The sequence below is a fragment of the Bubalus kerabau genome, chromosome 11 (assembly GCF_029407905.1).
Source record: "Bubalus kerabau isolate K-KA32 ecotype Philippines breed swamp buffalo chromosome 11, PCC_UOA_SB_1v2, whole genome shotgun sequence".
NCBI lineage: Eukaryota > Metazoa > Chordata > Mammalia > Artiodactyla > Bovidae > Bubalus > Bubalus kerabau.
In genome coordinates, this window is record NC_073634.1 from 34,372,622 (window position 1) to 34,444,710 (window position 72,089).

The 72,089-nt window shown below is 39.2% G+C and overlaps 1 long non-coding RNA gene across 1 annotated transcript; it reads right to left on the minus strand.

The window, feature by feature from the left end:
• Window positions 1–894: 894 nt before the first annotated feature.
• On the minus strand, window positions 895–56,451 carry LOC129623054 (uncharacterized). The gene is made up of 3 exons (XR_008700318.1): window positions 56,333–56,451; window positions 19,290–19,455; window positions 895–1,198 (listed from the first exon to the last, which is right to left on the minus strand). It is a non-coding gene; the product is annotated as an uncharacterized LOC129623054 (long non-coding RNA).
• Between the last annotated feature and the right edge of the window lie 15,638 nt (window positions 56,452–72,089).

The window sequence follows — 72,089 nt, forward strand, 5'->3', positions numbered from 1 at the left end:
GAATTTGTGGGACAGTAAGGTATTACTCTAACTGGTAGAGGATTTGAATAGATAAATGTTTTCATGAATGGCTTGGGAAAGCTATTTGGGGCAACAGACATTGCTTTGATCCCAACCTTGCAATTTACTCACTATGTAAACTTGGTGAATTATTTAATCCCTCTGTAAGTTTGGTAAATACAGTGTCAATGTATAGAGATTTATTGCATTTCTCCCTATACAAATAAACATCTCAAGTATTAAATTTAATAAAAATATAATTTATAATAGCATTCAAAAAATACATATAATCAAATCTAGAGAAGTATTTTAAGATTTTTTATCTAGAAAGTTAAAAATTACTGAGAGGAAATCTTAAAAACCTACATAGTAGAAGAATATACTAGTTTCATGTTATACTTTTCCCTCTTAGGTCTATAATTTTCTTTTTAGGTCTATAGTTTTAATTCTTGATTTATTCTGGGATTGGTCATCTGAAAGTAGGAATAACAATATCTATTAATATCTCGTAGTGATATTAAGTTTAAATGAGATAATCATATAAATAGATCACCATAACATTAATATTCAACACATGCTAGACATTATCATTACTAGCTCCATGAGACACTGGTGCTTACAATGATTCCTGAAGACGAGAAATTTTCCAAGAATAAAATGCAGAGTTAGGCAGCATAAAAACATTCCAGATCATAGGCAATCCTGAGCAAAATCTTGAGCCATGAAGCAATATTCATTAAGGGAATTTTGTTGGGTTGGGGCCAAGGTTACACACAGGGTAAAAGTGTCAAAAGGGACTCAGGGGGTTATTAGAGGCCAGATTAGCTGTTTTCTCATATTCTTAGCATAACTTTGTATTTTCTTTATTCTAGTTGTAAATCAAATGGCCTTCTCTTCTTTTCAAAATGTAATTCTAAGTCATCACCAGTATCACTGAATTTTGAGGACTGACAGAAGATACATTTAGTTTAATTTGAGGCTGACATGATGGTTGTAAGGAAAACCACAGATTTCTTTAAAAACATTATGCCTCATCCTTCACAACCAGTGATGGAAGATGTTCCTTGTTGTATCAGAAGTCCTTTTCAAGAGATCCCATAGGGAAGTCAAATCTTGGGATGATTCATGGCTTCCAAGCCTGTTGCCTCCTTCCCACACAGAGATTCTCCAAGGCGTACAGAGGTGGTGTCTGGTACAGCTGGAAAGAAGGATGAGAAATATTCCTATGACACTGAATTCAGCTCAGTGACCTGTTTAGCTTGAAAAGGCCTGAGAAGGATGCAGATTTTTGAAAGAAATACAAGGTCACTTATACTAATATGCCTTTTAAAGGATTTAAACAGGGGAGAAATAAATTGCTAGATAAAGATTAATGCGTTTCATTTTTCTTCAAAATTCTACCTTGCAAGGATAAACAAAATGAGGAAAAAGGCAGCAGAATGGGCATTAGCCTGTATTTTCTTCTCAGATAGTAGAGAATACAAATTTCAGAGCTGAAGGCAAAGACATTTATCCTGTCAGCTCTGTGGGGGAGGACAGAAAAAAAAAGCAATATGCTCTATACTTCATTTCTATTCTAACCATCAAATCTCCCATGGTTTCCCCTTAAAATATAAAAATGAAAACAAATTGCCTTCAAATGCTCAAGGAAAGATAAGAAAGATGTGGTTTGTTTTGTTGTTATTTCTTTATAGTTCAAATATGTCTGTGCCCACCTCCCCCCCCGCCCCGCCTTTTTTTTAAAGAATGACACGTACTCCCACTGGAGATGCAGTAAGTCTGTGTTCCCGGGGGGAGTCAGCAATCAGCAAGATTCTGTGCTGTATTTGGAGGCTGTGATGAGGTCAGACAGGGCCAGGGGCCTGTCAGTGTTCTTGCACAGACAATGGAGGGGATGAAACACACAGCTGATTGGCAGTGGGCTCCACAACGCCACTCACCAGCATGATGACATGGCAGACCTCCTCTGGGGCTCTCCTTGAAGCTGCCCCCGCCCAGGATTAGCACAGTTCTGCTCTACTGTCATCGTTTTCTAAACACATCCATTGCCACCTGACAGAAGAGACTGTCAGGAGTTGAAAATTTTGTCTCCTTTTAATAATTGATTCTCTTTCCCTGTAACCTTCCCAGTACCTGACTGGCACTCAGGGGCTATCCCAGAGGATCTATTTGGAGGAAGTTCACACAGTGTGTGTGTTCAACCGGGATCCTGCTAGCAGAGATTAGTATCCAGAGTACATACCTACCATATTCTCCCAGGGATAGAATGTGCATATTCACAAGGAAATGGGCTTCCAAAGTACTAATAATTGCTATACCATCTTTATCTTTAAGCTGTTTCTGTTCATCCATCAATCAGTCAATCAATCAACCGTTGTTTCTCTTTCCTTCTCTTTCCTTCATTCTCCCTTCCTCCCTGTCTTTCCCTCCTTCCTTCTTTTTCCATTCCTTCCTCCACCTTTTTCTTTCTTTTTTTCTTCCCTTCTTTTCACAAATGGAAATTTTAAAAGAGAAATTTTATCATTGGATTACCTGGCAATAAAAATTAAAAAGCAATGAAAACAATTTAAATTGCAATTAAAACCATTTTAATTGCAGATCTAAGCCTGAGGCTTGACAAGAGTCTTATTCTTGATGTAATCAGAAGAAATGGAAAGAGAGTAGATTTTTTTTCCCCCAGTATCATTTAATATTGGTCAATGCCTTGTGCATTTGACACTTAAAAGCTCACATCTGTTAGCACCAGAAGAGATAAAACACTAAATTAAGTTCCATTGTTGTTGTTTTAAACATAATTATGGTTGCAGGGTCACTCATAACATATTTATTTGTTTATTCAAAAAATTCTTATTGAGCATGTGATCTGTGCTCAGCACTGTTCAAGTTGTTGGTAAGAAAAAGCAATAAAGCAAACAGGCAAAACCCCTCCCAACATTCTCCAAGTTGAGATTGAAAATACACAAATAAGCTAGAAGTAAAATACACAGTGAGTGTGCAAGAGACATGGGTTTGATCCCCGAGTCAGGAAGATCCGTTGCAATAGGAAATGGCAACCTGCTCCAGTATTCTTGCCTGGGAAATTCCACGGGCAGAAGAACCTGGCAGGCTACAGTCCATGGGGTTGCAAAGAGCCAGACACAACAGAGTCTAAATACACACACACACAAACACAGTGAGTTCGAGGGAAACCCTATAATAGAAAATACTAAAGCAAGAATGGAGGATAGAGAGCACTGGGGTGAGATCTGGGTACAGTGGGTAAAGAAAGCCTCAGGCAGCAGGAACAGCACATGTAGAGGACATGTCCTCTCCACTGGAGGACTGGGGAGTGAACCCTGGCAGGAGCAGAGTGGGCGAGAAGAAGCATGAGACAGAAGGGGACACATAGGTAACCAGAGGGATGGGTGGCTCCTTTTTGGCCTTGCAGACCACTTTGGCTTTTACTCTGCAGAGAATAATAACAGGCACACAAAATTTGCCTTGATTGCATCCTATCTTCTTGTAGCAATCTTCTCTCCCCATTGGTGGCTTTCCTACTCCTGTTGCCTCTCAGATGGCCTGAAGCATTTACTCTTGATTTTCTGTGGGGTCCTATTCTTAGGAATCAATCTAGAAAACATACTCAGAGTTAGGGAGCTGCTATCTCTGGAAAGTTGAAGGGGGGTGCATTCCTTTAAAAACGTCCTCTCCTAAGTGGGTTCATGTCAGTGTCCTGATTTTATATCCTATTGCAGAGTCAGGAAGAACCAAACCCTTTACAATTTCTAATTTTCCACACTTGGGTGTGTGGATTAGTTATTTAACCAAAAGGACAAGGGAAAAACTGTAAGGAAAAACTGTAGAAAGAGCACATTAAAACAGCTTCAAATTTATGCAGAAATATAAATGAGGTGAAACTATATATGATGACTCAGAATACAGCCATCAACTTTGTGATTTATGGGTTGGAAGGAATAAGATTCTTGCAGATACTAATTTTCCATGGATTTAGGGAATGAGGAGCTGGCTGCATATTGTGGTGGTTTGAGAAGAGTTGAAAGTCTCCCTGGGTGCCAAATGCTTCCCATATTTGATCATGGTGCAGGAAATTCGGATACAAGAAATTGATTATTAAATGTAGGTTATCTGGGAGTAGTGACTTAGTACTTCATAACCAGTAATTGATGCCATAACTGAGATTAATCCATTTGGTTGACTTATTTTCCAGTGAGAGATAAGTTCCATCATTTACTAGTTCAGATATAGAAGAAAGGGGAGAATTCTGGGACGGTATAGAAAATGGAACTCTATCTATGTGGGACTTGTTACTGAGAAGCCATGGCTAAAGCTTGTGTGTGTGTGTGTGTGTGAGCACACGCACCATAACATTGTAGGGTTAGGGATATCTCCCCAACTCCTAAAATAGCACCTGGAACATAATAGTACTCAAAATACATTTTTGATTTACTCAATAAATGGATCATAAAAAGATGAGAGTAAGTGAAAGTTAGGTTATAAATACCTCTCAGATAGAGGGTATTTTTGACTAAGGAGAAAAAAAAAAATGACTGCTTGAAGTGACTTTCCTGAGGACAGGGCTGATATATAGCCATACGTGTGCTGGTTGTTAGGGGAGTGGCAGTGCATGGAGCAGGGTAAAGAGATCACCAAGCAAGCCTTGTAACCTTTATAATCTATCTCAGATTAAAAAAAAATTATCTGTAAGCAGTCTATAGACATGGTGGCACTGATTCAAGGGCCTGAGGGCCAGGCCCTCCTCTGCATCTCCATTGCTCAGAGTAAATAAGGGACTCAGATCTCGTTTGAAGAGAGAATGTTTTGTCACCCAAGGTACAGATGAGTTTTGGAAGTCCATGTTTGCAGAGACAGAGAGAAAGAGAAGTGGGAGGGGGGAGAGAGAGATACTTCCAGTATTTTATTTCTTTTTACTTATCTATAGTTTTTGGAAGTACCACACTGCTTGTAGGATCTTAGTTCCCAGACCCAGGGATCAAAACTGGGCCTCGACGGTGAAAGCACCAAGTCCTAGCCACTGGACTATCATGGAATTCCCTCCAGTACTTTAAAATAGGCTACTCAGTTGAGGAAACAACACTGGCCTAGAATTGTACTAGCGTAAATGAGGCCGACCTCATTATCAGGAAAATCTGAATTTGTCTGATACTTATATACTTGGAAATATATCACCTGGGGAACCTTTTAAAAACTTAGGTCTCTAGGCCCACAGTGATTCAGCTGTAGAGAATTCCAACTCGTTTTTTTGTTTGTTTGTTTCAAATAAATTTTTCCAACTTGGGAATAAGATGTTACCTGGGTAGGGATCAGGGCCACATTTGACAAGCCTCTTAGGCTTATCAATTTCATCTTCCTCCTTTGAAAGATAGAATACTGATAGTAACTTCCCTTAAGGTATATAACATTAGAGGATCCAGTACTCCCTGTACAGTTAATGTACAGTTTTGCTTTACCATTCACCAGCTCTGTAACTTTGGTTCCATGCTGTTCTTAGTTCACACTTTTTATGTAAATCATCCCCTATCTCACTGGACAAACGCTGGGATTTTAGTCAGGTATTCAGAATTCTGCACTGCTACCCACTTGCTGGGCAATTTGCAAAAGGTCTCTGAAGCTGGTTGGCACATGGGTTATGTGTGTTTGTAGTTTCTTTTCATCTGAACAAGGAAGACAATATCTAGAATATATCACAGGGTTGGTAGGAGGACTAGGATAGTGTGATGCCTTTAAAGCATGCAGCATCATGCCCGGCAGAGTGAGAGCACAAACGTTGCTTTTGGGTTAGTTGCATTCCAACTGGCATTCACTGTGTAAAATGAAATTCTATTTTAATTATGAGAGGAACATGCAACAAGAGGCATCAGTAGCAAAGGTATGATTGAGACTGTTTTAAGGGTAGGACAGCAAACTGTTTCTGCAAATAATTTAGGGGCAGGAGCAGGAAAGAGGGACTTTGACTATGAATTTGAAAATAAGTAACATATAGTCAAGTCCACCTTGAGAAGACATTCTCAACACCTGCTCAGAACACTGGAATTTTAAACCCTAAGTGAACCCCCAAACCAAGGTTGGGCATAATTAAATAACTTGCCTGAGATCATAGAATGGCAGACCTAAGATGAGCTGAATTCTATTATGTTGTACAGATGTTTAATATAGTCCAAATGAGTGAAAAGTAACTACAATAGCAAATATAGTTACTTAAAATATCCACATCACATTTATGCTCTATATCCCCAATTTTTAGGCCTGCTGAACTTCACCACCACATAGAAATCTAGCCTCTGATTACTAGAGGCTAGTAATCAGCCTCTAGCCTGGTGGTTTGTAGTATTAGTGCAGGGACTGAAACATAGATGAGTTTCTTCATTTTTGAATGAGAGTTAAAAATGGCATCTTTCAAGGAAGATCGCAGACTTAAGTTCAAAGGACTCAGCACAATTCCTAAAGCACAACAATTGTTAAAATTTTGGTAGCTGTTAATATTATTGCTCTTCGTTGTTTCCTTAGAAAATGGATCAGTGTTTTCCTCTTCCAAACATGCATTTAAGCTGAAATCCTCACTATAAATACAATACTCAGATCCTCTAGAAGGAATTTCAGGGATCAGCTGGACAAGGAAGTGATTTTCATGATGAGGTACTTCTTGGAACCCCTGATGTGGACTTTGATGATTCTAGAAATCTCCAAGAATGGAAAGGAACTAATGTTGAGGACATAATTACTACTCAGAATTCGTGTTCTTCCAGACTACTTATGTACATTTTCTCATATTTCCTTAAAACACTTCTTTTAGGTTATCAATAATCCTATGATACAGATGAAGGAACTGAGTTTCTGAGACATTAAATAACTTAGCACAAATCATAATTAGTGGTAGAGCATGAATTCAAACTCTACTTTGTCTTCTTCTCCTTCTCCCTCTCTTCCTCCTTTATCTTTTTCTTTGTCTCCTCTCTTAAGCAGCTGAAAGTTTTCTAATTAAATTATTTTATTCGTGCAACCAGACAGCAACTGCCTGTTAGTCACTTACTCTACAGTAGGAATGGTGTTAATATACAATAAGAATGATGATAAAAAGTCTGATAATTCTATCTAGGTATAGTGTATGACCAACCTAGATAGCATATTGAAAAGCAGAGACATTACTTTGCCAACAAAAGTCCGTCTAGTCAAGGTATGGCTTTTCCAGTGGTCACGTATGGATGTGAGAGTTGGTCTGTGAAGAAAGCTGAGCACCGAAGAATTGATGCTTTTGAACTGTGGTGTTGGAGATGACTCTTGAGAGTCCCTTGGACTGCAAGGAGATCCAACCAGTCCATTCTGAAGGAGATCAGCCCTGGGATTTCTTTGGAAGGAATGATGCTAAAGCTGAAACTCCAGTACTGTGCCCACCTCATGCGAAGAGTTGACTCATTGGAAAAGACTCTGATGCTGGGAGGGATTGGGGGCAGGAGGAGAAGGGGATGACAGAGGGTGAGATGGCTGGATGGCATCACTGACTTGATGGACGTGAGTCTGAGTGAACTCTGGGAGTTGGTGATGGAGAGGGAGTCCTGGAGTGCTGCGATTCATGGGATTGCAAAGAGTCGGACACAACTGAGCGACTGAACTGAACTGAACTGGAATTGAACAAAGTGAAAGTGAAAGAAAGTGAAGTCACTAAGTTGTGTCCGACTCTTTGCGACCCCATGGACTGTAACCAGGTTCCTCCGTCCATGGGATTTTCCAGGCAAGAATACTGGAGTGGGTTGCCATTTCCTTCTCCAGAAGATCTTCCTGATGCAGGGATTGAACCCGGGTCTCCCTCATTGAGTACTAAATGGATGATAGCTAGTGGCAGTCAGGGTTTTCACTGTTGCAGTGGGAGTGGATTACAGATAAGCATGAGGGAAATACCATAATGATCCCTGTGGTCATGGATGATAATTGGAGACATGAGTATGAACTCATGTTTAGCCTACTATCGATATAGATGGTTAGATATAAAAATGTTTGTATATATGTATATAAGCACTAGTTAGGATACATACATATATTCCCTTACTCTGTCAGAGGAAAAAGCCTGGAAGTAAGGACATTTCAGTCACCATGAGCACATCAGACTCTTAGATCTTTGTTTATAATACCATTCTGTGATACAAGAAATCAGGGCTTCTTGGAGAAATATCTGATTCTAGGACTGCAGCAGAAATATACAGAATAAGTTACATCTTAGAGTGTCAGAAAGTACAAAAGTATCAAAGAGAAAAGAAACAAAATACAGTGATGGGAATATATCTCAGGGGCACTGAAGTCAATCTGAAACAGTTCCCAATGGCCAAAGATGGAAACATTGGACAACAATAAAGTAGTATTGGATTATAACCTAAAGTATAAAGTAAATGTCTGTGAGTTTGTACTAATATGATGAAAGAAAGGGAGAGAGAAAAAAAGAAAGAAAGAAAGTTACATCTCCTGAACTGAAGAATTCCAAGTAGTTTAGGTAGCTACCCCACCCTCAGAGATGGAGCATAACTTTGTACTCGTTAATTGTGGACTATACATTGTGACTTCTTTCCAAAGAATACAGCATGGAAAAGGAAAACAAGAATCACTTTACAGTTCAGAAATTTGATACAAATACCTCAGTCAGGATAATCAAGGTCAACATATGTAAGTCTCATGGGTAGTATGTACTCTTGATTTGATGGGATGCAAATTACTCTGCTGCTGCTGCTCCTGCTAAGTCACTTCAGTCATGTCTGACTCTGTGCAACCCCATAGACAGCAGCCCACCAGGCTTCCCCTTCCCTAGGATTCTCCAGGCAAGAACTCTGGAGTGGGTTGCCATTTCCTTCTCCAATGCATGAAAGTAAAAACTGAAAGTGAATCACTCAGTTGTGTCCGACTCTTTGTGACCCCATGGACTGCAGCCTACCAGCCTCCTCCGTCCATGGATTTTCCAGGCAAGAGTACTGGAGTGGGGTTCCATTGCCTTCTCTGGCAAATGACTCTACCTTTGTGATTCCCCACCCCCTGCCCCCACCATCCAAAATATCTGGTAACCCAGTGTAATCATATTAGGACATCAAATAAATCCAAATAGAAGAATATTTTACAAACTACCTGACAACCCTCAAAACTTTTCAAGATCACTAAAGTAAGGAAAGTCTGAAAAATTGTCACAGACAAAAAAAAAAAGTTGTCACAGTCTAAGGGGACATGAAGACTAAATGTAATGTGATATCCAGGAAGGCATACTGGAATGGAAAACAATGTTAGTAAAAACAAGGAAATATGAACAAACTAACAGTTAGAACTGGACATGGAACAACAGACTTGTTCCAAATAGGAAAAAGAGTATGTCAAGGCTGTATATTGTCACCCTGCTTATTTAACTTATATGCAGAGTACATCATGAGAAACACTGAACTGGAAGAAACACAAGCTGGAATCAAGATTGCTGGGAGAAATATCAATAACCTCAGATATGCAGATGACACCACCCTTATGGCAGAAAGTGAAGAGGAACTCAAAAGCCTCTTGATTAAAGTGAAAGTGGAGAGTGAAGAAGTTGGCTTAAAGCTCAACATTCAAAAAACGAAGATCATGGCATCTGGTCCCATCACTTCATGGCAAATAGATGGGGAAACAGTGGAAACAGTGTCAGACTTGATTTTTCTGGGCTCCAAAATCACTGCAGATTGTGACTGCAGCCATGAAATTAAAAGATGCTTACTCCTTGGAAGGAAAGTTATGACCAACCTAGATAGCATATTCAAAAGCAGAGACATTACTTTGCCAACAAAGGTCCATCTAATCAAGGCTATAGTGTATGACCAACCTAGATAGCATATTGAAAAGCAGAGACATTACTTTGCCAACAAAAGTCCGTCTAGTCAAGGTATGGCTTTTCCAGTGGTCACGTATGGATGTGAGAGTTGGACTGTGAAGAAGGCTGAGTGCCGAAGAATTGATGCTTTTGAACTGTGGTGTTGGAGAAGACTCTTGAGAGTCCCTTGGACCCCAAGGAGATCCAACCAGTCCATTCTGAAGGAGATCAGCCCTGGGATTTCTTTGGAAGGAATGATGGTAAAGCTGAAACTTCAGTACTTTGGCCACCTCATGCGAAGAGTTGACTCATTGGAAAAGACTCTGATGCTGGGAGGGATTGGGGGAAGGAGGAGAAGAGGACGACAGAGGATGAGATGGCTGGATGGCATCACCGACTTGATGGACATGAGTCTGGGTGAACTCCGGGAGTTGGTGATGGACAGGGAGGCCTGGCATGCTGCGATTCATGGGGTCGCAAAGAGTCAGACACGACTGAGTGATCTGATCTGATCTGATCTGATGGGCTTTAGTTACTAATAATATATCAATATTGGCTCATTAATTCTAACAAATGTGTCATTCTAAAGTAAGTTGTTAATAATGGAAACTGAGTGCATAATTTATGGGAACTCTGTCTTTATCTTTGCAACTTTTATATTAATTTCAACTGTTTTAAAGTATAAAATTTGTCTAATGAAACAATGTAAGCATGGTGCCTGGCCTCACAGTGATTGCAGTCTACTGGGGAAGGTATACTAGATTGGTTAGAGAGAGCAGAATGGTTGAACCAGTTCATAGGCTATTAAATAATATAGCAAGAGATTATGAAAGTTTGGACTATAGTGGAAGTTATGATAGATGTTGAAGAGGACAGATTTCAGATTTATTTAGGCGATAAGTCTTGAGAGTCCCTTGGACTGCAAGGAGATCCAACCAGTCCAATTCTAAAGGAGATCAGTCCTAGGTGTTCACTGGAAAGACTGATGCTGAGACTGAAACTCCAATACTTTGGCCACCTCATGCGATGAGTTGACTCATTGGAAAAGACTCTGATGCTGGGAGGGATTGGGGGCAGGAGGAGAAGGGGATGACAGGGGGTGAGATGGCTGGATGGCATCACCAACTCGATGGACATGAGTTTGGGTAAACTCCGGGAGTTGGTGATGGACAGGGAGGCCTGGCATGCTGCGATTCATGGGGTCGCAAAGAGTCAGACACGACTGAGTGACTGAACTGAACTGAACTGAAGTGGGAAAAATAGGAGAATGTTTAGAAATAGCATTGGTTCAGACTTGCATAGACTGATGAACAGTGGTGATGCTACAAAGATAGGAAAGATGTGTGATTCTTAGGGCTGACCATGATTTGGGAGTATATTTGGTTTGTGGCATTAGAATAAAAGAAGACCATTTTATTCATTGCATATCTTAAAATCAGGGTAAAGATCTGATTTGGTGATATCAGGGCTTCCCTGGTGGCTCAGATGGTAAAGAATCTGCTTGCAATGCAGGAGACCTGGGTTCGATCACTGGGTTGGGAAGATCCCCTGGAGAAAGGAATGGCTACCCACTCCAGTATTCCTGTCTGGAGAATCCCCATGGACAGAAGAGCATGGTGGGCTACAGTCCATGGGGTCAAGAGTCGGACACGACTGAGCGACTTGCACTTCACTTCACTTGGGTGATATCAACATTTAAAACATCTGCCTATGAGAGAGAATTAAATCCATGGGATGAGACCAAAGAGAGAACAAGTATGGAGAAGGAAACGAGCCTAGAACAACCTTGAGGAACTCTAAGATAGATTGTCAGAGCAGAGTTAGGTGAGCTTGCAAAATGAACTGGACAAGAGCAGTGAAAAGATCAAGAGACAACAATGTCACAGAAATCAAAGGAAAAGACTGTTTCAAGAAAGGAGTGGTCTACCACATCTCTCTGTTTGACCCCTCAAATTTTATGTAATTATTTTATATTGTTAGGTTAATCATGTTCCCATTATGGCTTGCAATTGTAATCTCTTTTTTTGTCTGGCTATTGATTGTGAAAAGTTGATAAGTATCTTTTACTATTGTGATCATGTAAAAACCCAGGTCTCCCGCACATCTCCCACACTGCATGCAGATTCTTTACCAGCTGAGCCACCAGGGAAGCCCAAGAATACTGTAGTGGGTAGCCTATCCTTTCTGCAGTGGATCTTCCTGACCCAGGAATCCAACCAGGGTCTCTTGTGTTGCAGGCAGGTTCTTTACCAACTGAGCTATCATGGAAGCACAACTGTTACTCACATAATACCATTGCATCATGATTAGTCAACAGAAAAATAACAGAATTCTGTATCAGCACAACTACCATTTAATAGAAAAACGTGTAATCACTTTTTAAAATCCAGCGGCATATCAGAATTATCTTGGAATTTTTTTAAAAATACAAATGCCTAAGTATTGTAGGCTCCAGATACATTTCTATGAGCAGCCATGTTTAAAAACAACTGAACTATATGATGACCCTTTACTTTTATCTAGTTTATTTTACTTTTTCTATTTCATATTCAGTGCTTCCATTGCATTTATGTTTTCTGATTTCTCCATCTCTTTTTTTTTATGTTCTTTTTCAATCCTTTATCAAGGGTAGAAGAAAAGCAATTGTATACATATATAGGAATATAATTATTGTATACATATATAGTAATATAATTATATATATATCAGATCAGATCAGTCGCTCAGTCATGTCCGACTCTGCAACCCCAGAATCTCAGCACACCAGGCCTCTCTGTCCATCACTAACTCCTGGAGTTCACTGAGACTCATGTCCATCAAGTCAGTGATGCCATCCAGCCATCTCATCCTCTGTCGTCCCCTTCTCCTCCTTCCCCCAATCCCTCCCAGCATCAGAGTCTTTTCCAATGAGTCAACTCTTCGCATGAAGTGGCCAAAGTACTGGAGTTTCAACTTTAGCATCATTTCTTCCAAAGAAATCCCAGGGCTGATCTCCTTCAGAATGGACTGGTTGGATCTCCTTGGGGTCCAAGGGACTCTCAAGAGTCTTCTCCAACACCACAGTTCAAAAGCATCAATTCTTTGGCGCTCAGCCTTCTTCACAGTCCAACTCTCACATCCGTACATGACCACAGGAAAAACCATAGCCTTGACAAGACGAACTTTTGTTGGCAAAGTAATGTCTCTGCTTTTGAATATGCTATCTAGGTTGGTCATAACTTTCCTTCCAAGGAATAAGCATCTTTTAATTTCATGGCTGCAGTCACAATCTGCAGTGATTTTGGAGCCCAGAAAAATCAAGTCTGACACTGTTTCCACTGTTTCCCCATCTATTTCCCACGAAGTGATGGGACCAGCTGCCATAATCTTCGTTTTCTGAATGTTGAGCTTTAAGCCAACTTTTTCACTCTCCACTTTCACCTTCATCAAGAGGCTTTTGAGTTCCTCTTCACTTTCTGCCATAAGGGTGGTGTCATCTGCATATCTGAGGTTATTGATATTTCTCCCAGCAATCTTGATTCCAGTTTGTGCTTCAACCAGCAAAGCATTTCTCATGATGTACTCTGCATATAAGTTAAATAAACAGGATGACAATATACAGCTTTGACGTATTCCCTTTCCTATTTGGAACCAGTCTGTTGTTCCATGGCCAGTTCTAACTGTTGCTTCCTGACCTGAATACAAATTTCTCAAGAGGCAGATCAGGTGGTCTGGTATTCCCATCTCTTTCAGAATTTTCCACAGTTTATTGTGATCCACACAGTCAAAGGCTTTGGCATAGTCAATAAAGCAGAAATCGATGTTTTTCTGGAATTCTCTTGCTTTTTCCATGATCCAGCGGATGTTGGCAATTTGATCTCTGGTTCCTCTGCCTTTTCTAAAACCAGCTTGAACATCAGGAAGTTCACAGTTCACATATTGCTAAAGCCTGGCTTGGAGAATTTTAAGCATTACCTTACTAGCGTGTGAGATGAGTGCAATTGTGCGGTAGTTTGCGCATTCTTTGGCATTGCCTTTCTTTGGGATTGGAATGAAAACTGACCTTTTCCAGTCCTGTGGCCACTGCTGAGTTTTCCAAATCTGCTGGCATATTGAGTGCAGCACTTTCACAGCATCATCTTTCAGGACTTGGAACAGCTCAACTGGAATTCCATCACCTCCACTAGCTTTGTTGGTAGTGATGCTTTCTAAGGCCCACTTGACTTCACATTCCAGGATGTGTGGCTCTAGGTAAGTGATCACACCATCCTGATTATCTGGGTCGTGAAGATCTTTTTTGTACAGTTCTTCTGTGTATTCTTGCCATCTCTTCTTAATATCTTCTGCTTCTGTTAGGTCCATACTGTTTCTGTCCAATTATATATATATTTTTAGAAAGCTTATGAATTTTTGACTAAAAATTTATATTTTTATTCTTCTTGTTTGACTCAGTATGAATAGAATGCCAGATTTGTAATTTAAAAAATAGATATTCAACAAGCAACAAAGGTCTACTGCATAGCACAGGGAACTATAGTCAATATCTTAAAACAACGTATAATGGAAAATAATCTGAAAAATAACAGATGAGTATGTGTATAACTAAATCACCTTGCTGTATACCTGAAACATTGTAAGTCCACTATACTTCAATTATATATATACATATAAAGAAAAAAAAGGAAAGAGAAGGTTAACAAAAAGAGAAGGGAGTGTTATTGGGAACATTTCTGAGAAAAAAAGTGTATGAAGACTAGACACGTCTGGGGATTTAGCAAGAGGAAGGCTGTAATGGATCCATTGCTGCTGTGCCCAGACCCTTTGGGTTCCTTTTTACATCCATGCACTCTTCCTTGCTTTGTTGCTGTTAAGTCATTAAGTCCTGTCTGACTCTCTGCGACCCCAGGACTGCAGCTTGCCAGGTTTCCCTGTCTTTCACTATCTCTTTGACTCATGTCCATTGAGTCAGTGATGCCATCCAACCATCTCATCCTCTGTTGCCTGCTTCTCCTCTTGCCCTCAGTCTTTCCCAGCATCAAGGTCTTTTCCAATGAGTTGGCTCTTTGCATCACGTGGCCAAAGTATTGGAGCTTCATTTTCAGCATCAGATCTTCCTTGCTAGAGGGCTCCTATTCTCTTAATAACAACTCATACCTATGGCTGTCTTTGAAGGACTTGTATCAAGCTGGAGCCATTTTGCCTGCAATTGCAGACCACTTTTTAAAAAAGAAATTATTGCAGTATAATTGATTTACAATGTTTTGTTAGTTTCAGGTATATAGCAAAGTGAATCATATATATGTGTGTGTGTGTGTGTGTGTGTAAATATATTCTTTTCAGATTCTTTTCCCATATAGGTTATTACAGAGCATTGAGTTCCCTGTGCTATATAGTAGGTCCTTGTTAGTTATCTACTTTATATATAGTAGTGTGTATATATTATATCCCAAACTTCTGAATTTACCACTTCCCTGAAAGTTTCCACTTTGATAACCATAAGAGAGATCTGTGAGTCTCTTCCTGTTTTATAAATAAGTTCACTTGTATCATTTTCATTCCACATATATGTGATATCGTATATTTATCTTTGTCTTACTTCACTTAGTATGATAATCTCTAGGTCCATCCATGTTTCTGCAAATGGCATTATTTCATTCTTTTTTATGGCTGAGCTATATTCCATTGTATACATATACCACATCTTTATCCATTCCTCTGCTGATGGACATTTAGGCTGCCACTTTCTTACTTTGTATGAAATTGCCATTTTTGCATCTGATTCTGGGAAAACATCTTAAAATAAATTCCTGTTTTTAAAAGGTTTTTTTTTTTTTTTTAAGAAAATTCATTTGAAATGGGGATAATTGAGAAAGTGCATCCTTTTTGCTTGAGATTCTCCCCTTTAAAGGATAGTGCTATAGAACTAAAAGTCTAAGATCACAATTTGTGGACCAATACACCACAATAGGCCACTTTTCCAGGAGGCCACAGAGACCCCCTGAGCCCTCATTATTAAGGACAGCCATGGTATTCAGTGTCTTCTCTTTATGGGAGGGGTGTGTGTATGTGTGTGTTTGTAGGTGAGTGTGGCATAGAGAATATGTTTGTGTGTCTATGAGGGGCCAAAATATGGAGGGAATCATGGCAGATACCAAATTCTAGGGCCAACAAAGAAATGAAGAAGAAAAGGAGAATCAAGGTGAAATGTGTAGAAGCAAATGCAAGTCTAACTACTTCCGGTACGTGGTAGGGAGAAAGCTGTGGAGGCTTACAGGGGCTATATGGCACTTACATAAGCACACCTACGTCCACACACTGTGTGAGATGTTTGAATGCCTGACACGTGTGACATGTTGGAATGCCACTTTTAAAGGGGGAGCCTTTAGAGAATCAGAATAATATCATTTCAGAGAGAAATGCGTCATCGGTGAGCATTTGAGAAGATAAACTGTCCGTTTATCAATCTAGCAGAATCAGATATTTTGATCTAATTTCTCAAAATATATCATTCATCAAGATAAAGATTCAATCTTTAACATTTTAGATTTGTGGTATTCATTAGATTATGAGAGGGTTTACTTCTCACAGCCAAACAAATCAAAGACAGCTTTCAGGCAAAGACTATACAAGCATATTAGTTTAAGCAATGACACCCTATGGCAACAGAGAAATCAATCAAAAAAAATTTTTGGATTAATTCTTATATATTATGCTTAATTAGCTCAAACAGAAGAAATATGCCTTTATGTTATGGGTAGGGCAAATGTGTTTTAAGTGCATAGATGATTTAAAGGGATCTGGAATGAGGAAAAAGCAGAATACAGCAAAGGCAAAAACGTGTGAGGTCATCCGTTAACCTACTTACATAACCAGGCTGTCTGGAAGCACTCGTGGAGATGGCTAGCTGTGCACATGAGTGATTTCAGGGGAAACAGGGGCATCAGATGCCCTGTCTTTCTCTAGCTCATTTCTCACATCTCTAACAAAGTTTTAGGGTACACTGGCATGGCAGTCATTGCTCTCTGTATCCAGTATGTGTTTTTGCCTGAGGCAGTTCCACACATATCCCATCCTCAAGGAAAGAAATTTTGCCTAGAAGCTCTCACTGATTGGACTTGGACCAAGAGTGGATACTTTCTCAAGGGCAGGCCAACCAAAGGCTAATCAGTAAGTCAATATGTGCAAAAGCCATTGTAAGAATCAGAGTTTGGGTTATTAGCCAGTTAATTTGGTCATTTGTCTATAAAATTCTGATGGGAACATTTTAGAGGATTTTCTAGATAGGAGACACATGGATAGGAAGAAAAGCAATGAAGGAGATCATGGGTTCTATGAGAGATGCAGAGACTAAGTTCCCAAACTATTTTGGATCCTAACTTCTAATTCCTTAATTAGAATCTCATCTTTTAAAGATTATTCTTGAGTCTCTACTCTTTGCAAATGAAAGCCCCAACAGTATAGGGAGACATTTGGATCCAGAAGGAAATATGGACTTGCAGTTAGAATACATGGGTTTGCACCTTAGTTCTTTTATTTAATAAGAGAATTTGGACCAGTAATTTAGTCTCACTTGGATTTAGTTTCCTATGATATTACTTTTTAGAGGTGCTGTGAAGATTAAGTGAGCTAATGTGTGTGGTAGATGAATGGTAACATATTTTACCCATTTTCTGGTTTAAGACTGTATCTATGTAAGTGTACCCTTGGAGAGGATAACACTGAATGTTTAGTAAGAAAATGAAGAAGGGCCTGTCCCAGTTACCATGTCCCAGAGGGGCTGGGCAAGGTTAAAGATGAGGATGGATTATGAGTCTTGATATCTGGTAGACAAAGTTAATTGATATACTTATTTTCCATGGACTTGAGACATGTTTATTTTAGATTTTCTGAAATACTGACTTAACTAAAGTTCCTAGGCTAATATATGAGGGAAGAGAGGGTCTGAGTTTCTCAGAAGACAAAGTAACATCAATTGAAGTCAAAGTTATTGTTTACAGCAGTGTGATAAACAAACCCAAGCTATACAAACCCAAGCTGGATAGAATTTTGAGTCAGTCATTTAAGTACATTCTTCTTTTTAACCTTTGGAGAAGCCAAGAGATGTGAATAAGTTTGCCTGATTCTTTACACAGTTATGGAAAAGTTCAGAACTTTTTTTTTTTTTTTTTGCTCTGCTAGAGGAACTGTTACAAAGTTTTTTTTTCTGATTGGCTGGTACCTACCTACCATTTTTCCTTTCATTACACCTCTGAAGCATAGAACATTTGATTTGGAGGTTGAGGCTTAAGCTGAAAACTAGAAGATAGAGAAGCAGATCTAGTTCTAAATCTGAAAATTCAAATCAAAGAGCCAAGTGAGAAAAGCACAAATTAGTGGTCATCCTTCTGTACTCTGCGCTTCAACCAAACTGCTTTGGCTCATCTAGGCTATGGATTTAATACAGGATTCTTAAATTGAGAGGTTTCTATTGATTTTTTCCTTTTTGGGCTCACCATAGGCAGTTTGAATTCTAGATGTATACTGTATAAGGTTACTACTGTTTGTTTTTTCCAAAATTGAGATTATAATCATTACTGAAGAGGTAGAAGTGATGTTCTTCTAGGGGGAAAAAGAGGGAAAAAAGACTCATTATAACTCAGTAACACAGTGATGTTGAATATGAAATTTAGCCCTTAGGCAAGCTTTTGCAAAGGTTCAGATCTTTTTGGCATAAATTTTTTCTCTATTCTGTGAGTCTTTTCTGTACTCTTTACATATCTCGTACTTCTAAATAATAGAATTTTAGAGTTAAAAGAATTTTTAAATTCTTGGATAATTTCTATCTTCATTGAGGTGAGACAACTAATGCACAAAGAAAATACTGTGACATCACACAGATATTCGGAGTCATAGGCAGAATTACATTCCAGAGTTCTTAACTCTCTCCCAGGGGGACAGCAGTCTTTCATTCACCACACCATCTCTTATGCTGGCTCTGTCAGTTCTACAAAACACCATGCTTCTCCATTCCACCCATCTTTTTGTGCCCACAGAAATTACTCCTGCTTTAGCTCAAACTCCTCACTCAAATAAGGCACATTGATGTAGAAATCATCCCAGGCTTTCCCAACTCAGCCAAATATGACATTCTTAATCCGGGTCACTTGTTTAGCCTCAGGGGTTATGAACTTTCTTAAATTTAATGCAAAAGTTTGGGCCCAAATGCTTCCTGTTAAACGGTCCATGGATTTCATCAGAGAGATTAAGAACCATGGCTTTAAAACGTAAATTGTAAGCCAAATACTTGGCCTTCTTGAATTTGATGAATGACATTCCTCCTACTACATTCTATTAAGATTCTGTGCATCAGTTAGATACGATACAAGCTTAACAGGGAAATATAGATATTATGACATGGTTCATCAGTTGCCATTGAAATGTCTAGCCCTAAATATCTTTTTTGCAAATATGTCCCACCTCTTGAATCTTAAAGTAATTGCACCTTGTTTCTTGATGATGAGGACAGATGGCAGACATAGCAGGTAACACAGAAAGCAGCTCCAGATGCTTTGGCCCCCACAAACTTTGAGTCAGACTTGTCAAATGAGCCCTGCTTCCACAGTCTTTCCTGATGATACTTAGAAACCAGCAAATCCAGTCCACTTCCTCTAAAAAAAAAAAAAGAAAAACTCTGATGTTATTTACTTTTTTGTGGCACAGAGCACAGCTAAGTTTTATTCTTGAGCAAGAATTTTTCTGCACAATCAATTGGTTAACTATGTAAAATCGTAGAATTTAAGAAATGCAAAGAAAATCTCCAGTTTTCTCATTTGGCAGATGAGATAACTGGGGTACAAGTCACTTTCCACTCTTACCTGCATACCTCATCCTACTTTGGAAAAATCAGAGGGCCAAATAAGACTACTTATCAGTTCAGATTTGAGTTCAGTACAAATCCTCATATTGTTCACTTTTGCTAAATCATAAGGCATAGGCAGTAAAATGGGCAGCTTGCTTGGATGAGAGGGAATGCTCAGAATGAATTTGTGCAGGTTGAGGTCGGTCTGCAAAATTCTATGTTTTGACACCCCTTGTATCTTTGTTTTCAATGTAGACACAGTGTCTATATCAAGTTTAAGAGGACATGTGTTACAATCATTTATTTGTTCATTAACTTATTCAGTGAATATCACATTGGACAGGCCAAGCATTCTGCAAGGTGTTAAGAAGCATACATATAAAATGAAACCAAAATTAAAAAAAAAAAATGAAGTCCCTGAATTAAGTAACTCATAATCTATCAATGGTATTTACTCCTGATATATTTATCGAGCATTTCCTATGTGCTGGAAACTTCCCTAAGCATTTCAGTTTTTCATTTCATTTAATTGTCTTAACTTTATGAAATATTTTTAAAGTGAAACTTGTTAGGCAAATTGACCTCAGGAACATGTTAAAGTTTTATTAAGTGTGATTACATGGAAACTACGAAGAAGCATATTAAGATATCTGAAATTGAGTTAAGGGTGATGGATGGTGGGGAGAACTTTCATACTCTACAGAAATGATGTTCAGTGTGTTCTAGAAATTAAGGTCAGTCTGAAAACCGTTTGTTACCTGTCTGAGACCAGGTATACTCAAAAATTGAGAGAAAGCATTTAGACACTTCTATAGGAATTTGCTCTTGCTGCAACATTCAATGATTCATTGGTCCTCTCATCCCACTGAACAGGATATAGATCATTTTATGGGTTTTTAGACTTATATGGTGAATTATTTGTAGTGGTGTAAGGTAAACGGGTTCTCTAGAAAAAAACAAGCTAACAACAACAACAAACCTCACTTTGATTTGTAGTGTTTTCTCATTTCTGATATAAATACTCCTGTCATGGCTGATTTCAAGCCACCAATGTAATGTCAAGTACTGAAACTTTATCAATTGGCTCTTCCAAGTTAACACTAGCCAGCTCCAGTACGTCAGCATGTCAGTATGATCTGCATACTAGTCGTGTAAGATAGGACCACATGTTCACCCATGATAGATTAGGCGATGAAAACTAGTTCTGAAGTTACAAGGCCCAGATTACTGACTAGTTGCACATTATTGTAAATCTTTTCTGTTTTTAATAAGTTGATCTAGCTTAACCCTAGGACATAGTGGTTCAGAGCCATCTTCCCCAAGATGCTAGCTGTAAAGAGAATTTGCCCTTGCCAAGACCCATTCTTTTACTATTTCCCTCTCCATTTTCCTGGTAGTTCACTTTGTTTGTGTCATTTTCATAGTTTGTTATATTGTCACTCAGCAGGTAGTTTTCACTGCTGAACCAAGAAGTAGACCAATTGGTATTCAGTGGTCTTTTTCAATTGGAAGACTCTTAACCTTCAATTCTGCTAATATTTATTTTCTTGGTGATTTTCTCTCCTCCATTTTTCTCTATACAGTTCTTCTGGAACACCTTAGATTTCTTGTTGTTTTTTCCTCTACTTTTTAAAAAAAACATTTTAATGAGGTATAATTCATGTACAAATTCTATAGACAGTTGATGTACACAAATGTGTTTAGACATAAGTATACATGTGTGAAATTATCACAGTCAATTATATTAACTTATCAATCACCTCTAAAATCTCCTCCCACCCCCTTTGTTTCTATTTTTATTTTCCTTTTGTGGTAAGAGTATTTAACATAAGACCTGCCCTATTAGCAAAATTTAAAATATAGTATTATTAGCCATAGGACCTGTTTTGCAGAGTAGATCTCCAGAACTTCTTTATCTTGAGTAACAGAAATTCCATATTCTTTGATCCTCCCCCTTCCCTCCCACCTCACATTCAGTTCAGTTGCTCAGTCATGTCTGACTCTGCGATCCCATGAATCGCAGCATGCCAGGCCACCCTGTCGATCACCAACTCCCAGAGTTTACCCAAGCTCATGTCCATCCAGTCGGTGATGCCATCCAGCCATCTCATCCTGTCATCCCCTTCTCCACCTGCCCCCAATCCCTCCCAGCATCAGGGTCTTTTCCAATGAGTCAGCTCTTTGCATGAGGTGGCCAAACTATTGGAGTTTCAGCTTCAACATCATTCCTTCCCATGAACACCCAGGACTGATCTCTTTTTGGATAGACTGGTTGGATCTCCTTGCAGTCCAAGGGACTCTCAAGAGTCTTCTCCAGCACCACAGTTCAAAAGCATCAATTCTTTGGTGCTCAGCTTTCTTCACAGTCCAACTCTCACATCCATACATGACCACTGGAAAAACCATAGCCTTGACTAGACGGACCTTTGTTGGCAAAGTAACGTCTCTGCTTTTCAATATGCTATCTAGGTTGGTCATAACTTTCCTTCCAATGAGTAAGCATCTTTTAATTTCATGGCTGCAGTCACCATCTGCAGTGATTTTGGAGTCCCAAAAAACAAAATCTGTCACTGTTTCCACTGTTTCCCCATCTATTTCCCATGAAGTGATGGGACCAGATGCCATGATCTTTGTTTTCTGAATGTTGAGCTTTAAGCCAACTTCTTCACTCTCCTCTTTCACTTTCATCAAGAGGCTGTTTAGTTCCTCTTCACTTTCTGCTAAAAGAGTGGTATCATCTGCATATCTGAGGTTATTGATATTTCTCCCGGCAATCTTGATTCCAGCTTGTGCTTCTTCCAGCCCAGCGTTTCTCATGATGTACTCTGCATAGAAGTTAAATAAGCAGGGTGACAATATACAGCCTTGATGTACTCCTTTTCCTATTTGGAACCAGTCTGTTGTTCCATGTCCAATTCTAACTGTTGCTTCCTGACCTGCATATAGGTTTCTCAAGAGGCAGGTCAGATGGTCTGGTATTCCCATCTCTTTCAGAATTTTCCACAGTTTATTGTGATCCACACAGTCCATAGCAATTACAATTCTGTCTTCTGTTTCTAATGAGTTTTACTATTTTAGGTTCCAAATATAAGTGAAATCTGGCAGTATTTTTCTTTCTGTGACTGGCTTATTTCCTTTAGCATAATGTCTTCTAGGGAGAAGGAAATGGCAACCCACCCCAGGATTCTTGCCTAGGAAATTCTGTGGATAGAAGAGCCCGGTGGACTGTTGTCCATGGGGTTGCACAGAGTCAGACACGACTGAAGTGACTTAGCATGCATGCATGCATTGGAGAAGGAAATGGCAACCCACTCCAGTGTTCTTGCCTGGAGAATCCCAGGGACTGAGGAGCCTGGTGGGCTGCCGTCTATGGGGTTGCACAGGGTCAGACGCAACTGAAGTGACTTAGCAACAGCAGCAGCAGCAATATCTTCTAGATCCATCGTGTTGTCACAAATGACAGGATTTCTTTCTTTTATGAGGCTGAATAATATTCCCTTGTGTGTATGTGCCACATTCATCCATTGATGAGAATTTAGGTTGTTTCCATATCTTGGCTGATGTGAATAATGCTGCAGTGAGCATGGGAGTGCAGATACCTCTTCTCGATCTGGATGTCTTCAGGGAGTTTGTGTTTCTCAAGGTTCAGCTGCTAAGAGCTACTTAATACTCTGTGCAGAACACCAGTTATGCAGTCATTATTTTGGTTGGCCAGGCTCAGTTGTACCTCTCTGAATTTTTACTCTAGAGAGGGAAAAAGAGGAAAAACTTTTGACTCTCCTCTTTCTGTAGTTTCTTCTCTGCCTCTGACCAAGACAAAAAATCAAATAAAAAATGAGCAAAAGCACACTTTACCAAAGAAGAGATGAGAATAGCAAACATACAAAAATTTTGGTCATTAAAGAAGTACAAATAATACCCATAGTGAGTCCCACTGCATACTCAACAAAATGGCTGGGATGAAAAAATCAGTGGTAACATCAAATGACAACACCAAGGGCTGGCCAGGCCCTGGAACACTGGATCCCTAATACATCACTGGTGGGGATGCAAAATGGTACAGCCACTTTGGAAAATGATTTGGCAGTTTTTTATAAAGTTAAATCTATACTTACCATATAACAAAACAGCAAGCTTATTACTAGGTATGTACCTGAGAAAATTGAAATTATCCGTACAAAGATCTTCACATGGACATCTAGACAGCTTTCGATATAATTGCCCCAAACTGAAGCGATCCCAAGTGTTTATCAACCTGTAAATGAATGAAGTTCCCTATAATGGGATACTACTCAGTAACAAAAAATGAAAGGAACCCAAGGCAAAGATTGTATTAATACTGTATGCTTTCACTTATACTTACAGATGAATATCTGATTTATACTAGTTCAAGTCAAAACTATAGAGACAGGATGGAGAACATGTCAGTGGTTGTCAGTGATTAGGAGTAGGACAAGGAACTGACTTTAAAAACATATGAGCTTCCAGTTATACTGGCTGAGACGGCAGTGTAGCTCAGCTTGTAGCTCAGATGGCAGTGTCTGCTTAGCACAGGAGAGAGCCTGATACTCACAGCAGTGGTAGATTGACACCAGAGGCCTCTGTGAGAACTGGTGGGAAGCCCTGGGATCAGTAACCAGAGTTGTGGCTCCTGGAAGGTTCCCTGAATCTGGTGAGTGGAAGCCCAGCAGTGGAGTGCAGGCCCAGGAGCCAAACCATGGCAATACCAGCGGCTCCAGTGGCGGCAGCAGACATCAGCACAGCTCCATGTTTTTTGGTTCCCCTCTCTGAGGACACATTTATACCATCAGACTATTTCTGAAATAATACATTGAGATCAAGCCCTGAGACTTTGAAGTGGGAGCACTGACTCAAAGACTGTAGACTACCAGAGAACTAACCCTAGGGAGTATCAAATAGAACTCACACAAAGGAAACCACTTGAATACAAGACCAAGCATCACCCAAGCACCTGTAGCACCCTGTGCAGGATGCCTCATCTAAACAACAAACAAAGCAAAAATACAAACCCAATCATCAGCAGAAGGACTACCACCTCACTCAGGCTTGCCCATTAGAGGAAAAACATACAAATAAACAAAAAATTCAGCACAAATCTCACCCTATACAAAGCTTACACAAACCACTAGATCAACCTTAGGAGGGCAGAAACCAAAAGGAAGAAAGAATTCAACCTTGAAGCCTGGGAAAAGGAGACCTCAAACACAGTAAGTTAAAAAAAAAAAAATGAAAAGGCAGAGAAATACTATGCAAATGAAGGAACAAACTAGAAACACAGAAGTCCAAATAAATGAAGAATAAATAGGCAAACTACCTGAAAAATAATTCAGAATAGTGATAGTAAAGATGATCAAAAACCTTGAAAATAAAATATAGAAAATGCAAGAATCAGTTAACAAAGGCCTTAAAGAATTAAAGAATAAACATACAGAGACAAACAACACAATTACTGAAATTAAAAATACTCTGGAAGGAATCAATGGCAGAATATCTGAAGCAGAAGAATGAATCAGTGAGCTGGAAGATAAAATGGTGGCAATAACTTCTGAAGATCAGAGTAAAGTAAAAAGAATGAAAAGAGCTGCAGATGGTCTCAGAGACCTCTGGGATGATGTCAAACACACCAACATTTGAATTATAGGGGTCCCAGAAGAATCAGAGAAAAAGAAAGGGTATGAGAAAAATTTTGAAGAGATTATAGTTGAAAGTTTCCCCAACATGGAAAAGGAAATAGTCAATCAAATCCAAGAGGCACAAAGCGTCTCATACAGGATAAACCCAAGGAGAAACATGCCAAGACACATACTTATCAAACTAACAAAGACTAAGAACACAAAGAAAGAATATTAAAAGCAGCAAGGGAGAAACAACAACTAAACATAAATGGGAAACCCCATATATTTAACAGCTAATCTTTCAGCAGAAACTCTGCAGGCCAGAAGGGAATGGCAGGATATATTTAAAGGACTGAAAGGGAAAAATCTACAACCAACATTATTCTTCCCCCAAGTATCTCATTCAAAATTTATGGAGAAATCAAAAGTTTTTCAGACAAGCAAAAGTTAAACAGAATTCAGTACCACCAAACCAGCTTTACAACCAATGTTAAAGGGACTTATATAGTCAAGAAATACAAGAGAAGAAAAAGATCTACAACGTTGAACTCCAAACAATTAATAAAATGGCCATAGGAACATATATATCAATAATTACTTTAAATGTAAATGGGTTAAATGCTCCAACTATATGACACAGACTGATTGAATGGATACAAAAACAAGACTCATATATGTGCTGTCTATAAGAAACCCACTTCAGACCTAAAGACACACATAGACCGAAAGTGAGAGGATGGAAAAATATATTCCATGCAAATGGAAGCAAAAGAAAGCTGGAGTAGCAATCCTCAAATTAGTCAAAATAGACATTAAAATAAAGAATATTACAAGAGATAAGAAAGGACACTATATAATGATCAAGGGATCAATCCAAGAGGAAGACATAACAATTGTAAACGTCTATGTTCCCTTGTAGCTCAGTAGGTAAAGAATCTGCCTGAAGTGAAGGAGACCTGGGTTTGATCCCTGGGTTGGGAAGATCCCCTGGAGAAGGAAATGGCAACCCACTCCAGTATCCTTGCCTGGAAAAATCTCATGGACAGAGGAGCCTGGTGGGCTGCAGTCCATGGGGTCACAAAGAGTCGGGCACGACTGAGCGACTAACACTTAACAGTTATGCACACAACATAGGAGCATCTCAATAAGAAAAACCACAACAGATAAAAGGAGAAATTGACAGTAATACAATAATAGTAGGAGATTTTTTTCAGTGGTGAAAAACTGAAAGCATTCCCACCAAGATGAGGAACAAGACAAGGGTGTCCACTTTAATCACTATTATTCAATGTAGTTCTGGAAGTCCTCACTATAGCAATCAGAGAAGAAAAAGAAATAAAAAGAATCCCGATCAGAAAAGAAGAAGTAAAGCTCTCACTGTTTGCAGATGACATGATACTGTACATAGAAAACCCTAAAGATAGTATTACAAAATTACTAGAGCTAATCAGTGAATTTAGCAAAGTTTCAGGATACAAAATCAATACACAGAAATTACTCGCATCGCTTATACTAACAGTGAAAAATCAGAAAGAAAAATTAAGGAATCAATCCCATTCTTGACTGCAAAAAAAAGAATTAAATATCTAGGAATAAATTTACCTAAGGAGACAAAAGACCTGTACACAGAAAATTATAAGACACTAATGAAAGAAATCAAAGATGACATAAAGAGATGGAGAGAGATTCCATTTTCCTGGGTAGGAAGAATCAATATTGTGAAAATGAATATACTATCAAATGCAATCTACAGATTCAATGCAATCCCTATCAAATTACCAATGGCATTTTTCAAAGAACTAGAACGATATATTTCACGATTCATATGGAAACACAAAAGACCCCGAATAGCCAAAGCAGTCCAAAGAAAGAAGAATAGAGCTGGAGGAATCAACCTTCCTGACTTTGGATTCTACTATAAAGTTACAATCATCAAGTCAGTGTGGTACTGGCACAAAAACAGAAATACAGACCAATGGAACAAGATAGAAAGCCCAGAAATAAACCCATGCACCTATGGTTACTTTATTTTTGACAAAGGAGGCAAGAATATACAATAGGGCAAAGACAGCCTCTTCAATAAATGGTGCTGGTAAAACCAGACAGCTACATGTAAAAGAATGAAATTAGAACACTTCCTAATACCATACACAAAGATAAACTCAAAATGGATTAAAGATCTAAATGTAAGACCAGAAACATAAAACTCTTAGAGGAAAACATAGGCAGAACATTCAATGACATAAATCAAAACAAGATCCTCTATGATCTACCTCCTAGAGTAATGGAACTAAAAGCAAAAGTAAACACATGGGACCTGATTAAACTTAAAAGCTTTTGCACAGCAAAAGAAACTATAAGCAAGGTGAAAAGACAACCCTCAGAATGGGAGAAAATAATAGCAAATGAAACAACTGACAAAGGGTTAATTTCCAAAATATACAAGCAGCTCATACAACTCAATGCCAGAAAAACAAACAACCCAATCAAATAGTGGGAAAAAGACATTTCTCCAAAGAGGACATATAGATGGGTAACAAACACATGAAAAGATGCTCAACCTGGCTCATTATTAGAGAAATGCAAATCAAAACTACAATGAGATATCACCTCACACAAGTCAGAATGGCCATCATCGAAAAGTCTACAAACAGTAAATGCTGGAGAGGGTGTGGAGAAAAGGGAACGCTCTTGCACTGTTGGTGGGAATGTAAATTGGTATAGCTGCTATGGAAAATGGTATGATGATTCCTTAAAAAACTGGGAATAAAGCCACCATATGACGTAGCAATCCCACTCCTAGGCATATTCCCTGAGGAAACCGAAATTGAAAAAGACACATGTATCCCATTGTTCATGAAGCACTATTTACAATAGCTAGAACATGGGAGCCACCTAGATGTCCATCAACAGATGAATGGATAAAGGAAAGTGGTATATATACACAATGGAATATTACTCAGCCATAAAAAGGAGTGTCTTTGAGTCAATTCTAATGTGGTGGATGAACCTAGAACCTATTATACAGAGTGAAGTGAGTCAGAAAAAGAAAAGGATAAATATTGTATTCTAACACATATATACAGAATGTAGAAAAATGGTACTGAGGAATTTATTTGCAGGACAGCAAATGGAAAAACAGAGGGAGAATAGACTTATGGACATGGGGAGAGGGGAGGAGAAGGTGAGATGTATAGAAAGAGTAACATGGAAACTTACATTACCATATGTATGATAGATAGCCAACGGGAATTTGCTATATGTCTCAGGAAACTCAAACAGGGGCTCTGTATCAACCTAGAGGGGTGGGATGGGAACAGAGATTCAAAAGGTAGGGGATACATGTATACCTATGGCTGATTCATGTTGAGGTTTGACAGAAAACAGCAAAATTCTGTAAAGCTATTATCCTTCATTTAAAAAATAAATTAAAAAGACACACATTAGAAAATTTGGTGGGGTAATGGAATATACTGTATTTTGATTATGGTGGTGGTTACATGATTATAGATGAAAGTGGATACTTCAGTCCCAATCAAATAGCCTTGAGATGACTGTAACCCTACCCATCCCTTGACTGTAACCTTGAGACCTTGAGCTAGAACTCCCCAGCTAAGCTGCCACCAGATTTTTGACCAAGAGAAATTGTAAGATAACAGGTGTTTGTTGTTTTAAGGTGCTGTTTTGGAGTAATTTATTATGCAACTCTCTCTCTCTCTCTCTATATATATATATATAAAAATTATATAATATATAATTTATATAAATATATATAATATATATAAATTATATAATATATAATTATATAAATATATTATATATATAAATTATATAATATATAATATATATATAAACAATATATAATTTATATAAATATAAATATATATATATTAGATATATGTATCTCCTATTTTGTGTTCTATCTATCCATCATCTGTATTCTGACATAATCTGCATAGGTTTAGATTCACTGAAAGATATACTCACTTTAAACAGAATACTTACAATATAAATCTGATACTTTATAATTTGTACTATTTCTGTTTACTTATTCCTCATGTTGCCTTTTACCTGCCTTACCAAAAGGGCTTATCAAAATGATTCCCTGCATCATTAAGAGGACTTTCTTCAAAATCACTTATTTATCATAAAAGCCATAGTTTTAAACTATTTATAAATGGCAGTGCATTCATTCATTAACCTTTTTTTGAGTCTTAATCTCTGTGCAAGTCACCAAGCCAGGCACAGAGGTCATATTGTTGTAAGAGATCCACGTAGTCTCCACTTTCATGGGTCTTACTGTCTAGAAGGGAAGGGAGACAGTAAGTGAATAATCCAGCCACTGAATATAATTGTGATAAAATATCATGAAGGAAACATGTAGGATTCAAATTTTTCAGTTTGAAAAATACCTTATAGTATCCACTGGCACCTCCAAATGTAAGAAAATACTCATTAGTTCCTAATTATAAAACATATTCAGTAATTTCCCTGGTGATCCAGCAGTTAAAACTCTGGGCTTCCAGTTGCAAGGGGCATCAGTTTGATCCCTGATTGGGGAACTAAAATCCCAAATACCATGTGGCAAAAAAAAAAAAAAAAATCATGTTTATAATTGTGGACATTTTGAAAAACAAAGTGCTAATTGTAGAAAAAAATGAGAAACCCAAAAAGATTTAGGAAACAAATAAAAATTATGTGAAATTGCTTTGTGCCCTTTTGAATACCTCTGCATGGAGGCAGTCCTCCCTTTCTTGTCGTGGAAGGAACTGGAGCTATGACTGACCTAGCATATGAGATTCCTTCTAAGCACCAGCTGCTGCCTCGTGACCTACATCTTGCCCACATCTTGGGTCAGCTGAATTAGATATGTTGATGCTTCTGTTTGCAGCCACAAGGGTCTACTAAGAGCAGCCAGCAACCATTCTGAGGGACCCTGAATGGCCTTGAATTTGTTTATGGGGTTGGTGTGAGCTGGTGCAGGATGATGAGAAATCATGGGGGTGGTTGCCCTGAGACTGAGCTGCTGTTGTCTAGGCAACTTTATTAAGAACCTTCTGTTCCTTGGAAAATGAAACTTAAATTAACTCTTGAGTTCTTAGAATCATGGCTTTTCATTCTTAAGTGGTCTTTGGTATTTGTAAACTTCTAGGTCTCTTCAGTTCAGTTCAGTTGCTCAGTCATGTCTGACTCTTTGTGACCCCATGGACTAAAGCATGCCAGACCTCCCTGTCCATCACCAACTCCCAGAGCTTGTTCAAACTCATGTCCATTGAGTCAATGATGCCATCCAACCATCTCATCCTCTGTCGTCCCCTACTCCTCCCACCTTTAATCTTTCCCAGCATCAGGGTCTTTTCCACTGAGTTGGTTCTTTGCATCAGGTGGCCAAAGTATTGGAGTTTCAGCTTCAGCATCAGTCCTTCCAATGAATATTCAGGACTGATTTCCTTTGGGATGGATCGGTTGAGTCTCCTTGCAGTCCAAGGGATTCTCAAGAATCTTCTCCAACATCACAGTTCAAAAGCATCTTGGTTGGAGTCCTAAAATACCTATCAAATAGAATTGCTCATAAAGGTCTCTTCATTCTTAAATTCCAATTAAAACAAATTCTTTCACCCTCCAGGGTGGTAATCAGTATATTTCTGGAATGAGATCTATCCCCAGATATAGTGCTCATATCCTGATTTGGTCTCCAATTCTAAGTCTCCAAAGACAAAAACCCAGAGGGTGTGATTTTTTAAAAGCACGTTTCTTCACCCAAGTGTAGTGTGAAAAAAAAATTGCATTTCCTGAGTTTTAGCTGCGGCAGCCTCACACCCCTAAAACATAGCATAAAATGAATAATGTGCTACAATGGGGATCAATGTAGTTTCTTTCAATATTTCCAACATGAAGAGTTTCTTCTTCAGTGTTAGAACAGACAACTTTTTGTTCTGTTGAACAGGAAACAATAATAGTTGATTCCCTTATAAATACTTAGAGTGTACCAGGGACTATTTTAGACACTGTTTTGATATTGACTCATGTAATCCTCACAACAATCTTATGAGACAAATGGGTTTATATATAGATAAAGAAATTGAGGCACAGAGGTGAAATAAGTTGCCCAAGATCATGAACCAGTAAAATTCAAAGCCAGGATTTGAACTTGGGTAATCAGGGTTCAGAGTCTATGCTCTTAACAACACTTAATAACACTATGCTCTTAATAGAACTTTTGAAGAAGTCAGGTTGTTCTCTGTAGCTACAATACAGGAAATATAACCATTTTAAAACTGGAATTACACTTGGCACAACAAAACACTCACACTAAGAGGTACACAGGAACTAAGACTAAATTACAAAATTGCAGGTTACAGATTCATACATTCCAGATAGTTAATTTAGGCTCACATTATTAAATTTCATCCTATCTCTCTCTTGTTCTCCCGATCTCAAACTTTCTCTCTTTCTGCTTGAAAAAGCATTGGCTTTGAATTCCATTTTGAATTCATTTTGGCTTCATTGTGCCTGTTATTTGTCCTTTTATGCTATTCCATAAGTCTTGTTTTCCTCATTGTATGATCAGGCCACCAAAGATGGCTGCTCTCTTGCTCTCTGTACATCCCCTGCTAGACTGCACAGTGCCTGTTTCACCTGAACCCTACTCACAGGACTGACCTTCCCTTGCCCCCTGCTCCTGCTGATGATTACTCTAACCTTTAGATCAGAACACCTCCACCTTGAGAGCTTATCAAAGGGGAGGTGAGGGGCATGCCCCTCTGCTTGTTTCCCTGGTAACTGATGAGCCAACCTGATACTGGTAACCTCCCCCTCCCCCCAGGAGCGAGAGGAGACTGCTGCCATGCCCTGACTACCTTCTGCCACACGATGGCATGTCATTCCAGGACCTTCTTTCAGACAGGTAAGACTCCCCATCCACTAAACCATTGATGTCTTTGTTGTTGAGTATGGGCTCTTTTCCTCCATCTCCAGGATGGGCAAGTACAGGGCTTGCAGGCCTGCAGGGTGTGGCCTGACATTCATGTATAAAATTGGTCCAGTGTTTCCACTGCAGAGTTCAAAGGAGGTAGAGTATATGAATACCGTGTGAAATATAAAGCAGAAAGAATTTCAGGGATTGATTTTTATTATCTGTATGTGGATAAGATGACCACTTATCTGGTGTAATCTGAAATCGTCCAAGGAGTTCTTGCTTTCTTCACATATCTCTCATTCTATTTTTTTATCAGTGCTTGAAATCCCACCATTAAAAAGCAAATCCTTTAAGTTTTGAAGTTTTGTACCTTAAAGAAATGATTGTTTAGATGGAAATACCAATAGGAGGCATAACTCTTCAAACTTTCCTGCTAATGCACTGGGGATGATCTAACTGATATTTGACTACCTGCCCTGTGGGAATGAGACAGGCAGGCACTATACTGGGCAAAGGGTGATAGGAAGTAAGCACTTGGCAGATAGTAGATTGTTGCTAAATCTCAACCTTGGGCTATTCAGAAGCCAGATATCTGTGCCCTTTCTTCAGTGACGATGTCACCAAATCTGATAATCTTTGTATTTCTCTTAAATCAGTTTGAGTGCAATTCTTTCCTTATTCAAATTGTATTTTTTTTTCATTTATTGTGCTGTATATATTGAATACCCGCTCTGTGCTATACATTGTTTAAAGTGGATTCCATACAAAGGTGAGGAAGACAGTGTCTAGAATTGCAATTTAAAAGGTAAATGAAAATAAGGCCAAGGAAGGCCTTGGAATTCACATTAGGGAATTTGAATTTTATTTGTATTTATATACTATTAAGCAGGGGAACTGAATCATTTTTGTAGTTCCAGACCCTTTCTGGCTTCTATAACTTTCCCCCCACCCACTGTGCTCCGTCCAGGTACATTCCCACCTTGTCTCCAAGCACAGGCATTCAACTTAAATCAGTCTTGCCCCCATATCCCCATCCCCTCATTTCTTTTAAGCCTTTGCTGAAAGGTCAACTTCTCAGTCAGACCTTCTTTGTTTACCCTATATTTATAAGATTAATCCTCCTTCCTAACATTTTCTATCTGCTGCCTCCAGCTCTCCAGCTCCCTCCCTCTGTCATAGTATTTGCCAAAATCTAATATACTATGTAATCTATCTATCTATCAGGCATTAATCTATCTATCAGGCATTGATCTATCTATATCATCCATTTACCCATGACCTCACTAAAATGTAACCTCCCTGAGGATAGGGATTTGAGTTGAAAATAGTTCTTGACACATAGTAGGAGGTAGAATATATGTACTTGCTAAATGAAAAATGGAAGATTTTAAGTGGCTAATCTGGATCCAATATGGGGATAGGATTGGTGGCAGGTCTGGGGCCAGGAAGGGCAACTGGAAGCTGTTGTGGAAATCCAGGCAAGGGCATAATAGTAACCTGCACCACTGATTCTAGAAATCTTTAGAGAATGAATGAACATGGCTTAGTAATTAATTGAGAGTGATAGTGGTAGACATGGAGGTAGGATATCCATAAGGGGAAAGAATAGTTTAAAATGATGCCTGGGTCTGGTAGGTTGAATTATTTGGAGAGAAAACATTACTTGCACCCTCACTGATGTTGGATTTGGTCATGAACTCCCTTTGGCTGATAGACCATTAGCAGAGCAATGTGAGCAAGAACTTAAAATGTCCTTGCGTGGTTGGTTGGCTCTGTCAACTCTATGAATGCAGTATCCCAAGAAAATGTTCAAGGTAACCATTTGCCTTTTTCTCCTAAACCACAGAGTCCACACATGCACAGCAGACCTGGACTCATCTTATTAGCTTGATGTAAGCTATGTGATCTGCAGAGGAAGAAGAGTTGCCCAGCCAGGCTCACACAATCAAATAAAAATGATAGTTAGCTTTCAGACCCATACTCATAAGAATGGATGTATGAACTGGAAGCCATTGAGTTTTGAGGTAGTTTGTTATACATTTTTATTATAGCAATAGCTGACTTAGATGCCAAGGTACTGGCTTGGAGTACTTGAAAGATAGTTGGTACTTTCTATAAACATGGGGAATCTAGAAAAAGAGCCTATTTGAAGGCAGCAAGGTACTGAGTTCAGATCTGGACATGTCAGGTGTGAGGTGCCTATATGACATCCAAGCACTTTGGTCTATTTGGTAGAGAGAGAATTGTGTCTGTAGCCCAGGAGGGACAACAGCCCATAGGGACAGCTATGATTTTAGAACAATTACCACATAGAAAATGATGGAAGCAATGAAGGAGTGCACAGAATGAGAAAAGACCCTAGGACAGAAACCTAGGAGGCATTCCATGTTAGGGGACAGCAACTGAAAAACCGCCAGAAAAGCTGGACTTCATCAGCAAGCTGAAGACAGCAGGGCATAGGTGAGAGCAGTGTGTTTTCCAGCCCTGGTTTGGAACTAGGCTCAGAATGTATCTCCCAGACCCAGAGAGGGGAACCCTGACACACAGCTCCTCTGAGTCTGCTTCCATTCCCTTGTCCACATCCTCCACAGCTCTCAACAGGAGCAACAAAAGCTCCAGAGGACTCAGAAGGCCATTTTCTATTGCTTCTCCTCAGGCTATGTGTGACAGCCATTTCTGAACCCCTTGTTATGGAAACACATAACAAGTCACAAGTTCCCTCTGATTATTACGAAGGGCAAGGAAGGGCAGAAGTGTTCTTCTCTGCTCAACGATCCGTGCAGCTTGAGCATTATCCATTGTAGGCAAATTCAAAGCAGAGATAAGTAGAGATGTACAGCCCAGCAGTTCTCATAAATGAATTTAGTTCAAGTTGAATTAAGGTGATCTGCGAAAATGTGTTCCAAAATGATTCTCTTCAATATCAAGGACACCAAATCATTCTGAAAAATGGCCTAGCACTTTTGGTAAATGTTTCTATTATAGCCTTATAATTCTATAGAAGGTAGACTAGGGACCTCTAATGAGCTTATTGAAATGGTGAACACTACATGCTATTTAATATTTGCTGTCACTTTTCTGAAGGCAAAAAGACCTCTTCATTCTGTTTTCGCTGACTGCTCTCAGCTGAATTGTGAATGGGTAAAAAGACCATGTTTGCCAGGCATGGAAAAAACAATTTGTTGAAGATGGAAATTACACATTATTGTTCTTGGTGAAGAAGGGTGATGGCATTTGAAAGAGATGGGGACTTTTTCTGCCAGAGAATTCTTCTAGCAGCATTTTCAGATTTTAGGGGAATAGTCAGCCTTCTGACTTCTTTCATTGCTTACTCATCAGTCTCACCCAGACTTGACTTAGAACTTTCTGAATCCCATTTCATAAAGTCCTGCAGGCGTGGGGAATGTCAAAGGAGCCAGGGAAGGTTACCCAGAGGAGCCATATCTGGGGGACATCTAAAGGAATATAGCTTAACTGGCTACTGAAGGAGGGATTAGGTCTCTGTATTCAGTATAATGTGGAGCCATTAAATATTTCAAGCATTAGGGGAGATTTATTTTGGGAAAAGATCACTTTGATAGCTTATTGAAAAGAAGCAAGAGTTGGTAAAGGTGAATCAGTTGGGAGGCTATTGCAGTGGAGCTGTCCATGTAAGAGATACTTGCAGGTTGGATTAGGGTAAAGGTAGTAGCTATGGTCCTGAGAACATGCATTTGAGGAATAATTAGATGGTACCTAGGCAAAGGTTGGAAATGGATACTAAACGATGAAGAAGAGTGTAAGAATCAATTTAGGGGACTGATCACATTTTAGAAGAAAGCCAGTTTCTACTCTTGATTTCGTTGAAGTGCAAATTGAAAGAAATTCATGCTGGAAGATAATTAATTTGGCCTGGGACATTTTAAGAATGAAATATCATTGAGACATCAAAGTGGAGATATCAGGTAAGCAGGTGGATATATTGATCTAGACTGCAGAGCGAAGCCTAAAGATTGGTTTGTAAATTGCCTTGATAGTAATTAAAGCTGAAGGCATATATAAATTCTTGAAGGGAGAGGATACCAAATGAGTAAAATAAAGGGTCTTGAATAGCTCGACATAACTATAGAATTTAACACTGTGGAGAAGGAAGGTAGGATGTCAGAGAAGACAAGGCAGGGAGCAGTGAGGAAGAGAAGCCAGATTATGATATAGAGCAGAGGAAGAGAATGTTGTAAGAATAGGGAAGTGGTCAACAGCATCAGACAGATGTGATGGGATTGACAAACATCCACTGAGTTCATTGGTTTGGAGGCATTTGATAAGTAATATGGAGAGGAAACCACATTAGAGTGCAGTGTGGCTACTGAGTGTATGTACCTCATGTTAAGTTTGACATTGATCATGAACTCCTTATTGCCAAATTTAGACTTAAATTGAAGAAAGTAGGGAAAACCACTAGACCATTCAGGTATGACCTAAATCAAATTGCTAACGATTATACAGTGGAAGTGAGAAATAGATATAAGGGACTAGATCTGACAGACAGAGTGCCTGATGAACTATGAACAGACGTTCGTGGCATTGTACAGAAGACAGGGAGCAAGACTATCCCCAAGAAAAAGAAATGCAAAAAAGCAAAATGGCTGTCTGAGGAGGCCTTACAAATACCTGTGAAAAGAAGAGAAACCACAAGCAAAGGAGAAAAGGAAAGATATACCCATTTGAATGCAGAGTTCCAAAGAATAGGAAGGAGAGATAAGAAAGCCTTCCTCAGAGATCAGTGCAAATAAATAGAGGAAAACAATAGAATGGGAAAGACTAGAGATCTCTTCAAGAAAATTAGAGATACCAAGGGAACATTTCATGCAAAGATGGGCTCAATAAAGGACAGAAATGGTATGGACCTAACAGAAGCAGAAGATATTAAAAAGAGGTGGCAAGAATACACAAGAGAACTGTACATAAAAGATCTTCATGACCCAGATAATCATGATGGTGTGATCACTCACCTACAGCCAGACATCCTGGAATGTGAAGTCAAGTGGACCTTAGGAATCATCACTACGAACATAGCTAGTGGAGGAAAGATGAAATTCCAGTTGAGCTATTTCAAATCCTGAAAGACGATGCTGTGAAAGTGCTGCATTCAATATGCCAGCAAATATGGAAAACTCAGCAGTGGCCACAGGACTGGAAAAGGTCAGTTTTCATTCCAATCCCAAAGAAAGGCAATGCCAAAGAATGCTCAAACTACCACACAATTGCACTCATCTCACACACTAGCATGGAGAAGGCAATGGCACCCCACTCCAGTACTCCTGCCTGGAAAATCCCATGGATAGAGAAGCCTGGAAGGCTGCAGTCCATGGGGTCGCTGAGGGTCAGACACGACTGAGCGACTTGACTTTCACTTTTCACTTTCATGCATTGGAGAAGGAAATGGCAACCCACTCCAGTGTTCTTGCCTGGAGAATCCCAGGGACGGGGGAGCCTGGTGGGCTGCCATCTATGGGGTCACACAGAGTCGGACATGACTGAAGTGACTAAGCATAGCATAGCACACGCTAGGAAAGTAATACTCAAAATTCTCCAAGCCAGGCTTCAATAATAATTGTTCATGAACTTCTAGATGTTCAAGCTCCTTTTAGAAAAGGCAGAGGCTCTAGAGATCAAATGGCCAACATCCATTGGATCATCGAAAAAGCAGGAGAGTTCCAGAAAAACATCTATTTCTGCTTTATTGACTATGCCAAAGCCTTTGACTGTGTGGATCACAATAAACTGTGGAAAATTCTGAAAGAGATGGGAATACCAGAGCACCTGACCTGCCTCTTGAGAAACCTATATGCAGGTTAGGAAGCAACAGTTAGAACTGGCCATGGAACAACAGACTGGTTCCAAATAGGAAAAGAAGTACGTCAAGGCTGTATATTGTCACCCTGCTTATTTAACTTCTGTGCAGAGTACATCATGAGAAACACTGGGCTGGAAGAAGCACAAGATGGAATCAAGATTGCCGGGAGAAACACCAATAACCTCAGATATGCAGATGACACCACCCTTATTGGCAGAAAGTGAAGAAGAACTAAAGAGCCTCTTGATGAAAGTGAAAGAGGAGAGTGAAAAAGTTGGCTTAAAGCTCAATATTCAGAAAACAAAGATCAATGGCATCTGGTCCCATCACTTCATGGCAAATAGATGGGGAAACAGTGGAAACAGTGGCTGACTTTATTTTTTGGGGCTCCAAAATCACTGCAGATGGTGACTTCAGCCATGAAATAAAAAGATTTTTACTCCTTGGAAGAAAAGTTATGACCAACCGAGACAGCATATTAAAAAGCAGAGACATTACTTTGCCAACAAGGATCCATCTAGTCAAGGCTATGGTTTTTCCAGTAGTCATGTATGCATGTGAGAGTTGGACTGTGAAGAAAGCTGAGCACTGAAGAATTGATGCTTTTGAACTGTGGAATTGGAGAAAACTCTTGAGAGTCTCTTGAACTACAAGGAGATCCAACCAGGCCATCGAAAAAGAAATCAGTCCTGGGTGTTCATTGGAAGGACTAATGTTGAAGCTGAAACTCCAATACTTTGGCCACCTGATGGGAAAAACTGACTCATTTGAAAATACCCTGATCCTAGGAAAGATTGAGGGCAGGAGGAGAAGGGGATGACAGAGGATGAAATGGTTGGATGGCATCACTGACTCAATGGACACAAGTCTGAGTAAACTCTGGAAGTTGGTGATGGACAGGGAGGCCTGACGTGCTGCAGTCCATGGGGTCTCCAAGAGTCGGACACGACTGAGAGATCGAACTGAACTGACTGAGAGAAACAGGTGTTAGATGAATCAAGAAGGAATTCACCAGTCAAAAGAAGTTTTTGTTTATTTGTTCTTTTATGGAAGACAGGTGATCATGTTTAAAAGGATATAAGATGATGAAGATGATAGTAGTGTAGTAGGAGAGAGAAATTATTTTGAAAGTGATTTCATTAAAGGTTAGAGCAAGGACTAAGTCACACTAGGGCAGGTGTGTGCATGGAAGATGGAGAGGCAGTGTAGGTCACTGGAGGAGAGGAGGTCAAGGAAATGAACAGCCAGGGTGTTGGATAGGGAATCCATGTGGATGAATAGCAGGGCTTGGAGTCGAGAATAAGGTTATATTCTAAGTGCAAAAACCTGTAGTCAATAAGAGGGCATAATCAAGTGTGAGACAGATGACAACAATGAAGAAGGGGAGGGAGGGAGGGAAGAATTGCTGTAAAGCCCAGACATCCAAGCAGCAGACATTTTTGTGGTGGAGAGTAAGGAGGACATCGACTCTGCCTGTGGTCTTTAAGGTCCCAATCTGACAGGATTAGAAGTGGGTCCTGAATGGGTAGAGCATGCTCAGTTAAAGTCAGGCATCCTGGGGCATTCTTGGGGTGCATCTGGGATTTGAGAGGATTTTTATAGGATATAGAGTAGCAGATTCAATGTCGACAAGGAAAAGCTAAGCATCACCAAAAATCATAATTGATTTTCTTATAAAATATCTTCAGTTCAGTTGCTCAGTCATGTCTGACTCTGACACCCCATGAACCACAGCATGCCAGGCCTCCCTGTCCATCACCAACTCCCGGAGTCCACCCAAACCCATGTCCATCGAGTCGGTGATGCCATCCAACCATCTCATCCTCTGTCATCCCCTTCTCCTCTTGCCCTCAATCTTTCCCAGCATCAGGGTCTTTTCTAATGAGTCAAATCTTCGCATCAGGTGGCCAAAATATTGGAGTTTCAGCTTCAACATCAGTCCTTGCAATGGATACCCAGGACTGATCTCCTTTAGGATGGACTGACTGGATCTCCTAGTAGTCCAAGGGACTCTCAAGAATCTTCTCCAACACCACATTTCAAAAGCATCAGCTTTCTTTATAGTCCAACTCTCACATCCATAAATGCCTTCACTAAGTATTTAAATTTTAAATACTAAAAATATACAGAGTAAATTTTATAAAATGAAATATCTCAAAGCATGTCTAAGTCTAGTTTTGGTCAGGATTTTCCTGGTGGTCCAGTTCTTAAGACTCTGAGCTTTCACTGCAGAGGGTTCAATTCCTTGTGGGGGAACTAAGATCCCACATGCTGCCTGGCATGGCAAAAAAGATGAAAATAAATAAATCCACTTTTGGTCAATTCAATTGGAGCTTTTAAATAATAAATTTTATGTCTTTTTTAGACTATAATTAAGAAGCAAATAGCTTCTGACTTGGATATTAGTGATTTCACTGTTTTTTAATATAAAAAATAATCATAATTACATGTCCCCTGAACATTATATGTCAAAAAGTCCATTAAATAGACAGGGAACTTCACCCAAGAGCCACTCTAACAAAGAAAACAAATCTTTCACTTGAATGGGGATTTTCAGTGCACGCAATTGCAATGGGCACATAGGCTGTGCTATAAAAATATATCAATTGTAAGAATGTGCTTCACCCTGAGTGCAGTGGACCTTCTACGTGGATAAAATTAAGTGCCCAACAGCTCCCAAGAGCCACACACAGTAACCAGAGCCTCAAGAGCTCTTATCAAGTCAACCAGGAAGGAAGATTTAGGTTAAGTGTTGTGAAAGGAAAATCAAAATGGATTCAGTGTTGCTAAGAGAGCCCTCTAAACTGGAGCCGGGAGGGCACTGCAAAAGTATGACTCAAGCATGTCCCAGCCAGGATGGAATCCGACCTTTGGACCACTTAATGTCAATGCAAGCATCCAACTCAGTGTTCCAGAAAGTCAAGATACTTTTGGGACCCTTACCCTAAAATAACTCATGACAGTCTATCTACTTATTGGACCTTCACCCTATATACTTTGTGACAGCCTGTTCCTTAAGGACAAATATTTCCTTTCCTGTGTCAGAGTCAGTCATAATTCCTTCCAAAGCAATCTTGTGGTATTTGCCTTTTTAAGTCTCTGACTCTTTCTCTTCCCTGGAACACTCTTTCAGTTTTACCAGAATGTATGTCTACAAAATTGCAATTCTGAAAACCCCAAATAAACTATTTGCGATGTTCTGCATTTGATGGGCTTCCTTCTTAGCTCAGTCGGTAAAGAATCTGCCTGTAGTGCAGGAGGCCCAGGTTCAATCCCTGGGTGGGGAAGATCCCCTGGGAAGGAAATGGCTACCCAGTCCAGTATTCTTGCCTGGAAAATCCCATAGACAGAGGAGCCTGGTGAGCTGCAGTCCATGGGGGTCGCAGAGAGTTCAGCATCACTGGGTGACTAACACTTCACTTCAGTGTTAGCATACAGACAAAACGGATTTTCTGTTACTATTACATACTTATCAATACTTTTTCTACTCCTTAGAATATACTCAGCTCTATTTGTGGGGAGCTTAGAGAATCTTTGTTTTCTGTTTAGAAAGTTGACGAAGGAATGAGAGATACTGTGTAGTGGGCAATTTTAGTTAGAGACATTTTAATAACATGGAAACAGAAGACAGAGTTTATAAAATGAGTTATTAGTTGAACCAGGAATGGAACCCAAGATTTCTGATTCTCAATTTGCAATTTAGCTTTGGGCCTTAATACATCACGTAGTGTCATTTTGTTTCCATTTTAAATGCCCAGAAGTGCTTTATTCATAGACACCTCTGTTGCCAACTATCTTTTTAGAACCTGGCTCCAATTTTTTCCCCTTTCTCCAATACATAGCAAGCATGAATGCTATAAATTGCCAAAAAAGAAACGGGCACCCAGCCTTACAAGATTAGCTCTAAGAAGACACAGTCATCACAGCCAGTGATAAGAATTTCTATTCCTAATTGGCTCTGATGGGGAGCAGGGATATGGTTCTTGAGACCTAAGTCTCACAGACGTTGGAAAAGTGAAGAGAATGGTAATTTTCCAATGTCCCTGATTAAAGCCATCTGTGCTTCCCTAGTGATAGTCCCCTAATGCATTCTAATGCAAAATAGCCTCTTCTCCTGTGTATTTTGGAACACAGCTGTTGTCTTAATTGAGCTTAACAGATAATGGAAGCACTGTTGCACCCCCACTCCCCTTCTCCAACCCCCACTCCCCTTCTCCAAACAAGCAGTTTGTGGGATTTGAGGAAGAGATGGGAGGGGACCGTCTTTGCTATTGGGAATCTATCTGTATGTCTGTTGTAGTTCCCCAAATGTACTTATTTTTTTTTTTCTGTTGTAAAAAGATGGGAGGTAAAAAATATATATGTGTATATGTGTGTGCACACATGTGTGTCCTGTTTCTCTAGGAATTTGAACTTGATTTGTTTTTACTTGTGTTGTTTGATAAAGTTCTCTCCACCTTATCATCACATGATATATCCAGTGACTCAAGTTAAGGTTTCAAAGAAAATTTTTTTCTTGTACTTACCTTCTCCAAACTGAAGGAGTACAAATAATAGCAGTAAAATATATGCAATAATAGCAAAAAGGTTGGGAATGAGTGATAAAGAAACTACAGCATCATAAGATTCTTATATTTGTCAAATGTGAAGATGAGTTGAAAATAGTGAAATATGAATTGATTCAATATTGATTATATCTGGACTGTAGTAAATTAAAAATGCAACTACTGAAAAATAATTTTTAAAAAGTCTTATAGATAAAAAAGAAATACAGGAAGTAAAATGGAATGCAAAAGATATTTAATTAACCTAAAGATAACAGGATAAAAAGTTAAAATACATGGGATGAATAGAAAACAATAGCAAATTGGTACATAAATATAATAAACTAAACAGTCCAATTAAAGTGAGATATTGTCAGACTAGACAAAATAGCAAGGCCCAAACATAAAAGTGAAACACTTTAAATACTAAGACACAGATGGTTTGAAAGAAAAAGTTTGGGAAATGATATGCCATGTTAATAGCATAAGAAAGAAAAAAGAGTGCTTCACACAAAGATAGTCATTTCATAATGATAAAAGTACCAATTTAGTGGAATGACATAATATTAAACTTGTATATAACTAAAAACAGAATATCAAAATTTATAAAGCAAAAATTGACGGAGCTAAAGAAATAAATAGATAAATCCATAATCATTGTTGGAGATTTTAAATATTTTGTTCTCAGTAATTGTCAGACAAAGCTGACAAAAGAATACACAAGGATATATTGTTTAGTCACTAAGTCATGTCTGACTCTTTTGCAACCCCTTGGACTGTAGCCCACCAGGCTCCTCTGTCTATGGGATTTTCCAGGCAAGAATACTGGAGTAGATTGTTGTTTCCTTCACCAAGGGGATCTTCCTGACCCAGGGATCAAACCCGTCTCCTGCCTTGGCAGGCAGATTCTTTACCACTGAGCCAACCAGGAAAGTTACACGAGGATACAGAGGTTGTTAATAACATAGTCAACCCAGTAGGCCTAATTAACGTTTAAAGTATATTAAATCCAACAATTATAGAGCACATATGTTTTTAAAATTGGTTTCAAATTTGAAGATACTTAAATCTTATAGACGTCATGATCTATCAGGTGGGGTTTTTTAGTGGTATAAGAATTTCAACATATGTAAATCATTCAAAATAATGAACTACAGTAAAAGAAGAAAGGAGAAAAAAATTATGTAATTGTCTTAATAGAAGCAGAAAGATATTTGAGTAACCCCCCTCATGATTATAAACTCCCAGGAAACTAAGATTAAAAATATAAGTCCATTTAATAAAGGGCATCTGTGAATATATTGAGTGCTCACTCCTAAGAATGGGGAAAAGGCAATGATGGACACTCTTATTTTTTTAGTATTATTTTCAAGGTTTCCACTAGTGTAACAGTAAGAAAAATGGTAAAGACTGGAAAGAAAAGGCATGATATTTTTCATTTATAAAATATTAAAGAATCTGCAAAATTACAAAAATTAATAGGTGAACTTATGTCAAAGGGTAAATAGGTAAATGTCCATAAATAATCAAACAATTGGAAAATAAAGTTATAAATAAAATTCTACTTATAAAGCATCAAAAATACCAAATGTTTAACAAATACTTAAAGTATATGTAAAAACCATTATCCTGAAAACTGTAAAATATTGCTGAGTATAGAAGAAGAAAAGTAGTAGGAAAGGCCATACTAGGGATTAGAAGATATATCAGTTATTTTCAAATTTATCTATCTATTCAATTCCTGTCAATGTCCAAGCAGTCTTTTCTTAAAAATGGGAGTTGATTAAGAAATGAATTAGTCTGCCTAAATAAGGCAACATAATATAATTTTTCTGTGTTTTAAGACAAAAAGCCATAAAAGTCTGGTGAAAAAGGACAATTGAGAATGGGTCTTGTTTTCTGGGAGACAGTAGAGAGTGGTGGGGTCTGTGTCACAGTGGAGACGCCTGCTTGTCTCAGGAGGGCAGCGCCTACTGAGCCATAGGGATTGCTACTATGCAGCAATGGCGATAGCCGGAACTGCCAGGGTTTCTGAATTTTCAAATGAAGCTAGAAATCAAGATATTTACGTGAAAGCTTCTAATTGTTAATTTTTGAAACAATTCCATTCATTTTTTCCTAACTGTAAGAATGGGAAAAATAGAATGTCTGAGGATCTGAGGGTCATGTTTCATGCCTATGTGCTCTGGTAAAGACTTTAAGACATGGTCATTCTATAAAGAAGCTACTCAGTGGGGGGATAGGATTGAGTGTGCCTTTGAAGACTTAGATCCATAATTTTTCATATTTGTTGAATACTCTATATATGTTAAGCAGTAACTTTAGCAGCTACTTAGATCCTACATGAGGAAACATTTGAGCCTTGGAAAACTTAAATAGCATACACATGGAGGAGCTGACATTCAATCTCAGGTTGTGTGATTCCAGAACTCAAATTCTCTTATTTCTTCCAAGTATGGAGAAGATGAGGAATGAGAGAATGAGAAAAGTCCATGTCAGGAAGCAGTGCAAGTAAGGCGTGAGTCACAACCCCGCACAAAGCATGCGATCTTCTAATTCATGTCATCTCCTCTGACTTGCCACCCAGAGGCACAGCAACATTTTTGTTTGTTTGTTTTTATTGTTGTTTAGATACTGTATCTGGATTTAAAAAGCACATACAAAATACTGTGTCTGCTCTTTGACAATCAGCACATTTACTCTTTACATACAATCTTCTCTTGGAATGTCATTGTTTAGGACTTACCTCATTCTCTGCAAACAAGGCTTATATTCTTGGCTCATCCAAGTGAGCATACTAATTTCAAGAACTAATAATTTCATTGAGCATCATGAACTAATAATCTCTTTGAGCATCTGGAGTCTGACAAATGAGCTGCGTTATCCCTCCTCACATGTGATTAACAGCAGAATGAGAAGGCAAGCTCAGGAAAGATGGTTAAGCTCAGAGATAAAACAGAAAACAAAACTGCAGGGGGGGCACAGAGGAATTCTGGGGAACCTTCCAGCCTGCCTGCCCAACGGGGTTGCTGCAGCAAGCTTTCCCCTCCCATTACTTTCTGAGAAGCTTGGCCTTATCAGCACAATCCTTATGTGGATTAAGAGGAGAAGGCCCAAGGACATGGGATGTTGTTCCAAATAAGGGTGGGTCATTTCCCTCAGAGCGACACAGGGGCAGTAGTGCTTCCAGAGGACTGCAAGCAGGTAAACTGAGTTGAGTTGGTTCTTATTAGCACAACATGTAGGGAGGCAATCCTTACCACATATAGACGCTAAGCCATCTCCTACTGGTGTAGGCTCTTGGGCTCCCAAGTTACAGTATGTGTGCCTTCCCTTCTTCCCCTTCACTTGCCCTGGTCACCTACTCATTCATTTCCCTCAGGAAGTCTTACACGGCAAATACCAGGAACAAAGGCAAAGCAAAAGTAGCCAGAAAGAGTTTGAAAAATGTCACTAAGGGGAAGACCACTGAGTGTATTTGTTAAAGGCAATGTTACTCGGTTTTTAAAAAATAATTTAATTCAGTGGACATGCCCTCAGAACACTCACAGCTGGTGGAGTGGGTAAGACCCACCCTTACTCTCACATAATAAGTGCCACACTTATTATATGCCCAGTACTCATAGATCACAGAGGAGGGCGTGAATGATTTTGCCTGAAGCCAGCTGGGAGTAGGGAAGGGAAAGGCTCAGGCATTGAGTGGTTGGGTCCACACAGCTTGAGCACTGCACAGTGTCCAGCCCCTTCCACCATGAAGTTGTGCAGGGCAACCCTTTCTATAATCTCCCACCCTAGTTGGAACACTTTCAGTGGTAGGACTTCTCTGCAGTTTTTAGCATTCTTTGACCTCCACTCCTGTGAGATGATTTCACTTGGTCCATCTCACCCTTGATAACTGCCGTGAGCCTTTACAGGAGAGTTGCAAACATCCTGGATTCAGTAAAGGATTGATGCATGACTTGCACAGGTCCCACCCTGATGAAGGGACTGACCCTTTGCTGCTCTGCATCTCGCCTGAATCCTGCCCTCCATCCCCCCACTCCCTTTTTTTGCCTATTTCTTTGCCTCATCCTCTCTTCCCTTATGGCCTTACCTGCACATGCTTGCTCTGCTTTCCCCTGCACACCTCCTGCCTCCACCCCAATTACTTTCTTTATTTACAACCCAGATACTAGACTCACTTCTTTTTAGTATTTTCCCCCTGGATTTTCCTTAGGGCTTGACCTGACTTTTCTGTTTTCATGTACTTTGCTATGAAATGATTGACATTTTGCTAATCTACATAATAGGTATTTACATGTGTTTATTCCTTAAGTCTATGCTCTAGCACTTCTCATGTTTTATAGAATAGGAGCCATGATTCAGAGTCAGACAGGACTGGGTTTGAATCACATTTAATCACTGTATGTCTTTGGGCAAGTTACTCAAACTCTTAGTTCTCTCCCAAACTTGGTAGAATGATAACACCTACCTTGCTTAAGTCATAGAGGAGTTGCAAGCAGTTAATGAAACAATGCCCATAAACTAGCACAGTGACGAAAACATAGTAAATTTTCAATAAATGTTACTTATGGTGCCAAATGGTACCTAGTCATGTCTAAATAGATGTTCAATAAACACTGCAAAATCAACAGAGAAAATGGCCAAAAGATCCAAAATAAGAACACATACACAAATATCCTTCAGAGCTGAAGTTATATTTATAAATCAGGCTCATGACATATTTATGTTCAAAGCTACATTTTCTAGGATAGGAAGGCTATACAGTGTACAGAGCAGGGGACTAAGGAATCAACTCTCAAGGCGCTAATTCCTTCTCTGTTAAAGGATGGGAGGTTGGCCTCAGTCGTGTTGTCTGGCTGTGCAGGAGTAAGATCCTGAATTTGTGAGCTCTGCCACTTCCGGATACACAAATACAAAACACAGCTCCATAATGCAGTGTGGAAATTAGGTATGACACGCTATATCAGTTCTAGATACATTAGCAGAAATTGAAAATGGTTTCACGCTTACACATTTTCAATGGATGATAAATAAGGTTAATGGATTGTGACTGAAATACTCCTGCCCTCTTAAATCTTCCAGGAAGCTTTTAAAACTGGTAAATATATATTCTTCATGATGGTTTGGAAAAATCTGCCCTAATTCAATTTTGAGCTGCTTAGAACTGTGCAAAAAATGAAAAAACCTACCCGCAGAAATATCCAAGCCTTGGCCCTTAAAAAAAAAGACATTGAAAATGACACTTTAAATCATCAGCTTCTTAGAGTCTTTTGAAGTCTTACACATTTGAGTTGGCCTGGTGTTAATCTTCTTTTAAGAACAAAATCCAAGGTCAGTATTTTATCTTGCATGTTTTGCTTAGGAAGCTTTGGAATGCTCAGGGCAATTCTTTGAATCGCTTTCTGTGTTGTGCACATATATGAGAAACAGAAGAGGGAATGAGGGGGGTCCATGCATCTTGCCATCTAGTTGGATGCAATGTCCTCCACTTTGCCAGACATAGTCTTGAGGGAACTAAGCTCCCTTGAGGCAAAGGAAGAACATGAGAGAAGAGCTGGGACGGTGACACTGCATGGAGTTAGCCAGTCTTGCTTCCCTAATAACTCCAAAGGCTTGACAGATGCATTCCATGAAGAGCCTTGGCATCCAATTGTCTTCACCAAAAAGCTCAGCTGGACTATGACAGAGTAGAGTTAGCAGGAGGTCCCTTGCTGTGGCATCTCAGAGGACAACTCAGATACCAGGAAGAAGGAAGAAATCTGAGACAGCAGCAGTTTTCTCAAGGAAATCTGGGCTAAACTCAGGGCACAGAGACTGTTAGAAAAGGAGAGGGAAAGATGGATGATGACAGACATGAAGAACAATTCCAGCTCGGACTAAATAGGTGGGTCTTACATTGCAGTTTCTAAATGTTATCACCTTTGAGGGGGAAAAGGGAAATAGATCTTCTTTTAACCCATGTCTGAGGCATAGGAGAAATTGTTCAACTATATAATCAGCACAGCTCTGCTATAGAGAAGAGTGTTTGAATATGGGTAGAGAATCTATATTCAAGCCACATATTAGCTGGATAATTTCAGGTTTTTAAAATTTTTTTTCCTGTTTTGACATTTTAATTACTTCCTTTGGAAAGTGGGGTAGTCAAGTCTACCTCAAAGGATTATTTTCAATATTAAGTGAGATAGAAATATTCAGAAACTTAAGTGAAGTGAAAGTGAAATTCACTTAGTCATGTCTGACTCTTAGTGACCCCATGGACTTTACAGTCCATGGAATTCTCCAGGCCAGAATACTGGAGTGGGTAGCCTTTCCCTTCTCCAGGGAATCTTCCCAACCCAGGGATTGAACCCAGGCTTCCCTCATTGCAGGCAGATTCTTTACCTACCAAGCCACAAGGGAAGCCCAAGAATACTGGAGTGGGTAGCCTATCCCTTTTCCAGGGGATCTTCCCAACCCAGGAATTGAACCTGGGTCTCCTGCACTGCAGCGGATTCTTTACCAACTGAGCTATTAGGGAAGCCCATAAACTTTAGAAACCCACATAAATATTATCTTCATTTTCACTACCATTAATTTCTTAGGAAGTAATCCGGCAAGATGGAGTTTCTTTTTCCTTCAGTTCATTTCAGTTCAGTCGCTCAGTCGTGTCTGACTCTTTGTGACCCCATGAATCGCAGCACGCCAGGCCTCCCTGTCCATCACCAACTCCCAGAGTTCACCCAGACTCATGTCCATCGAGTCAGTGATGCCATCCAGCCATCTCATCCTCTGTTGTCCCCTTCTCCTCCTGCCCCCAATCCCTCCCAGCATCAGAGTCTTTTCCAATTAGTCAACTCTTTGCATGAGGTGGCCAAAGTGCTGGAGTTTCAGCTTCAGCATCATTCCTTCCAAAGAAATCCCAGGGCTGATCTCCTTTAGAATGGACTGGTTGCTCACCACCAGTCACTGTTTCCCCATCTATTTGCCATGAAATGATGGGACCAGATGCCATGATCTTTGTTTTCTGAATGTTGAGCTTTAAGCCAACTTTTCACTCTCCACTTTCACTTTCATCAAGAGGCTTTTTAGTTCCTCTTCACTTTCTGCCATAAGGGTGGTGTCATCTGCATAGCTGAGGTTATTGATATTTCTCTCGGCAATCTTGATTCCAGCTTGTGTTTCTTCCAGTCCAGCGTTTCTCATGATGTACTCTGCATAGAAGTTAAATAAGCAGGGTGACAGTATACAGCCTTGATGTACTCCTTTTCCTATTTGGAACCAGTCTGTTCCATGGCCAGTTCTAACTGTTGCTTCCTGACCTGCATACTGGTTTCTCAAGAGGCAGGTCGGGTGGTCTGATATTCCCATCTCTTTCAGAATTTTCCACAGTTTATTGTGACCCACACAAAGGCTTTGGCATAGTCAATAAAGCAGAAATAGATGTTTTTCTGGAACTCTCTTGCTTTTTCCATGATCCAGCGGATGTTGGCAATTTGACCTCTGGTTCCTCTGCCTTTTCTAAAACCAGCTTGAACATCTGGAAGTTCACGGTTCATGTATTGATGAAGCCTGGCTTGGAGAATTTTGAGTATTACTTTACTAGCGTGTGAGATGAGTGCAATTGTGTGGTAGTTTGAGCATTCTTTGGCATTGCCTTTCTTTGGGATTGGAATGAAGACTGACCTTTTCCAGTCCTGTGGCCACCATTGACTTTTCCAAATTTGTTGGCATATTTTGTGCAGCACTTTCATAGCGTCATCTTTCAGGATTTACTAGCTCAACTGGAATTCCATCACCTCCACTAGCTTTGTTCATAGTGATGCTTTCTAAGGCCCACTTGACTTCACATTTCAGGATGTCTGGCTCTAGGTCAGTGATCAGACCATCATGATTATCTGGGTCGTGAAGACCTTTTTTGTACAGTTCTTCTGTGTGTTCTTGCCACCTCATCTTGATATCTTCTGCTTCTGTTAGGTCCATACCATTTCGGTCCTTTATCGAGCCCATCTTTGCATGAAATGTTCCCTTGGTATCTCTAATTTTCTTAAAGAGATCTCTAGTCTTTCCCATTCTGTCGTTTTCCTCTATGTCTTTGCATTGATCACCGAAGAAGGCTTTCTTATCTCTCCTTGCTATTCTTTGGAACTCTGCATTCAGATGTTTATATCTTTCCTTTTCTCCTTTGCTTTTCGCTTCTCTTCTTTTCACAGCTATTTGTAAGGCCTCCCCAGACAGCCATTTTGCTTTTTTGCATTTCTTTTCCATGGGGATGGTCTTGATACCTGTCTCCTGTACAATGTCATGTACCTTATTCCATAGATCATCAGGCACTCTATCTATCAGATCTAGGCCCTTAAATCTATTTCTCACTTCCACTGTATAATCATAAGGGATTTGATTTACATCATACCTGAATGGTCTAGTGGTTTTCCCTACTTTCCTCAATTTAAGTCTGAATTTGGCAATAAGCAGTTCATGATCTGAGCCACAGTCAGCTCCCAGTCTTGTTTTTACTAACTGTATAGAGCTTCTCCATCTTTGGCTGCAAAGAATATAATCAATCTGATTTCGGTGTTGACCATCTGGTGATGTCCATGTGTAGAGTCTTCTCTTGTGTTGTTGGAAGAGGGTGTTTGCTATGACCAGTGCATTTTCTTGGCAAAACTCTATTAGTCTTTGCCCTGCTTCATTCCGTATTCCAAGGCCAAATTTGCCTGTTACTCTAGGAGGATCTCAAATTCAGAGACCTTAAAATAACATGACTACTAGTGGATGGACTACGGAATTAAGTTCATCTAATTCACATTTACATCTTACTTTGATATACCTTCCATAGCATTGACATCAGTCAGTTCAGTTGCTTAGTGATATCTGATTCTTTGCGACCCATGGACTGCAGCACACCAGGCCCCCATGTCCACTAACAACTCTCGGATATTACAGATACTCATGTCCATCAAGTCGGTGATGCCATCCAACCGTCTCATCCTCTGTCGTCCTCTTCTCCTCCCACCTTCAATCATTCCCAACATCAGGGTTTTTTCAAATGAGTCAGTTCTTCACATCAGGTGGCCAAAGAATTGGAGTTTCAGCTTCAACATCAGTCCTTCCAATGAATATTCAGGACTGATTTCCTTTAGGATTGACTGGTTGGATCTCCTTGCAGTCTAAGGGAATCTCAAGAGTCTTTGGCACCACGGTTCAAAAGATGAATTCTTTGGTGCTCAACTTTCTTTATACTCCCAACTCTCACAACCATACATGACTACTGGAAAAACCATAGCTTTGACTAGACAGACCTTCGTCAGCAAAATAATGCCTCTGCTTTTCAATATGCTGTCTAGGCTGGTCATAGCTTTTCTTCCAAGGAGCAAGCCTCTTTTAATTTCATGGCTGCAGTCACCATCTGCAGTGATTTCGGAGCCACCAAAAATAAACTTTCTCACTGTTTCCATTGTTTCCCCATCTATTTGCCATGAAGTGATGGGACCAGATGCCATAATCTTAGTTTTTTGAATGTTGAGTTTTAAGCCAGCTTTTTTACTCTCCTCTTTCACTTTCATCAAGAATTGACAGAGTAAGTTAAATAAGTTAAATAAAATGAAAATTTCTTTTTTAGTAAGTGATGGTGAATCAAATATTGGTTTGTCTTAGATTTACTGCTAAGAATTTAGAAGAATGAACTCCTGGGTGAAGGAAGGAACTAGAGCCAGGATCAAGAATTACATAGTTCTATAGATAAGTGGTTCTCACTATTTTTGGGTGGTGTGGGACCTTTAACACTTCGACCAACCTGATAAAGATTTGTCAAGTACTTTGTTTAACCAAGTAAGGACACTAACACAGAACAAAACATAAAACTACAACCTGCTCTCACTCTCATTTCATAAAGGAAGCCCCCTTCTTTCCAATATTAGAAAGACATAATCACAGGGATTTTTTTAATAGCATTAAGAAATCATACTTTAAAATCCTCATGTTCTCAATAAGCCCCAAAATTGTCAAGACCAGTGGGATCTGCATACCTACATTTGGAAATCCTTTGCACAAATGTCTCTGGATATATCAGTCTTCTGAGATTTCTCCTAAATTCAGTTTCTCCCTGCCTTCTTCCCTCCTATGTCTGAGTAGCTATTCCATGTTAAGAAGAAACAGAGACAAATGAAACTCTAAAATTCAGATTCTCAGAAGCTAGTAACCTTTGTTATGGCACTTCCTGGGATAATTGCTTTCTCATTGCAATGGGCATTTGACAGACCCATATTTTCCCTTGTATGTCTTTCATCGCGAACACAGAAAGCAAACCACTCAGGATAATGGAATAAAGTACCACATTAGGATCTGTAAGCATATGTGCATTTATTCATAACAATGCTGAAAGGATTTACGACATTTAAATCAATTGCACATGTATTCACCATATAATTAAATTAGCACTATGGAAGGCACCATAAGGACTCCTATTACACTGTTTCCATTGCAAATAATTACCAAAAAAACCCCCCAAAAAACTTGTAGTATAGGGACAGTGTTCCCTTTGTAATTACAGAAGGGCAATTTGTTTAAAAGCTTCACTGACGTCATGTATGCAATAGCTATTTTATTTGTCATTTCGGCAAAATGCAACAGATAGATCTTTGCCAAAGGAGGTAGTATGTGTCATTGTAACCTTTTACATTATTTAAACACACATAATGGAGCCAAGTAGACTTAGGCAGTCACTAGCTACTTGAGTTGGCTGATTTTAAAATCAAATAGAAAGTTCTGGAAAAAAGAAGAATAATAATCTCGAGATTTATAGTGACAACAATAATAACCACCACCATGGACTGAATCTTACTGGTTGCCGGGAAGGGAACTAGATTTAAAACATGCAGTGCCTTCAAGTCTCACAAATGACTAATTCTTATGAATAATCTCCATTTTATTCATGAGGAAACAAGCTCAGGGAGTTCCTTAGGTAAATTGTACAGGGTCAAGTCAGAGGCATTGGGAGGTAAAGTTGTATCAATGCCCATTTATTACCAGTACAGAACATTAGTTTTTTAGTTAAACAATAGGTGAAAATCCACTGTGAGCTGTCTTAGCATTTCCTTTTAAGAAGAATCCAACCAGTTTAAACTATATGCCGATGTGCAAATGATTCTATAAACAGTGACATAAATTTATCACTCAATAGTTCCCAAATTTCTTTGTAAATATTTTTGACTATCTTAAAGAAAACAGAAATAGATTTTGTTTGTTTGTTTGTTTTTCATAAGACAAATACTTAGGACAAAAATCACAGAGCAAAAGACTTATTTCTTCTTCCACAATAGAGAACAAAACATAACTGAAAGACCTTCTATAACACCACAGGGAACCTCGTTTGTGCAGAGAATACTGAGCTTGAGATAGTCAGATAGGACATTTGTTATATACTGTTTCCCCTTTCAAATAATTTTGATGACTTCCTTAAAACATGGCAGGGCTCTCCTCTCAAGCTATTTCTTCAGAATACAATCCATTGGGTAAACATGAGCAGTGAGCCCTTTAGAAACATAGAGCTTTAAAAGACTTAACTGAAATGGCTAATTAATAGAAAATCACATTTCAAAAGCCACCATAAGAGTGACAGCTACATCAAGAGCTTGCTCTTCTCTGTAACTCTGAAACCATTCTTTGTATTGTTGGATAGCAATATATCCCTGACATATTTTGTTGTTGTTCAGTAGCTAAGATGTGTCCAATTCTTTGCCACCCCGTGGACTAGCATGCCAGGCTTCCCTGTCTGACACTGTCTCCTGGAGTTTGCTCAAACTCATGTCCACTGAGTCGGTGATGCCATCCAACCATCTCATCCTCTGTCTCCCCCTTCTCCTCTTGCCCTCAGTCTTTCCCAGCATCAGGGTCTTTTCCAATGAGTCAGTTCTTCCCATCAGGTGGCCAAAGTATTGAAGCTTCAGCTTCAGCATCAGTCCTTCCAATGAATATTCAGGATTGATTTCCTTTAGGATGGACTGGTTTGATCTCCTTGCAGTCCAAGGGACTCTCAAGAGTCTTCTCCAACACCGTAATTCAAAAGCATCAAATCTTTGGGACTCAGCCTTCTTTATGGTCCAATTCTCATATCCATACATGACTATTGGAAAAACCGTAGCTTTGACAATATGCACCTTTGTCAGTGAAGTGATGTCTCTGCTGCTTTTTAATATTCTGTCTAGGTTTGTCATAGGTTTTCTTCCAAGGAGCAAGCATTTTTTAATTTCATGGATTCAGTCACCATCTGCAGTGATTTTGAGCCCGAGAAAAGAAAATCTGTCTCTCACTGTTTCTACTTTTCCCCAACTATTTGCCATGAAGTGATGGGACCAGATGCCATGATCTTAGCTTTTTGAATGTTGAGTTTTAAGCCAGTTTTTTCACTCTCTTCTTTCACCCTCATCAAGAGGCTCTTTAGTTCCTCTTTGTTTTCTGCCATTAGAGTGGTATCATCCTCATATCTGAGGTAGTTGATATTTTTCCCGGCAGTCTTAATTCCCCTTGTGATTCATCTAGCCTGGCATTTTGCTTAATGTACTCGGCATATAAGTTAAATAAGCAGGGTGACAATACATAGCTTTGATGTACTCCTTTCCCAATTTTGATTCCCAATTTTGAACCAGTACATTGTTCTATGTCTGGCTCTAACTATTGCTTCTTGTCCTGCATACAGGTTTCTCAGGAGACAGGTAAGGTGGTCTGGTATTCCTGTCTCTTTAAAAATTTTCCACAGTTTGTTGTGATCTACACAGTCAAAGGTTTAGTGTAGTCAATGAAGCAGACGTAGATATTTTTTGGGAATTCCCTTGCTTTTTCTATGATCCAATGGATGGTGGCAATTTGATCTCTGGTTCCTCTGTATTTTCTAAATCCAGTTTGTACACCTGGAAGTTCTCAGTTCACATACTGTTGAAGGCTAGCTTGAGGGATTTTGATAATTACCTTGCTTGCATGTGAAATGAGTGCAATTGTACAGTAGTTTGAACATTCTTTGGCATCCCTTTCTTTGGTTTTAGAATGAAAACTGAACTTTTCAGTCTTGTGGCCACTGCTGAGTTTTCCAAATTTGCTGGCATATTGAGGGCAGCACTTGAACAATGTAATCTTTTAGGATTTGAAATAACTCAGCTGGAATTCCATCACTTCCACTAGCTTTGTTTGTAGTAATGCTTCCTAAGGCCCACTTGACTTCACACTCTAGGCTGTCTGGCTCTAGGTGCATGACCACACCATTGTGGTTGTCCAGATCATTAAGACCTTGTTGTATAGTTCTGTGTATTCTTGCCACCTCTTCTTAATCTCTTCTACTTCTGTTAGGTCCTTGCTGTTTCTGTCCTTTATTGTGCCCATCTTGGCCTGAATTTAGAGATGCCTTGATATCTCTAATTTTCTTGTAGAGATCTCTAGTCTTTCCCATTCTATTGTTTTCCTCTATTTCTTTACATTGTTCACTGAAAAGACTTTCTTATCTCCCCCTGCTATTCTCTGGAATTCTGCATTCAGTTTGATATATCTTTCCCTTTCTCTTTTGCCTTTCACTTCTTTTCTCAGCTATTTGTAAGGTCTTCTCAGGCAACCACTGTGCCTTCTTGCATTTCTTTTTCTTTGGGGTGTTTTTGGTCACTGACTCCTGTAAAATGTTACAAACTTTCCATAGTTCTTCAAGCCCTTTGTCTAGTAGATCTAATACCTTGAATCTGCTCATCAACTCCATTGTATAAACATAAGGGATTTGATTTAGGTCATACCTGAATCGTCTAGTGGTTTTCCGTACTTTCTTCAATATAAGCCTGAATTTTGCAATAAGGAATTGATGATCTGAGCCATAGCCAGCTCCAGGTCTTGTTTTTGCTGACTGTATAGAGTTTCCCCATCTTTGGCTGCAAAGAATACAATCAATCTTATTGACATATTTAATTGTGAATATATTTTTCCCAAGAAGAGGACTTCATTGGGATTCTATCATCTAAAAAAAATATACTATCACAATAGATCAATTTTTTTCCAACTGATATAAATTGAATAATAGCGTATTGGAAATCTTTTTCTCTCTAGGGAATCACATGGCATGTTAGCCTTATAAAGTCTTTGAGTTCTGCAATAAAGAAAACTGTTTAAATTTCTTTAGCTGAACAGCTACATTTTGAGAGAGCATCACTGTTTTTCATCACTGCTGGAACATCCTTCAGGGCAACTGTAGTGGATTCTGAGATGTGCTATCCACATATGTCTTTCAGGGTTGCCCCAGCTGTGAGCTCCTTTAAGGTTTGCCTCAGTCACAGAGAAACTTACCCAGTGATATTCCCTTCCCAGTGGTCAGGAGGGAGGCTGGCCCACATTCAGTTGCATACTGAGGTAAGAATGTAAAGGCCTAGCCATTTTGCCCAAATGTAGGATAGCACTGACTAGCACTAAGTACTTCAGAGCTCCCCGTAGCGTTGGATGAGGTATGCGTGCTGTGCGTGCTAAGTCACTTCAGTCATGTCCGACTCTTTGCAACCCTATTGATCATATCCCAGTGGGTTCTTCAGTCCATGGGAATCTCCTGAAAGAATACTGGAATGGGTTTCCATTTCCTTCTCCAGGGTGAATGAGGTGTTGTTTGGCCTAAATAACAGTTTGGCTCTTCTTCTCAATCCTGCTTCCAGTCCTTGCCACAGGGTTAATCCCAATACATAGCTTAAACACCAAACTCCATCTCAGAACTACTAAAAAAAAACCATTTGTGAACTTGTTACCAGGAGTAGTCTGAGAAACAAGGCAGTAAGATGGGATTTGGAAGCAAGATAACTCACTGCCCAGTGGGCAAGGAAGACCCCATTACTAGTAGTAAAGAAATCACAGAGGGCTCCTGGCACCAGATGGAAGTAGAATTGTTCAAATTCTCACCGATTGTGAATTGGGATGTTGTATAGATGGGAAGGATGCAATGGCTAGTGTGATTCACTAGGTGCTTGAGAATTTCAGAGAAAACTGCATCCATGTGGATGATGGGAAGGGGTAACTATTGCTAGGCACCACTGGTGCTGCAAAAATGAAAACAGAAAACTATGGTTTGTTACCCAGAAATTGAAAGCCATTTTTGAAAGTCAGAGGGACTTCTCAGTAGCCTATGAAGATGCTCTCCTCTTCTGAAGTGGGAAAGAAGAGAAAGTGGAGTACCACTTCTAGGATTTAACAGTCACAGTGGCTGAGCCCCAGAGGATGTTCAAAGCTCAACCAACACAAGTTTGTTCATTACTCCATGGTCAGAATGTAGGTTGGGAAATGTATAGCTTTTGATGAATGATGAATATCATTTAACTGTGGTGACTGAGCCAGATGAACTAGAAGTAGCTAGCACACTGGAGGCTTTGGTGGAAGACATCGGAGCTCCAAAAGATAGAAGGTAAACCCTATGAAGATTGAGGGGCTTGCCACATCAGTAATATGTCTGGTTGTTAATGTGTGTTTGGAACATCTGATATGAGTAAAAGACAAGTTATGAGGCACTAAACATAACTTCGCACTGTGAGTGGGTCCAGCAAGTCATATGGTGAGGCAGGCCCATTCCTATCATGAGAAAGAGTGGCATTTGATATACCTGGGATGATGCACTTTTGTCATGATTGGGCACAAGCAAACTGGTAATCCAGTCTCCTGTGTCATTCCCAGTGGTCCTCAAAGCTCCTTTTTCAGCTCACACCTGTAATCATATGAGAGCTTCCTTCAAATGTGTCATCTTGGTATATGACTGCAAACCGAAAAGGAATGGCAGTTGCACAGGCCTTTAAAGAGGGGAAATAATCTCAGAGGGTAGAGTGGAGCACCAGGGTCTCAAACTGTATAAAAGAAAAATGGCTTAAGGTTAGAGTATATAAGAATTCATGAGCCATTGTATTAATGAAAAGTCTGGCTAGCTAGCCGGGAGCTTGAAAGAAGAAACATTGGAATTTGGGAACGAGGTCTGAGCTAGTGGTATGTGGAAGAACGTGTTTGGACAAAACATGAAATGGAGTCTTTGTGCAATGTGCTAATACCAGCAAGAGGCTGTCCTACCATGTCAAGAAGGGAAATGTTCCAAATGCATGTGTTCTGTATGAGTAGGAGAGGAGAAAGATAAAATCCATACATACTTCTCACTTTATTTTAGTTTGATATACCATTTATTTGATTATAAGCTATTTATAATTTTATAATACAGTGAGTATAAAATAAGCATGTTGGGTAAGAGACATAAGGGAAGAAAAATATTCTTTGAGCAAAGACCCTACAGAAAGTGTACAGCAGTACGGAGGGTGGGGGTAGTATAGGGTGAAAATCAATGATATAATCATGATTTAAATAAGACAGAGCAACTAAAATGAACAGAAGCCACTGCACCTAAATGCAGAACTTCATTTACATAGAAACAGGAACAGTTTCATGTTCAAGAAATGTCAGTTTTCTATAAATACGGAGGTTCAGTCATTACCACCAGAATTATTCATTATACTATGATTCAAAACAAGATGAATATACCGGGCCAACATTAGAACTCCAATCCACAAAGTGGCCTTTCATGTTTTGTCAAAACTGGGTTTGTCCATCCAAAAATAGAAGTTTGCTGAGTATGTGATAAGGTCAGAAAATAAAAAGGAAATGAACTCATTTCTTTCCCAATACAAGTGAGCAAGGACTAGTCATTATAAACATTTGGAATGTTTAACTGACTTGCATAGATTACCATTTCCTTAAATATTTTAAACTTTAAAATTTGGTAATGGGAGAATATTGGCATCTGAGTTTTTCTTCCAATTGTTTCTCTCTCTTCACCCCTATCTTCAGCCACTTCTCCTTTCTATTGTTTACTTACCTATATCATATCCATTCTTTAAGCCCTGTGTGAGACTTTAAAGTCTTTTCTGATGACTTGCTTTTAGGATTTTCTTGGGGACTCTGTGTGTGTGTGCATGTTCAAATATACATATATACTCTTATTTATGTTGCTCAAGGTTTAGTGGACCTTTTCAAATTGAAATCTCATCCCTAACTTCAATTTCAGGATATTTTTGTCTATTGATCCTTTCATAATTTCTTTATCATCATAACCTCTATTCTCTCAATCTGGAACTCCTCCTATAAGAAACAGTATATACATCTTGAATACCTGCTCCTAGTCTCTGCATCTTCTCTCATGTTTTGTCTCTTCTCTGTTTGACTCACGTTTTCTTCCAGATCACACATTTTGTCTTTAATGGTGATCATTCTAGTGATTTAGTTCAATTACAAGTACATTGTTGTTGTTTAGTTATGTCTGACTCTTTTGTGACCCCCATGGACTATAGCCCACCAGGCTCCTTTGTTCTAGGCAAGAATACTGGAGTGGTTAGCCATTTTCTTCTCCAGGGAATCTTCACAACTCAGGGATAGAACCTGTTACTCCTGCATTGCAGACGATTCTTTACCACTGAGCCACTATAAATATATGTTTATACTTAATTGCCAAACCCTTTTTCTTATTTTCTGTCATTCTGTCATAGCATGACAAACTTCAGTATACACTGAAGTTCCAAAGTATTGTCTCTAAAGTCTTTGAGATCTCAATTATCTCTGTTTCTTCCAGGACTAGTCTTTCTCTGTGTTCACTTTGTTCTTACTTCATGATGTGGGTTTTTCTCAAATGAGTAGTAGTCCTTATTGGTTTGTTCATGTTCATACATGAACTGGTTTAATGGAGTCAGGTGGCATGGTGTTTCTTTGAAGTTATCCCATCCTTTTCTTCCACTGACTACTACCTAAATGGAAGGACTCAATTCAATTCTGGGTATGAAGACATCATGTTTCAACTAACAGTCTACTATTTAGCTGCACAGTCGTGGAGTTTCTTCAGTTTTAGATCTCCCCATTGCCAGATGAGAAATGTTTCTACTAGCAAAGAAATTCACTATGTTTTTTCCTTCAGTAGAGCTGCCTGTCGCTTCCTCTTTTTTCTTTTCTCACTCTCATAGGAATTTTAAGTAAGCCCACAGATTAAGTCTGAGCCCTCCTCAGACAGCATTGTTGCTTTACATTTTGGATTTTACCCTGGATAAGATTTTTCTTCAGTCCGTTCCTCAGTGTGTGTGTGTAGAGAGAGAGACAGAGAGACCAACTAGCACAGATACTTTAAATATAGTTCCTTAATAAATAGCTCTAATGCATTGCTCCAGGAATTCATTTTGGTTTTTGTCTTGTTTTGTTTCATGTGTTCATTTTGAGCTTGATATTTCCCTGAGTCTGTGATTATCTTCATGATGATTTTCATCTATTCATGCTTTATGCAATGGTTTACCCAGTTTCATTAGGCCCAGTCCATCTGCTTTTTATGTCTCAGGACTCTTTTACAATAGCTTAGATTTTCTTATTTTCCATCTGTTGTGAACCAAGTCTTTTCTTTAAGTTGGACTGAATTTACTGAATATAATTCTAATTGGTTAGCATATTTATACATTCAAATTCAGATTTGAAATATGTTCTTCAACCACATAGAATGAGAGATTATATTTAAAAACAAATGGTTGTTTTGAAGAGTAGCTTTTCATAATGAACTATTGTTAAATTGAACTAATATATCAGTAAATTATATATATATATAACTTATTTTTTTGTAAATAAAATGTCAAGAAAGGCATAAAGATTCCATATCAAAGGATATCTAAAATTCATACTTTGAAAATCAGATTTGACTATAAAGAGAACTTTTTTGACACAGGCTTCATCTTAATCTAATCTTTAAATGTGTATCCTGACTATTTATGTTACTTACTTTATTGACTAAAAAGAAAATAAATGCAAAAATTATACTTCTTTCTATCCACTAAAATGTTAATATCTGAGTATATTTGAAAACAGTAACAAGGAGGCAACTTTTTAATCTTTTTTTATGCAGAATTAGATCTTGGCTGTAGCTTAAAGCTACATGAATCCTCAGGTTGTTCATTACTGGTTAAGATGTTTCCTCTCCCAGGGGCACTTGCATTTTAATAGAGAACTCTTGTACCACAAAAGCCTTCCAGACTAAAAGAAATTAATCTCTAAAAGTGAAACTTGAGATATTATGGGAACTCTTGGGGCAAAGAAGAGGAGGGAATTTTTAAATGGCAGTCCTTCCTACAACCTTCAATTTACATCATACCTATCATAAAATGAGGTTTAGTAGGGAAAAGCAGGAAATCATATAACTCCATTTTTTTCATAGGAAGTAAAATTTGTTTCCAACATTCAAAAACACTAAAGGACTATCAGAATGTACCAAATCATTTACATATTTTGAAAAACATGTACCATGACTCTTTTGATATAGTAAATCATTGTATAAAGTGTTACTTTAATTACCCAATCCAAATAATCTCCTTTCTCTTAATCCCTACCAAACAAAGAGTTGATTCAGATGATTTGTACAAAGTATACAGTATTAAGGGGCTTCCCAATTGGCACTAGTGGTAAAGAACCCACCTGCCAATGCAGGAGACAAGAGATTCCCTGGGTTGGGAAGATTCCCTGGAGGAGGTCATGGCAACCCACTTGGTATTTTTCTTAGAGATTCCATGGACAGAGGAGCCTGATGGGCTACAGTCCACTGAGTTGTAAAGAGTCGGACACAACTGAGGCGATGTAGTACACACTCACACATACAGTATTAAAGGACATCTGTGCAGGGATACAAATAGAGTGCCTGGTAGAGTGTCAGAAATTTTTGGAGTAAATAATATTGATGATGATAACCTCTGAGTTGAGTGAACTGCCAAAATTCTAGATGCCCATAAAAGAGACTGAGGCCATAATATACATCCAAAATGTATATTAAAATTGACCTCTCCAATTGAGACACAGTGGGTCAGATAAATGATATAGTTAGGTGATAACTGACCCTGAGTGATCCAGTAATTTTTCTTTTCTCTCTTACTCCATCACCTATAAGATGAATGAATCTTGGTTTTCTTTTCCTTCTAAATTTCTTGTACAATCAACTTCTGAACCTACAATTATGTAAATAGAAATGGTAGATAGCACCCTCAAATTCTAGAACCGATGGAGACCATAGAAAATGAGCTCCTTGCCCTCTGCCCACCATTTTGCTTAAAGAAATGAAAGGAAAAGTTGATCAAAGAAAAGAAATAAGATTTCTATTTCCAGCCAGTTTCAGTTCAGCCAGAAGAGATCTAAAATGAATTTGGACCTCCACACAGGTCAAACTAGAACAATTGTTTAATGATGATGTGGAGATGCTATTTTGCAAGGCAGGTTCCATTTTCTTTCTTTCTTCTTCTTCTTCTTCTTTTTTTTTTTTTTTAAATAATATAGTTATCTTTAAAAAGAAGCCTAAAACTGAGAAAGAGATTTTTAGTTCTAAACATATAGAAAATATCTACTAGAGTGTTTCAATATTCTATTCATTAAATAGGAAGAAGGCAACATATAAAATGTCATGTACCATCAAGTATTTATATAGATGAATATTCTGGTCATCTTAAGCAATCTCCTCTCTGAACTCTCTGAGTCTTGACTACTTTTAAGTTTATTTTGGTGGAAGCAATAACTGATTTCATTCAACCTCGTAGTCATTTTCTTAGAAAAGTATCCCATTCATGAATGAATAAAATCTTTGACCAAAGCAAATGAAGAAAGATTTTAGGGTTATCTTTTTTTCTTTTTCTTTTTTAGCTTAGAAGAATTATTATCTATCTGGCTTTTAAAAAAAAATTGTAAGAAACATTACCCCAGACTGCTCTGGAATAACACATGTCACAGTTTTATAAAGAAGAAACTCTTTAAGTCATGTGTCACAGAAAGAGCAGATGTGCCCTCAAGGAAGAAAAAAAAAAAATCTTGTTTTCATGCAATTATCTTTTTTAATGAAAATAAATGAAGAAGAAAAACTCACAAGACCTTATCAACATCAGTATCTTCTCTCTTTCTCCCTCTCAAACAGTTTCCCCTGAAACTAAAGTAGCTCTTTAACCTTCTCAATTCTTGAATCACCTACTAAGTAAGTACTCATCATGATAAGTACTGAAATCTGAAAAGAATCTTACTGATTGGTTTCAAAAGCAGCCATTCAACCCCACAAGAGTAACTTTTTTTAATTAAGAACTGAACAGTAGGTAGATTACAAGAAGATGGTAAAACAGATAAAGGAAGCTTTAGAAATGCAAAGTGAATCTTAGATAATAAATGTGAGAAGGCATTCTAAATATGATGGCCCCAAATGTATTTTATGCTACAACTCAAGAGATCAGATGAGGAGAAAATCAGAACATTATAGTCCAGAATAAGAAATTAAGATACTTGGATCAGAGAAGGGACTAAAGTATTTCATCATTGCACTCTTGTTCTATTTATGTAAAAAAGAATAATGGGAAAATTGCAGTGGGTTGTTGAGAAGTATAGAAACAGCAGAAGTCTTGGACACCAGATGGCTGACATTATGAGAAATTCAAGTGTCAAAACTCCAATGAACCTAACCTAACCTACCCATGAGTGGGGTGGGTGGTGAAGTGCGGGGGATTATACTTTTCATTTTTTTCTATATATTTTAAATACCCTTAATTGGTTTCATTTATTCTCCCACTAGGAAATTTTTCCCCTATCTAGAATACTTATTAATATTCCACCAATCTTTATTCCCTATTTGTTCTTGGAATCCTCCTCCTGGTTTTCTCAGGCAATGGTGTCTAAAGCAAGGAGAGGCAATTAACAGAAATTCATTTCTCACCTGTTAGAGGCTTTGGGTAGGTATTGTAAGTAAGGAAATGAGGTGCTATTAGCCTGACCTGAGGACTAACATAATTTTTTTTTAATGTGAGATATGTTTTAAATTGTTAAGAATAATGGAAATCAGAAGAAAGAAAAGGAGTCTAGTATGGTTATGAAACACCAGTCAGTGTCAGAAGATGGACTTGAGCTTTGTTTGAAGGGTAGGAGAGACATATACAGGAAGAAGAGGGACAGGAGGGTGAAACAAGGAAGTAGAAGAAACAAGACCAAAGGCACAGGAACAGGAGTGTGAAGCATTCTTAGGAAGATAAAACTGAACCTACAAATATATAAACCAGATCATGGCCCTCTGCCACTTAAGTCTTTCCAATGATTTTCCATCATAACAAGAATTAAATGTAAATTCCTTCCATAACTTTCAGCATCTTGCATGATTTGTTGTTGTTCTTGTTGTTCAGTTGCTAAATCATATCCCACCCTTTGTGACCTCATGGACTGCAGCATGCCAGGCTTCCCTGTCCTTCACTATCTACTGGAGTTTGCTCAGATTCATGTCCAACAAGTTAGTGATGCCATCCAACCATCTCATCCTCTGTTACCCTGTTCTCTTGCCCTCAGTCTTTCCCAGCATCAGGGTCTTTTTCAAAGAGTTGGCTCTTCGCATCAGGTAGCCAAAATATTGGAGCTTCAGCATCAGTCTTTCCAATGAATATTCAGGGTTAATTTCCTTTAGGATTGACTGGTTTGATCTCCTTGCTGTCCAAGGGACTCTCAAGAGTCTTCTTCAGCATCACAATTTGATATCATCACTTCTTTGGTGCTCAGCTTTATTTATAATCTGATCCTCCCTGGTAGCTCAGATGGTAAAGAATCTGCTTGCAATGTAGGAGACCTGGGTTCCACCCTAGTTTGGGAAGATCTTCTGGAGATAGGAATGGCTACCTACTCTGGTATTCTTTCCTGGAGAATTCCATGGACAGATGGGCCTAGTGGACTATAGTGCATGGGGTCAGAAAGAGTCTGTCTGGACTGAGAAACTAACACTTGGATGGTTTAGTTGCTATCTACTTTTCAGATATTGCTTCCTTCCTTGTTCATTTTAAGTCAGGCTGTTGTCACCTTAAGCCTCTGAATTATCTTTTTCCTTCAATGGCATGCCCTTCCTTCTCCCTATCTCTGCATGGCTTGCTCCTTGATATCATTCAAGTCTCAGCCCAAATGTTATCTCCTAAAGAAGCCTTCTTTGACCCCTTCCTCCAGATCTTCTCTACTGCATTTATTTCACTTTCTTCTTAGCAGTTATCATTCCTGATAATTACTAGTTTATTAACTTGTTGAATGTCTCTCCCCACCCCAACTTCAGATGCAGGTAGATTATTGCCTGACTCTGTCCGTGGAACTCCTAGCACGGGTTCTAGCATGGTGCTACACAAAGTATATAGGCTGTGAATTGTTACCAGTTTACCAAAATGTTGTAGAAGGAAATGGCAGCCCACTCCAATATTCTTGCCTGGAGAATCCCAGGGATGGAGGAGCCTGGTGGGCTGCCGTCTATGGGGTCACACAGAGTCGGACACGACTGAAGCGACTTAGCTGTAGCTGTACCAAAATGTGGATTGACAAACTGTCTCCTTCATCAAGAAGGTTGTTCTGCTAAGAAAAGTCAGCTAAATAAAACAATGTATCTAGTGTCACACTCAATTTATAATCTGGAACAAGCTTCCCATCTGCTCATGGGCCCCTGAGCAGTCCCTGGACTGTCACAGTCTGAAGCCATACTTTGAGCCGTACTGGTATAGCTTCTTAGAGAAACTGGCAAATTCTCTTCCAGCAAAGCTAGAAGGTGACAAAATGTGAGTGGCTTACTAAAATATATAATCATTTTGGTGGTGTATTATAATTTTCATGTGGACATCATAATCAGTGATAATTTGTTAGAATGAAGGAAGTGCTTGCATCTAGCTAGTGAGAAGTTGGATGAGCTCATCAGAAAAGTTCATGTGGCTCTACCATCACCAATTAGAGCCAGGAGGAACCTGATCCAGGGGAAAAAATGAAAAATGCCAATTCGTTGAATCAGTTGGTCAAACTTAATAACAGAAGTCATTAGAGATGGGATTTTTCACCTAGGACACACTAAAATGACTCAAGAGAATGTTATTTTGTCTTCTTCCCACAAGAGATCAACTTGCTACTACTGCTGCTGCTAAGTCGCTTCAGTCGTGTCCAACTCTGTGCAACCCCCGAGACGGCAGCCCACTAGGCTCCCCTGTCCCTGGGATTCTCCAGGCAAGAACACTGGAGTGGCTTGCCATTTCCTTCTCCAATGCATGAAAATGAAAAGTGAAAGTGAAGTAGCTCAGGTTGTCTACTTGAAAGTTACACAGTCTTGTCCGACTCCTAGCAACCCCATGGGCTGCAGTCTACCAGGCTCATCCATCCATGGGATTTTCCAGGCAAGAGTAATGGAGTGGGGTGCCATTGTCTTCTCCAGAGATCAGCTTACTATGTACCAAATAGAAGATGGACACTACACTCAAAGAGGTTAGGATGCCTGGGAAATACCTTTTCTATACTCCAATAATTAGAGGCAGTGGAGATTTACAGAAAGGAAAATCTAAAGTTTAAGATTTCAATGTCATTAAAGTATAATTGTTATAATAGCCTACATAGATGGAGTGTTTCCTATGTATCAGACATTTCGGTACACCCATTATGTCAGGTTAACTCTCTCAATAGTCTCAATCAATAAAATGATACCACTGTTTCATTTTAACTGAGGTTTAAAGAGGTAGCAAGCGGGAAAAAAAATCAGTATTTTTGAACACAGGGAGTCTTAAATGAGAGCTAATGCTCTCAATACCTAGGCATAAGGCCTTTCTTATGTAAGAAGTTCAACTTCAAAGATTCACCCCCCGCCAAAAAAAAAAAAGAGCTAGAAAAAGGGTTCAGAATAATTTAAAATATCCAGATATCTTTGGTCCAGTCACAGGTGAGACCTGATATTGAATATACTAGCATAAATGCTATAAAATGATTTTTTGCTACTGGACTCTACAATTAGGGGTTCCTTTCTTTGAATCTTGACAACTTTTCAGATTGCCAAGTTCTCCTAATAAGAAGGCAGGAATAGACACTTCACAGAGTTGAATCTTACTGAATCAGAATCTCTGAGGTTGGAAATCTACATTTAAAAAAAAAGCTTTCCAGGTGAGACAAGTTTAGAAACCATTGCCTCAAGCTAAACTCTTATTAAGAAGTAGTTAGGAGGAGTACCTGACCAGAAGAAAAGAATATATAGAACTATGCAAAACTTGGTACGACAAAGGAACTAGGGGGAAAAACAGTCCTGGGCCTGCCCTCGGCGGGTGGGGGAACTGAAGCAGGGGTCTGATCCTCATACGGGGCAATTGTCTGAGTAAGAGGAGAAACATTTAAGGCTGAGAGTAAAACAGCTAATCTGTGGCAGCCTAAATGGAATGAGAATCAGACAGTCCTTGCCGCAGCCATACATATCCCGGACAGGGACAAGGGTCACCTGGAAGGTGAAACAGCTAGGTTTGGGAGTGTGGAGCGATCCTAGGGTGAGGGCTGCTGTTGACTGCAGAGACACAGATTGAGGGGAGGTCAGGGAGGAGATTGTGGGAAATGCCTGTGGAGAGCCGGGCAGCTATGGAAGCAAGATGCTGCTGCTGAGTCACACATAGGGGGTGGAGCCATCACCATAGCCTCTCTCCCCCCACATGCCAGCATCTGCAGCTGAACAATAGAGATGCTGGCCCATTAAACGCCTGACACACTGATCTACAGAGTAGGACCCCAGTCAGGGGGGCCCCTCTATGTGCCTGACATGCCAAACAACAGAGAAGGACCCCAGGCAAGGGAGCCCTGTAAGTGCCTGAATGGGCGGAGCTATGGAGAAAGACTGGCCAAAGAGACCTGATCGCCAGCTGCAAAAGGCTCGATAAAAGACTCTGATAGGGCCATAACTCCTGCGGTGGAGGCAGTCCGTGTCCCTGCACACTTGGTGCCGCCAGGGTCCCCAAAAGCCAAGCAGCTGCTCCACCTTCATGCTCAACTCGAACTGGGGCAGAGCTGCCACAGGCAAAAGAAAGTCTTATGTCTATGCGCACAGGGTCGCTTCGGTCGTGTCCAACTCTTTGTGACCCTGTAGACGTCCGGTCCCATCACTTCATGGGAAATAGATGGGGAAACAGTGTCAGACTTTATTTTCTGGGGCTCCAAAATCAATGCAGATGGTAACTGCAGCCATGAAATTAAAAGACGCTTACTCCTTGGAAGGAAAGTTATGACCAACCTAGATAGCATATTCAAAAGCAGAGACATTACTTTGCCAACAAGGGTCCATCTAGTCAAGGCTAGGGTTTTTCCTGTGGTCATGTATGGATGTGAAAGTTGGACTATGAAGAAAGCTGAGCGCCGAAGAATCGATGCTTTTGAACTGTGGTGTTGGAGAAGATTCTTGAGAGTCCCTTGGACTGCAGGGAGATCCAACCAGTCCATTCTAGAGGAGATCCTTCCTTTGGAAGGAATGATGCTAAAGCTGAAACTCCAGTACTTTGGCCACCTCATGCGAAGAGTTGATTCATTGGAAAAGACCCTGAAGCTGGGAGGGATTGGGGGCAGGAGGAGAAGGGGACGGCAGAGGATGAGATGGCTGGATGGCATCACTGACTCGATGGACGTGAGTCTGGGTGAACTCCGGGAGTTGGTGATGGACAAGGAGGCCTGGCGTGCTGCAATTCATGGGGTCGCAGAGTCGGACACGACTGAGCGACTGAACTGAACTGAGACTGCAGCCTGCCAGGCTTCTCTATCAGGGAGGGGGTTTCTCCAGGCAAGAATACTGGAGTGTATTGGCCAATAGTGGTTGACATACCCTCCTAGAGCACTATATTTACTGCTTCCCTAGCTGCCAACTCCCCTGAGTACCTGGTGCTGTCAGAACCCTTGCAACCCAAGCAGCTGCACCACCTCCACACCTGGCCCTCACAGGGGCAAACCCAGGTCCTTCAGGCAGCCTCAGAAGCAAACCCCAGTGGACAACCCACATGTAGAGGTGGAAATAAAACCACAATTGAAACCCAGGGGCAGTGTGCCTAAGGAAGAAGACCCAAAACTTTCCCACCAGCTGTACAAGCTGTAGATTAAGTCCACACAATCAACTAGGAGACTCTGTGTCTATGAAATATATAAAAGGTCACTGATAGCTCCCACAAAACAAAACACACTAGTTCTGATAGCTGTGGACATTGGAGTCAAGAATACATAGGAGTAGGACCAGATTAGAATCTGAGCTGTGCCCACAGCCAGTCCAGAGATGAGCATAGTGTCAGAGGGCATACTAGGGAGGTGAGGTGGACTGTGACTCCCAGTGAGGGAAAGGACTCTGACAGCAGTGACTCAAGAAAAACATTTATTATGTTTATGTTTTGATTTGTTCTGTAGATTCATTTGGATTTTTCTTTTCTTCCCTCTTTTCCCCTGCTTTGTTGTAGTTATCTATTTTATTGGCACTATGAAATCTAACTAAGGCTTTGAGCTTTTTTTTTTTTTTCCAGTCACATATTTTTTATTGCTGCTATAAACCTCTGCCTGTATGTCAGGCTTTTGCAGTTCTGTGGAGTTTCCCTTTTTTGTTCTTTTTTCCTCTTTTTTTAATTTTAATTTTTTAAAAACCTATTACTATTTTTCTACATTTATTCCTTTGTTGCTTTTCCTCTGTTCTTTTCTGTTTACAGTTAATCTTTAATGTATATAAATCTTCTTTATCTACCTCTATTTAATTTTGCATGTCTATTCTCTTTCTTACTTTTCCTTTCAGCATATTTGTTGGTTTTATTTTCCTTGCTTTATTCCCCAATTGGCACCTTGCTCTACTTTTATTTTCTAGTTTGTGCTGTTGTTAGTTTTGTTCTGGTAGATATAATTTTTGGTTTCCTTTGCTCGCCAGGTCAATCTACTGCACTTTATTTTTGTTTGAATCTTTTCACTTTGCTCATGGGTGTATATGTATCTGTGTATATTTCATTATTTTAATTATCATTTGCCTGATTTTGTAACTCTCATTTGGGGTTATTGTTTTCTCCTTTTTGGATATTTATTTTAATCTCACTTAATGCCATAACAAATGACTTGTGGAATCTTCATTCCTGACCAGAGATCAAGCCCTGAGCCATTGCAATGGGATCACTGACTCCAAGACCCTAGACTACTAGAGAACTAACCCTAGGGAGTATCAAATAGTGAGAACTCACACAAAGGAACCACTTGAATACAAGACCCAGCATCACCCAAATACTAGTAGCACCCTGTGCAGGATGCCTCATCTAAACAACAAACAAAACAAAAATAAAAACCTAATCATCAGCAGACAGGATTACTACTTCACTCAGCCTTGCCCATCAGAGGAAAAACATATAAACAAACAAAAACTCAGCACAAATCTTAACCTATATGAAGCTTACACAAACCACTGGACCAACCTTAGGAGAGAAAAAAACAAAAGGAAGAAAGAATTCAACCTTGAAGCCTGGGAAAAGGAGACCTCAAACACATAAGTTTAAAAAAGAAAGAAAAGGCAAAGAAATACTACACAAATGAAGGAACAAACTAGAAACACCAAAGTCCAAATAAGTGAAAAATAAATAGGCAAACTACCTGAAAAAGAATTCAGAATAATGATAGTAAAGATGATCAAAAACCTTGGAAACAACATATAGAAAATGCAAGAATCAATTAACAAAGACCTTGAAGAATTAAAGAATAAATATACAGAGACAAACAACACAATTACTGAAAATAAATAGAAGGAATCAATAGCAGAATATCTGAAGCAGAAGAATGAATCAGTGAGCTGGAAGATAAAATGGAGGCAATAACTTCTGAAGAGCAGAATAAAGTAAAACGAATGAAAAGAGCTGAGGATAGTCTCAGAGACCTCTAGGACAACATCAAACACACTAACATTCAAATTATAGGAGTCCCAGAAGAAGCAGAGAAAAAGAAAGGGTATGAGAAAATTTTTGAAGAGATTATAGTTGAAAATTTCCCCAACATGAAAAAGAAAATAGTCAGTCAACTCCAAGAGGCACAAAGAAAATAGTCAGTCAACTCCAAGAGGCACAACACCAAGAGGCACAAATAAACCCAAGGAGAAACACACCAAGACATACTAATCAAACTAACAAAGACTAAGAACACAAAGAAAGAATATTAAAAGCAGCAAGGGAGAAGCAATGACTAAATATAAAAGGGAAACCCCATACATTTAACAGCTAATCTTTCAGCAGAAACTCTGCAGGCCAGAAGGGAATGGCAGGATATATTTAAAGTATTGAAAGGAAAAGATCTACAACCAAGATTACTGTACCTGGAAAGGATCTCAATCAAAATTAATGGAGAAATCAAAAGCTTTTCAGACAAGCAAAAATGAAAAGAATTCAGCACCATCAAACCAGCTTTACAACAAATGTTAAAGGGACTTATACAGTCAAGAAATACAAAAGAAGAATAAAGATCTACAAAATCAACCCCTAACAATTAATAAAATAGCAATAGGAACATATATATAAATAATTACTTTAAATGTAAATGAATTAAATGCTTCAACCAAAAGACACAGACTGGCTGAATGGATGAAAAAGCAACACCCATTATATGCTGTCTACAAGAAACCCACTGCAGACCTAAAGACACATATAGACTGAAAGTGAGAGGATTGAAAAATATATTCCATGCAAATGGGAAGCAAAAGAAAGCTGGAGT